We start from the raw sequence: 72,089 nt of genomic DNA, 5'->3' as shown, positions 1-72,089 counted from the left end.
GGCTGGAGTGGGAAGGACTGGGGGGCTGGGCTGGGATGGGAGTAAAAGACATAAAAGTGTACTTGAACAACAATTAAAAAAAATACCACCTGGGGCAAAAGTTCATTTACAATTGTTCATATGGAAAATAATGCAATAATTAATAAATAATAATAGAAGAATAAACTATGTGTTTCACATACTCACAAGTGTAAACCTAGTTTGCTCCACCCTGTATATACCTTGATAGCAACCACTACAGTCTGAGCTCAAACCATCTATAGTTTCGACTATTGAAATATTTTCCCATGTGCCCTAATTGTTCTCCCTCCATTCACATTCATTTCCTTTCAATAAATTTCACCATGGGGGCCAGAGTGTTCTTTTAAAACCATGTATTTCATCATATATTTTTCTTGTTTAAATACTTCGAATGGCTTCCATTATACCTATGTTAAAGTGATAAATCTTGAATTCTTAGTATCGACTTACTTCTTAAAGACCCTACTTATATCTCCCTAAGCTACTGTCTGCCTTACAACTATCGTCCCATTGTCCTTTCAATTATTCAGGCAACAAGCCTATTTCGATCTCAGACCTTCCAGACATGCTTTTCCCTCTGCCTTAAATTCCTGTTCCTACTTATTTTTTAGATATTGGCTTACACATTACTTCTTCAGAGAGGCCCCTCCTAAACTCCCTACAAATTTTAAGATTCTCTTCTAAAATCCTTCATAATTCTAAATAATTTATATTTTAATTAATTTATATAATGACTAGTTTAATAACTTATTCCTTACTAGTCCATAAACTCCAAAAGAACAGGGATCATATCTGCTTTAAAAAGATTCTGTATAAGGACTTCCAGCCAAAATGGAGGTGTACATAGATAACTTTGTCTCCTTGTACAACGAAGGAAGGACAACAACAAATTTAAAAACAAAAAATAATCAAAACTTCCAGAAAATTGAACTGTATGGAAGTCCAACAACCAAGGAGTTAAAGAAGAAACATTCATTCAGACTGGTAGGAGGAGCGGAGATGGGCAGCTGGGCTAGATGGTTTCACATTTGCATATGGATAAACCAGGAGAAACAACTGGGGAGTGAGACAGACTACGCAACCCAGGATTCCAGTGTGGAGAACTAGAGACTCAAAACCTCTTGCCATAATAACCTGTGGATGTTGTGGCAGCAGCAGGAACTCCCAGCCTTACAGGGGAGTTTGTTGGAGAGACCCATAGGGTCCTAGAATATACACAAACCCACTCACCAGAAATCAGCACCAGAAGGGCCCAATTTACTTGTGGGAAGTGACTGAAAGCTGGCTGAGAGCCAAGCAAGTGGCATTGTTCCCTCTTGGACCCCTCCTTCACATAGAGAGCCACAATGCAGTGACATGGGTAGCTGGTCCCTGGCGAATACCTAAAGCTTCTCCCCTAACTTTGTAACAGGTGTTCCCAGACAAAAAAATATGACCAAAATGAAAGGAAAAAGCAAAACTCAAAAAATAGAGTTAAGTGTTGAAGAGCTAGCCAACCTATCAGATGCTGATTTCAAAACACTGGTAATCAGGATGCTCACAGAAATGGTTGAGTATGGTCATACAACAGGGGAAAAGTGAAGGCTATGCAAAGTGAAATAAAGAAAAATATAGAGGGGACCAATAGTGAAGTGAAGGAAACTGGAACTCAGAAGAATGATTTGGAGCAGAAGGAAGAAATAAACATTCAACTAGAACATAATGAAGAACGAGAATTCAAACAGATGAGGAGAGGCTTAGGAATCTTTGGGACAACTTTAAATATTCCAACATCCGAATCATAAGGGTGCCAGAAGAAGAAGAGGAAGAGCAAGAGACGGAAAACTTATATGAAAAAATAATGGAGAACTTCCCCAATCTGGCAAAGGAAATAGACTTCCAGGAAGTCCAGGAATCTCAGAGAGTCCCGAAGAAGTTGGACCCAAGGAAGCACACATCAAGGCACGTCTTAATTAAATTACCCAATATTAAAGATATGGGGAGAATCTTAAAAGCAGCAAGAGGAAAGGAGAGTTACCTATAAAGGAGTGCCCATAAGACTGACAGCTGATTTCTCAAAAGAAGTATTGTAGACAAGAAGGGGCTGGAAAGAAGTATTTAAATTCATGAAATGCAAGGACCTATATTCAAGATTATCCAGCAAAACTATCATTTAGAATGGAAGGGCAGATCAAGTGCTTTCCAGATAAGGTCAAGTTAAAGGAGTTCATCATCACCAAGCTTTACTACATGAAATGTTAAAGGGACTCAGCTAAGAAAAAGAAGATCATCAAAAATATGAACAGTAAAATGACAACAAACTCACAGCTATCAACAACTGAACCTAAAAGCAACCTAAGAAAACAAGTAGAACAGGAATAAAATCACAGAAATGTAGATCATGTGAAGGGTTATCAGTGGGGAAGGGGAGAGGGGGGAGAATGGGGAAAAAGGTACAGGGAATAAGAAGCATAAATAGTAGGTACAAAATAGACAGGGGAGAGTTGAGAATAGTATAGGAAATGTAGAAGCCAAACAACATATATGTATGACCCATGGACATGAACTAAGCAGGGGTGGAGGCAGGGATGGAATGGTGGTGGGAGGGACCCATAGGGTGAAAGGGAGTAAAAAAGAGAAAAAATGGAACAACTGTAATAGCATAATCAATACCATATACTTAAAAAAATAAAAATTCTGTGTAAGTGCCTAGCCTGCTATGTGCTAAACACTTATTTTAAACAAATAAATGTGTGAGATAAAGTATATAGAAGCATTTAGTACAGTGCCTGGCATAGACAATACTCAAGTTGAGTTTCTATTTTAATTTTAAACATTTACATAATACACTGCTATTTCACTTAATGGAATGTTATTAGGTTTTAGAAAAAGTATGTATTTTAAATCTTTGGGTTGGCTACAGTCATTCCACTAGATGTCAGGCTAACCTAAAAAATTAATTGCTATAAAATTAAGGTTCTTTGTGATTCCAGTATTCAGTTGAGCTGTTAGATGATTTCCATATTTCTAATTTAACAGAAATAATTTTTTAGATACTTTGAGATTAATTTCTCAGGGGCTTCATGATTGTATATTGAATACTGAGGATATAATTCTCTGTGCTTTAAAAGATAATAGAGCTTTTGATTTCTTTACAAAGAATGGAACTCTATCAGTAACAAATTACTTGTGAAATACAATAATAAGATAATAGCTGATAATATTTATTTAGCACTAATTGTATGCTAGACACTTTGTTAAATGCTTAAATGTTTGATCTGATTTAATCTCAATAAGTTAGGACAGTAACGAAAAATATCTCAATTAATAAAATGACCCTGAGTTTAATGAGGGTAAGTAGGTATTATTAAAAAAAAATCTAAAAGAAATACTATAACATATAATTCCTTATTTATAAAATTAAATTAAAGATATTTTAATAATGGGGAACTTGTCAGCATTCACTGCTATTGGGAACTCTGGATTTGTTTATGTGACAGCTAAATAAATAATGTTTTTTAGTAGAAGTGATTAGGATGGTGGTGGAAGGAGCATAGACTTGGAATTAGGCAGACCTTGGTGTGCATCTCAGCATCATCTTTGACTAATCTCAGCCTAATTAAGGGCAAGTTATTTCATATCTGTGCACCTCAGCTCCCTTATTAGTTAAGGTGTAATAAGATTCCTGCCTTACAGTGTTAAAGTTAAGGTTAAATAGGCAATATATGGAAAGTGCCCACTGCAGTGACTGGCATGTAATAAGTTATAGTTCAGTAAATCATTGTTTTTATTTATTTTTATTAGAAATGTCTTGATCTAAGAAAAACAGATATTAATTTTGTGGATTCTATGGTTAAAAAAAAAACCTTTATATTTTGACCATGGTAGGTGAATATGCAAAATAGCAATGTCGAGTTCATACCTCAATGACTTAGAATTTCTCTATAGACAGTTTACACACAAAGGTTAATTATTTATCTTACAAAATTTTGGAGAATATTTTCATTGAGGAGCTAAGAATGAAGGCCATATATTTTATACTTAATCAACATTTTTTTAGTATTCTTGGTACTTGGATATGATAAAGGAAACAGAGAGAGAGATGAGATTCATTCTTCTTTCTGTATTTATTACTACTAACCATTTATTAATACTAATTCTAATCACTTCTTGCTTTGATCCCTTTAATAGCCTCCAAAACCTTCTGTCTACTTCAGTCTCCTTCACACAAGTTTGAAAGATGAATACTCCTATGAGTACATACAGCTCAGACCACTTCATGACTTGCTCAAGCATCTGCAGTTTCCACTGCCTACCGACCTTATACCGATAAGTAGAAGCCAGTCTTGGTTAGAGTCCTGTTACAGACTATCCCCTTTTTAGTATTGTATGCCCTCATGTGTATCCAGAGCTGGATCAAGATGTGTGAGCACACAAACTAATGTCCCAGGATGAAGTGCATATTTTTAAAATGTTTATAAATTTATTCGCTGAGAGATGTAAGAAAAACAATGCAAATATGAAATTCAGTGTATGAAATTTAGTAATGTTCCCATTTATAAGCAAATAAATTAGAAATAGTAATTTTTAAAATTCAGAGGGAATTTTTATATTTTGAGAATTTTTTTAAAATTCAGAAAAATAGAATATTGTGAAAATGCTCTCATTCCTCTGACACAGAATTAAGCGTTGTTAATTTTTATCATATCTTGATATTTTTTAAAGGCCTGAAATGTTATCTGGTTTACACATAAGCCAGCATGCCCCTGTTCCATTCATCTTTCCATCCCTTCTGAAGCTTCCTCCATGAAGAGTTTAAAGTGTGTCCTGCCCAATTTTTAAGATAATTTCCTTATCTATGTTTACAAATAATTTTGTATATTTTATGTGGTTTTAATTTATGTACATGATATCATACTGTGCCTAGCGACTGCAATTTTCCCTAATATTATGTATTTGAAATCTGTTTATTATAGATTACAGATTGGTAGATATAATGTTTCTTTTAGCTATTGTATAGGCCTATTTCATGAATACAGCACATTTTATTTCTCAAGTTCGCAATGTCTGGACACTTAGATTATTTCCTGTTTTCACTCTTAGTAACCATGCTGTAGTAAATGTCTTCATGTATTCCAGAATGCAAATATAAGAATTTCTCTAAGGGATCTACCTATAACTGCATGCATATTTTTTATTTTTCTAAAACAATGAAATTGCTTTCAACAGAAAGTCCCTATTTCTTTCCATTTCACCAAAATTTGATAGATATTATTATTGGGTGAAAATTGTGTGTGTGTGTGTGTGTGTGTGTGTGTGTGTATACAATTTTAAATCTGCTTTTCTCTGGCTACTTTCAAGAATAAGAATCTTCTCTTAATGCGATTGGCCTTTTAATTTTTCTTTTCTGTACATTGGTGATTGAATTGTTGGCATTTTTATTTCTCCCTCCCTTCTTTTTATTGAATCTGAAAATATCTGCTTTCTATTTTTCGTGAAATTTTAGTGCCTTTAAATTATTTTTTATTAAGCTAGCTTGATTTGTATGTAATCAAAATTCAAAGAATTGAAATCTTGATATTGAATATTTGAATATATGAATGTAATGAATTTATTTAGTTCGATCTCTTAAAATGTTCTTTTGTAATATTTTGTAGTTCCCTGCATTTTTGGTTAAGTATTTTATTTTTAAAATCTTTATTTTTTTCCATTACCCTTTAGCCCCCTTATATCCCTCTCCTCCAGCAATCACCACGTTGTGTAGGTATTTTGTAGTTTTATTTCTATTGTGAATGAGAACTTAAAAAGTTACTATTTTAAATTTATTTGTTAATAAATAGAAACATTATCAAATTTCATGTTTGCATTGTTATGCTTGCATCCCTCAGAATTTTCTATGAAGATTATTATGGTTTCCAAATAATGACAGTTTTGTCACTTTATATCACTCATACTTATTCATTATCTTGACTTTTTGCACTGGTTAGGGCCTCCAGCGTGACATTGGTTATTAGCAATGCTAGCAGGTGTCTTGGTGCATTCATGACTTTAATGGAAATGTTTCTTATAAAATATGATGCTTTGTATAGAATTGTCTAGGTGCTCCTGAAAGTTCTGATCACATCCCAGTTCCCTACAGGTTTCTTTTTATAAAAAAATCATGAATAGGTACTTGAATGTATCAAGTGACTTTTCTGCACCTGTTGGAATACTTATTTTTCTCCTTTAATTTGTTAACACAGTGAATTGCATTGATAGGGTTTCTTTTTTATTAGTTTTAGGTTTTTATTATTATTAGTTCATTCATTTCCTTTGAAACTCAGGTATAGAATTCTATTAATAATTTTCCTCAATGGTACACTATCATCCATGGCTCCTGTATTGTATCATTTTAATTATTTTTATTTTCATTACCCACAACCCTGTTCCATTTCTCCTGCCCTCAAAGGCTCTTACTCTAATGTGTTTGCTATGTATCTTGGTAAAATAAAGTGTTATTTTGTGTGTGTGTGCCTATGTATTAATTTATGTAAATGGTATTGCCTTATTTTGTTTCAACATTTTCCACTCAACCCTACATGTTTAAGATTTAGTTTATTGCTATATTTTTATCTACTGTATTGTTTCTTTCTTTTGGTATAAAACATTTATTTTTTATAATTTTTTACTTTTGTTCAAGTACAGTTGTCTCTATTTTCCCCCTACCATACACCCCCTGTCCCACCCATCCCTGCCTCCCACCCTCAAACCTACCCCCTTTGGCTTTGTCCATGTGTCCTCTATACATGTTCCTTGATGGCCCTTATTTTTTTTAATTTATTTTTTTATTGATTATGCTGTTACAATTATTTTATTCCCCCTTCATTCCCCTCCACCCTACCCCCAGCCCCACCATTACCCCCCTTTAGTTTATGACCATGTGTCTCAAGTTCTTTAGATTCTATATTTCCCATACTATTCTTGCCCCCCCATCTATTTTCTATCTACTGTCTATGCTACTTATTTTCTGTACCTTCTCCCCCCCTTCTCCTCCTCCCACTCCCCTGTTGCTAACCCTCCTTGAGATCTTCATTTCTATGTTTCCACTCCTGATCTAGCTGTCCTTTTAGTTTGCTTTTGTTTTAGGTGTGGTTGTTAATAACTGTTTGTTGTCCTTTCACTGTTCATGTTTTTTAAACTTCTTTTTCTTAGATAAGTCCCTTTAACATTTCATATAATAAGGGCTGGGTGATGATGAACTCCTTGAATTTGATCTTATCTGAGAAGCACTTTATCTGTCCTTCCATTCTAAAGGAAAGTTTTGCTGGATAGAGCAATATTGGTTGTAGGTCTTTGGATTTCATGACTTGGAATACCTCTTTCCAGCCCCTTCTTGCCTGTGAGGTCTCTTTTGAGAAATCAGCTGTCTGATGGGGACTCCTTTATAAGTGACTGTCCCCTTAGCTCTTGCTGCTTCTGGGATTCTCTCCTTCATTTTAATCTTGGCTAATGTAATTATGATGTGCCTTGGTGTGTTGCTTCTTGGGTCCAAATTCTTTGGGACTCTCTGAGCTTCCTGGATTTCCTGGAAGTCTATTTCCTTTGCCAGATTGGAGAAATTCTCCTTTATTATTTGTTCACGTAAGTTTTCCACTGGTGGCTGTTCCTTTCCCCCTTCTGGTACCCCTATAATTCGGATGTTGGAGTGTTTAAAGATGTCCTGGAGGTTCCTAAGACTCTCCTCATTTCTTTGAATTCTTGCTTCTTCACTCTTTTCTGTTTGGCCATTATTTGCTTTCTTCTGGTCCACTCCACTGATCTGAGTCCCAGTTTCCTTTTCATCGCTGTTGGTTTCCTGTGCAATTTCATTCATTTCAATTAGTTTCGCCTTCATATGTTTGTCTAATTTGTGGCTATAATCAACCAGTTCTGTGAGGATCCTGATGGCCAGTGTTTTAAACTGTGCGTCTGAGAGTTCTGCTATTTCTTCATCGCTTAGATTTATAGGCTCTGGGGCTTTGAGATCTTCTTGAGCCATTTTAGGTCTATTTGCTCCCATTAAGTATGAGGAGCGGAGCCTGGGACTCCCAGGTCCGCTGGATCGTGACGCTGTATGTGGAGGCGGGGTTAGAGTGGGAAAATGGTGGCGCCCTCCGACTCCGCTTGCCGCTGGGGCTGCTGGCTCTCGTCCAATCGCCCACTCCCTCGCTTGTCTATCCATACACAAATGCGTGACCACAGTCAACCCGCAACCCTGCTCCCTCGCTGTTTCCCCGCGATGGCTTGCTGAGTTGCCCACCAGGTCCAACCCTGTGCCTGGATTCCGCGAGCCTGAGTCCATCTGACGGAGTTTTCCTGTGCTACCCCACTCTGCCAGCTGCTGGCTTCGCCCCTCTTACCGATCAGTCTGAAGAATTTGTTGTTATCAGACTTCCGAAAAGTTCAATTTTCTATGTTCTGGCTGTGTTTTCTGTTGCTATTATTAAGTTGTCTCTAAACTCGGTTGTGTGAGGAAGCGTGGTGTCTCCATCTATGCCTCCATCTTGGTGGAAGTCTATCAATATAGGCTAACTTTAGATTGGAAGAATCACTAGATAAACCAGAGGCTCTAAATTTGCTCCCAGTTTTTGATTTCACAATTTTATGTCATTAAACTTCCACCTGTGCATCTTGAGTTTGATCATGGACTGCTTGAGGAACTACCTCTATCTTTGAGATTGTTAAATATCAATACAACTCGATGAACTGAGTTTTCTTTATCCCATGATACATAAATATTACTAATTTTTTTCTTTCCTAATCCCCTCAGTAGCATTATTTCTACTCATAGAAATTCAGACTGTGGGAGTGATAAAAAAATGGAGAGCTCCTCAGTAAAATCATGATGATTATATAGATACTAGATTTTTCTTCCCTTACTCAACTGCTCCCCAGTGCAACACAGGGAGGCTCCAACTTTAAACAACAGACATGGGGGAGTCTTTTAAAAAATACATTATTTAAATGAAAGGCCTGTGAGCTGTTGACGCTTGTTCAAAGGTGGTTGTACAAACTTAAAAGCAATGTTACATGACAAATGATATTTAGAAAAACATTTTTTAAACTTTACCTGAAATCCTGCTTTGAGTCCTTTGCAAATTGAAGTTCCACCATCAGCTACTTGAGTCAAATTTGCAGTGATATTTTGGTAAGCATTCTTACCAGCTATTTTTATAAGATTATTTTGGATTGTACCCAAACTATCAAATGTGACCGTCCCAACCAATGATCCCATTTCAATGATTTGAATCAGGTGTAGTTCTGCTGCTTGATTCATTAATAACAGATTCATTAATAACATCTTTTTTTTCTGTAAGAAAAAGATGTTTGAACAATTCTTGAGTCTCCTCAAATCTTGACATAGTGGTGAAAGAACGTTGTTTATGGGCCAGAGATCATGATAATAGTTGATTGCTGTATTTTAGAATTTAATTCCTTCATTTTACTAAAAATAAGTAATAGTAAAGAAAAATTTTAGAAGTCAGGCATGTTCTACTTGGAAAAGCCTTAAAAATATATAACTTTTTATGTGACAGTTTTATATTCATGAATTTCTGCTAAGGAAATGTTTAAAATATATATACAAAAATGTTCACTGCAACATAATTTTCAGTAATTTGAAAATTTCCAAAATGTTTCATAACAAGGAATTATTTGACTAAACTATGGTATGTGCATATGATATACTCATTAACAATTATGTCATGGAATGTTTTTTTCCCATGGAAAGTGTTTAAGATATAGTCAGTAAAAATTTCATATTATAAAACAGTATATTAAATGAAATCATATTTTTGAGGAGCAAAAACAAATACATGAATCAGAAAAAGATGGAACATTAAATTGTATTTCTATTAGCTTAAATACTTAAGAGAGCTAACAAATAAAGGTCTTAACTGAAGCCATACGTCCAGATTCATTGAGTACCAAGCAGACTACTTGTTTGGATCTGAGCGAAGAAAATGTAGGGTGAGCTGGTGAGTTTGCTCCTGTCATGGAGATGCACTCTGAAAGTCATCAGAGTCCTTGATTACAGCCCATGTGCTCCTGTGACCACACGTTTTGTTTCATAGGTTTGGAGCTTCTGTACTGTGTGTTTCTTCTGTACAAAATTCAGTCACCTGGGAAAATCAATTAGAAGATGATGTTGTGATAACTGATGAGGGGCATTACCTTTCTTCCCAAATATGCAGTAGACTGTCATATACATACTCCACAGACTTTTATTTCCTGACAACTAAAAACAATTTTATAATCTAACATTCTGACATCTATTTTGCATACTTGAGTGAAAAGGAAGCCAGGTAAAACCACTAAGATTTAAGAGCTTGAGAACAGATATTCTAATAGCCACGATTGTTATTGACTCTGGTAAATGCTGACATGAATAAAATAATACTCCTATAAAAGTAATAAAAATGTAGGGAAATGAGGAAATACAATAGCTTCTCTTTCAGTTGCAAATGGTGAATTTTATGCAGTAATTCTGTCAAATGATGTCTCATTGCTGTAGAATCTGAAAACCCTACAAGTTGAATACATATAGTAACTTGGAAAAATGCTCCCAGAAGCTTGTGTAGCATTCAGGGAGAAATTCACTGTGCAGTAAGCTTCAGCGTCTAAGAAATACTTTTATGTGTCATTTCATTTTTTAAAGTGTCCTCCCAATAGTAAGTTTTTAGAGGTAAACTTAGAATTAGAAATAAATTATTAAATTGGAATACTTTTTTTAAGTTTTAAGAGTTTGTTTTCCTTCTGATATGGTTCTGATTTACATTTTCCAAAAAGGGTTAAATGTGTTGGATAGGGAAAAGTAGGGATTTCTGTCATAGCAGTGATTCACGATCAAATCTTTTTGATATGAAACACCTATCAGGTCTCCTCTCTGTCCTCTGCCACTGCCACTGCTTTTATTCAGGGCCTTCAGGTCTCTTACCTGCCTGTGACCATGGCCTTCCAGCTGGTCTCCCTACCTCCACTATTGTCTCATTCCATTTCATCCTTTACAGTTAGTAGGATTATCTTCCTGAAAGAGTTAAGCCAATTATGTTTTCAGCCTGAATCTGAAAAAATGATATCTGAACCCCTTAGTTTTGGTCCCAGTTTCTTGTTTCAATTTCATTGCCTTTTAAAAAAATTGTTGTTCGGTTACAGTTGTCCTGCCCTTTTCCCCATTGCTCACCTTACCCCATCCCCTGCCACTCCCACAGTCAACCCTCCCCCCATTATCCATGCCCATGAGTCCTCTATTTGTGTTCCTTTGCTTGCACCTATCCCTTCTCTGATTATCCAGCCCCCGCCCCCCACACCGTCATCCCCTTCCTCCTACCCCTCTGGTTGACTAGGTTCCACTCATTTCTTGCTTCTTGATCACCTTGTATTCTTTGTTGTACCACACTAAACTTTTTCCTTTTCTTAGAGTATGGGAAAAACTTTCATAAGGGTTTCTGCTAACCCAAATGGAAAAAAGGAAAGGAAATTTTCTGCAAATTAGAAAACAGGACCCCTCTCTCAAGTCCTTTTACTGCTATCTACCTGAAAATTGTTTTAATAAATATTTAAAATCTTTAGTGATCATTAAGTAAATAGTTTGGGTAGTACTCAACTTGTACAGTAATGCATGGCATCCCTGTATTTTTTCATTCTTTGCTTTTGTAAACCTGCTTCTTTGCCTATAATACCCTTCCTCTTTCTGCTTTGGCAAATTCATAAACATTTTTTTTTCAAACCCCAGCTCAAGACTCTTATCTTTAGAAACCATTTTCTCATTTTCAGTTAGAGATGTTTGCTCTATGCTCATACCACTTGGTTTATATCTCTTTCTATTTTGCATTCATGTATATTTTCTTGTGTTTCTTCCACTCTCACTAACCTGGATTCCTCAGGAACAGATGTCTTTAGTTATTTCTGTATTTATAGCTCCTAACACCGTGCTGGGCATGAAGTGGGGATAATGAAGTTTAAGGGAAGGGAATCTTGAAATCGAACACTCAGTATTTCAGATCATATCCCTCCTGGGTCTACTCTTATACCCTAGGTATGGATGATATGCAATATATTTAATCTGTGTTAGATTAGATAAGTAGAAGTTAGTGCTATTCTTAACTATGTTTCAAATATTTCCAGGAGGGAGCTTTATTAGGCTGGAAAATGATTTCAACTTTAATATCAAATTGGATTTGTTAAAACTTTTAGGAAAAAAAAATCAAGTTTATATTGTACTCAAGCCCTTCATCATTAATGCCCTATACTTCAAAATAATTTTAAATTTTATTGACAATAATAGACCTTTAAAAATCTCATCTATAGAAGTATTTGTTGCTAGTGATTTGGTATATGAAAATTTGCTTCTCTTAAGGAAGTTAGTCTTACTATATAGAAATAATATATGTTATTTTGACTTGTTTTTGATAACTTTTATCTGTTCCATGTTATAAAATATTTTACTTATTTAGAAATGTTTCTTAGGTAACTATAATGTTTGCATTAACTTAGATTAGATTTATTATTCAGGGAAAGAAACAACTGACTATTATCCAAACATTTTATAAATTTTTAAAATTAAAAATTTATTTTTTACTCATCTGTGCTAAGCACCATGTTAACATTTTACTTATGTTACCTCTTGTAAACCTAACTACAATGACACTGTCAAGTGAGCATGATAACTGCCATTTAAGACAAGAGAACTACATCCCAGATTGAGCAGTCTGATCACAGTGACATTGCTTGAGAAGGACAGACTAAGTTTTGATATCACATTTATCTGACTTCAAAGCACCTGTTCTTATTCACTGAGCTTTAGGCATTTAAACCAGATATATCTGGTCAAAATTAACCTTGGATCTTGAATTATTCTGCTGTTAATTTTTGATTGGTCCACTGGGTGATTGTGAACTTTTTTCTTTAAGTCTGTTCTGTAGAGACAGAACCATATATGTTTTCACAGCATCATTTGCAATAGGTTTGTGTGCTTTAGTGCTAGGACTTTCCCAAACTACAGGATGAATTACTCTGGAGAAGTATTATGACTAATGGAAGAGAGAATTAAAAGTAAGGTTGTCGTTTTAGACACAAATCTACAGAGTCAGATGAAGGAAGAGTTGTTATAAGAATTATGTGACACCAATGAGACGGCACAGTTCTACATCTACAGAAAAGAAACAGGTCAACAAGAAAGGGTGGAATATTTCTCAGGCGCTCCCTGACACAGGCTGGAGAAAACGGCTGTTCAATGAGTAATGTCCCTCATTTCTACTGGTTTCATAGTAGAAACAAGTTTCATAGTAGAAAATCCAGCTTCCTAATCAAATTTTCCCAAAGTGTTCCTTTGTGAGACTTGTAGAAGAGTGTACTCACAGTATCAAGACTTTGCATAAACATTATGGATTCCCTTGCCATCTGGAATTTTTCTGGAATTAATGCCTTTATGGCATTAATCTTTATGATAAGGTAATTGTCAGTCTTTATGATAAGATAATTGTCAAGAACCTGGCAGGGAATGGGGATTCAGGTACTCATAAAAGATTCTAAAGAGTTCCTGTTTATCTACAGAATTTACTTCCTTTTTGTGTTATTGTTAAATTTCATAACAATCCACTTTAATACATTTATTTGTATTTTAAGGATTAAAGGATAGAGTGAGTCTTATTTTCCAAGAGGGTTCACTCTAAAGTAAGCCTGAAAGTTAAACTCACAGTGCCTCGAAGTGCCTGACATGCAGTAGGAGCTTAATAAATGTTATTTTAGCCACTTATTTTTACTAATATGCCTCTTTTATGACTGAGATGGAAATGCATTCATTTTTCATTGATTTATTAAAACTTTGCTGTTTGATACATTCTTTGTTTAGCTTTTACTTACTTTGTGCCAGGCCTAAGGCCAATGGATGAGAAAAGAAAAATAGTGCTCAAGAATCTTGAAGTCTATTGGGGAAAATAAAATTGCACAGACAATTCCTTCCAGTGTGAGAGAAGCCCTTGTACATTCCTTTGGTAATACTCTTAAGGATATCTAACCCCAAATGGAGGGAAAGGAAAGAGGCTTAGGGTAGAAACGTATCAACTGAATCTTGAAGGCTGAACACTATTATTTGGATAAGGGAGGTGGTGCTGGGAGACATGCTGGGAGATGTTGTGTGAGACAGGTCAGGTGGGAGGAATGAGTAGCCTGGGTTGAGGGCCCAGTGCATAGGAGCCTCTAAGCAGCTCAGAAGAGATAAAGCAAATAACCCAAAGGAGATGGGGAGAGGCTTTTTTCTACCACAGCCGTTTCCTGCAAAATAAGTTTTTTCTCCCAAAGATTTTTTTTCTATTACACTAATTTCTATTGTTCTTTAACACTCTTTAAATACTGTACATACTTGATATTTTTAATTTAAATATCTATTCATAAATAGGACCCATCTAAATCTACCCAGAATTATATTTTTCTAAAAATCAACTTACATATCCTTTTGGGAAGTACTTTTTTAAAAGAAAAAGAAAAAAAGATTAAATGAAAAATGGAATATCTTTAACATGAAGCTCTAGTAGTTCAGTTGATTTTAATTAAACAGATTCACCTTAAAGCATTATTAATCAAATGAAATAGAAGATCGGGTAAAGATTTAAACTCCACTTCTTAGATATCTTAAGGTCCAGACTACAGCTTTTTCCTCTTTCCTCTGACAATAGCATATTTTAGTATAATCCCCATGAATATTAAAATGATTCCCAATTTCTAATTGCTCTTGATTCCAAGGTGGAATCCCCAGTAGTTGGACATATATATAAACAGTGGAATAGGTTGCATATTGCAGCTAACTGGGCAGTCAGCCACCGAGACAGACTTTCTTCGCCTAGTACAAAAAGTAAACAGTCATAGGTGAAAAACTTTGAAGACAGATTTGTTCTATACAACAATACCTTGTTGCTTCAATAGTGTTGCTGCTGGAAATATAGAATGGCTGATTCACATTGTACTCATCAAATGATCCCCATTGGAGATGGGCCCACTCATGGACAAATACTCTGCCTATGAGAGAATGTTGCCATTTACAAATTTATATTTATAATGTTTTAATTCAGTTTTCTTATATTTTAAGTCTCCCTGCCCCATATCTCCGATGTAACTTGAGTCAAAGAAATCTAGAAAATGACAACTTTCATTAATCCAAAAATTTTGAAATAAACTAGCATCAATAAATGACTAATATTATTATATATACATTGAAAGATAAATATAATTAGTTAGCTCAACATAAATAGTATATTTCCAAACAAAGGTATTAATTAATACCTATTTTTTCTCTTTAAAAACCTTTTTAAATACCTTTAATCACAGTGTAATGTTTGTTTCTAGGCCTGTGAAAAGGGTTGGATTGGATAAGGGACACAGAACCCCAGAAGGTCTAGTAAACAGATTGGTTAGGGGTGAACACATCAGAAGCCCATGAAAGATTGGGAAGTTGACTGATTAGTTTGAAATGGCACTTGGTTCTTCCCAATTCCGAGACAATACAACCCAAGCTTAACAAAGCTCTCTTCTGTCTTTCTCTCTCTTACACACGTGTTCCATTTCCTCATGTGTTTTCTCTCCATAGCAGCCATATGTTCCTAGCAGCCACCTGGAGCCCAGGTCAGACCACATGGGCTTGGGCACACAGCCAGCCAGAGTATTGCTGGGAGCACAGGCAGCTACCTGGATGAGGATAGAGACATAGACAGAAGCCCTATTTCTGGGACTGATGAAGACAGGTCTGAACTTTTTCCATGGTGGGATGGATGGAGATGGAATAGTGGGAACCTGTGGGCAGTCCTTTGACTTTGCTTCTACAGTGAATCTTACCACATAACTTCAACCTCCCACATGTCAGTCTCCCCAAATGCTTTCCCTGTGACCCTGTTAAAGCACCCCATTTTCAACAGCAGCATAGTGAAAGGAATTTAATCCCGTCAGAGGGGGACTGGAAGAGTTAAGAAATACTTGCCAGGGAAGTGACAGCTCTTCTAAGAGCTGAAGGATGAGTGTGAATCATCCATGTGTCTGTAGGACTTGAAAGTGGAGGGGTGGTGGCAACAGGCTTTCCTGGACATGAAAAGCACCTCATAGCCTAAGAATGAGAGATCCTGTGTCATAGTGAGAGAGATTGGCTTAGTGGGCATGAGATCTATGGATTTGTACAGAACCCCATGCTTATAAGGTCCCTCTACTTGGTTTAATACTTTGCTATTGCCATCTTGAAATTCTTATTAATTTTGAACATGGAGTGTTATTTGAACAGTGACTATAACAATGATAATCATTCAGTTATTTTTCTGAATTTTACTAGTTCACTATTAACTACTAGATGCAGTCCTAGAAATAGATCTAAACCAATGCCTGACCTGACGGGAGAGCCCATCACTGAGATCCACATGAGCATTGCCCTAAAGCATCTGGGAGGGTAATTATAACCAGGATGGTAGGCTTTACTAGAGCTGGGGGTAGGGGTGAGGTGGGAAGGGCACAAGGAAAATCTAGCTGTTGTAAATTATTTCTATTGCCAATACAGAATTTCAGGTGTTTATTTACCTCTCAGTAAAAGGCCAGGTGTCCTACACTTACCCTTTTCTACATTTTCTACATTTTCTACATTTTCTCCATAGCCACTAGCACTGGTTGAGTAGGTACCAGCCCACTAAAGGAATGTGCAAGTAGACCTTCTACAGCACTGTGTCCAAATGCCCTACAGCACAGCTTGTTTTCCAAAGATTGCTATGAGAGTACCGAACCACACCAGTAGTTGTGGGTCTCCTACTTATTTCCTCTTCCCTTGCTTCTTTACTACTTCCAATTTCAAACACAGGGTCCTTCTTGTCAATCCTGCTAATCATACCAAATTAATTATGTCAGATCAAAAAGTCTGTTCTATGTTTAGATGGTAAAAGTGACCCCAGGACTCAGTGTATACAGCTTTCATTTGGGTTCACTTCCAAACCTTTAAATAATTCCTGCTAAGTTTATAATAGATAAGCAAATGATGGATGCTGGTCTTTGTGCCTCTCAGGTTCCTCAGGGAATTGAATTTTGGTGGTAAAACTCTCTGTGCAAAGTGAGATAACCACTAATTGGAAGAGCAGGTAACCATATGCTGGTAATCTTGGACTCCTAAGTCCAGCTACTGCATGAATGAAAATTTTCTGGGCACCATAGTAGGTCCGTAGTTACATGCTCCGTGTTTCATTTTGTTTGCGTCTTTAGGGTCTCTGGAAAGCCTGACCATTGCTGACCATGTGAACCTGCTCTTCCCAACCTACTTTCTCTCTTTAATTGATCTCATTCATTACTGTGGTTGTGACTTGTAGACTATGACTCAGTGGTAATTAAATATTTTAAAAATTTTAGTTTTCTTTTTTATCTGAAATATATATGATTATATTGAGCTGAAGTAAGAGAGATGGGTTTAACAGGTGGTAGCTGATTTTTTTTGCTAGTATCTTCCATGTCGATGAATTGCGGTGTACTTGACCTTATTTATATTACACATAGTAGTATATAACTGGAAACTTTGGATGAATACAGTAACATTAAATTACACCTAAAACTTCTAAGACCAAATTCATTTTTATTCAAATAAAGTTTATTTGCTTTCTCACACTTGTATTTGACCATTCACACAGACAATTTTTAACATTTTTATGAAATTTGAAAGTATTACTGCAGACAGCTTTTCTACCAAATAATATCCAACCTGATATTAATGTAAAAAAGTTTTTTATTCATCACTTTTTCTGATAAACAAAACAATGAGTAAATAAACTGATTAAACTTTAGTACTGACTTACAATTTTTCAAATACTCCTGGATGTTTATACTTAAAGTATCCCTTCTAGAACTCCTAAAATTATTTTTATGACTTCATGATCACACAGGATGAACTTAAAAATTCAGAAATATTCTTTACTTTTGTTGTTGATTTGTTCTAACACCCTGTTTTAGCTGTGCTTGAATTTCTTTTCTTTTTTAAGATACAAATGGTGACACTTAAAATAATACTAATAATTACCCCAGATCCAACCACTAACAACACCAAGGAAGAAATGCTAATTCCAGAATTAGGATGATCAGGATTCGAATTTGGAGGAATGTCATCAGGATCTGGCTGAGGAATAAACAAAGCTACTGGTGCAATGTTGGATACTTTTGATATCAAATTGCTTTTATCCACACTTTGAATGGCAATGAATATGTGGGTTGCATTTTCTTCTGAGATATTTCCTGGTTTAAATGCAAAGTTCTCCTGAGAGTTGGCCTCATTTGGTGACAGGTCAGTAGTGTTTACTTGCAGAGCATCATCAAAATTGTCTCTTAGTTTCAGGATGTTTCCACTCATCCTTATGATATACTGTTGAGCTGAGAAAAAAACATATAAATCAAGTTTAGAAACTAGAGCATACCCTGTTAAATTCCTTTTTTATTTGTTTACCTCAAAAATATTGTTTAGTTGCCCTGGCTGGTGTGGCTCACTGGATTGAGCACGGGTCTGCAAACTAAGGGATTGTGGTTCAATTCCCAGTCAGGGCACATGCCTGGGTTGCAGGCCAGTTCCCAGCAGGGGATGCATGACAGGCAACCATACATTGATATTTCGCTCCCTCTCTCCTTCCCTTCCCCCCTAAAGATAAATAAATAAAAAATATTAAAAAAATATTGTTTAGTTATGCTAAGTTTATACTCATATCCAAAGCCTTACTAACGTTTCAATATAAGTGGAATTATCATTTTTAAACTTTGCCATTGCTACCCTCTTTGTTTGAAAGTGGAACCAGTTAAAATGTGTCATATTTGACAGATTCAAAAATATTCAATTATGAAATTAATCTATGACTGAATTATCAAAAATTGTTCTCCTCCCACCCACCCTTTTACTGTTGTGTGTGCATGTTCCACTTAGTCCACGCCGCATAACACTTCATCCTTACCTTTTCCGACGTCCAGATCGTCTCCTGGTGCTGTCCACGTCAGCCTGATCACAGCCCCATCCAGTGTGGCCTCCAGGTCTGTGATTTGACTTGGTGGGTATTTGTCAGGGAAGGGAATTGCTGGAACATTTGAAAGCACAAATGCACTTCCAGGTGATGTTCTGGTGAAACTCTCCAAATTTGTTCGAGTATCCTCATCAATTTCAGGTCTTGGTGGATTCTTTTCAATTTCCCCTGCATTAAAAGTTTCCTTGTTTATAATGAGCACAACCTATTAGTATTTTCAAATTAATTCCCATCCCACGTGTCTTCACCTTTTGTATATGTATATGCAGTATATATACTACATATATGTTGGGAACCCCTCTGCTTGGTTTCAGGAATTGTAACTGCCCCCCATGGATAAGGCTGAGTGAGCGACCTTCGGACTGTGAGCCACTGAGACAAGGCTTATCTCCCTGGCAGGAGTGCTTCTGCTTCATCCATCTCTAGCCCCCAATGCTTGGTCGGTTAGTCAATGACGGGTAAGATACCTCAAAGGGGGGGCAACCTAAGCCAGACACGATCACTTGAGAGGCCCTCAAGGAAGAACTCCGGGGGTTGCAACAAAAAGGGAGTGATAGACCCTCGCCCCCCATGTATTCTGACATAGCCTGAGTCCCCATTTCCGTCTGGGAGAATTGCTTTCTGGCTCTACTCCACTTAAGCCTAAAAACCTATGATGGGGAGGGTGGTGCATCCCCTTGCTGGCTAAAGCAGATTCCAGGGTTATTGGGCATAAGAAAGAATTTGTAAAGTCCTGGGAAGCCTGCTTTGCTAACAGTGCTTTTATTCATAAGATAAGGGTCCGAGCAGGAAATGAATGTCTCCCAAAGGTTTTGCAGCCCCCTTACCTGACAGACACTGACTCAGATTAAGCCCTCAGATTACTTTGAAATGCTATCTATTGTTTGATCCCCGAATGACATTGATTGATGAGCTTTACCTGTATTCCTGTGTATTAGGAACCTAATAAAAGCCATTGAGGAAGGGGTTCTTAGTCCTTCTCCTGTGAGAGATAGACCACCTCTCCTCCTCAAGCAGATCATGTCTTGATAGTTTTATTTTCATCTGTGGCAGATGGGGGGACTTGAGGGCAAAGTTTCCCCCACACATATAATATATAGTATATGGTGTATATTATATATATATATATATATATATTTAATATATTTTATTGATTATGCCATCACAGTTCTATTCCTCCCTTCATTCCCCTCCACCCTGCACACCCCCTCCTCCATCTTACCCCCTTTAGTTTATGAACATGTGTCATAAGTTCTTTAGCTTCTACATTTCCCATACTATTCTTGGCCTCCCCCTGTCTATTTTCTACCTACCGTCTATGCTACTTATTTTCTGTACCTTCTCCCCCCTTCTCCTCCTCCCACTCCCCTGTTGCTAACCCTCCATGAGATCTTCATTTCTATGGTTCTACTCCTGATCTAGCTGTCCTCTTAGTTTGCTTTTGTTTTAGGTGTGGTTGTTAATAACTTCGAGTTTGCTGTCCTTTCACTGTTCATCTTTTTTATCTTCTTTTTCTTAGATAAGTCCCTTTAACATTTCATGTAATAAGGGTTTGGTGATGATGAACTCCTTCAATTTGATCTTATCTGAGAAGCACTTTATCTGTCCTTCCATTCTAAAGGAAATCTTTGCTGGATAGAGCAATCTTGGATGTAGGTCTTTGGATTTCATGACTTGGAATACCTCTTTCCAGCCTCTCCTTGCCTGTGAGGTCTCTTTTGAGAAATCAGCTGGCAGTCTGATGGGAACTCCTTTGTAAGTGACTGTCCCCTTAGCTCTTGCTGCTTCTAGGATTCTCTCCTTCATTTTAATCTTGGCTAATGTAATGATGATGTGCCTTGGTGTGTTCCTTCTTGAGTCCAACTTCTTTGGGACTCTCTGAGCTTCCTGGACTTCCTAGAAGTCTATTTCCTTTGCCAGATTGGGAAAGTTCTCCTTTATTATTTGTTCAAGTAAGTTTTCCACTCGTGGCTGTTCCTCTTCCCCTTCTGGTACCCCTGTAATTCGGATGTTGGAACGTTTAAAGATGTCCTGGAGGTTCCTAAGCCTCTCCTCATTTTTTTGAATTCTTGTTTCTTCATATTTTTCTGTTTGGTCATTTTTTTCTTCCTTCTGGTACACTTCCTTGATTTGAGTCCCAGTTTCCTTTCCATTACTATTGGTTTCCTGTGCATTTCCCTTCATTTCACTTAGTTTAGCCTTCATATGTTCCTCTAATTTGTGACTAAAATCAACCAGTTCTGTGAGCATTCTGATCACCAGTGTTCTGAACTGTGCATTGGAAAGTTTGGCTATTTCTTGGTCACTTATAGTTATCGGCTCCAGGGGTTTGAATTCTTCTTGAGCCATGTTTTGGTCTGTTTGTGCCTGTTACGTATGAGGAACAGGGTCTTGGGTGTTCACCAGGGCGGGGCCACCCAGGTTGCTGCTTTGTGATGCTGTATGTGGGGGCGGGGTCAAAGAGGGGGAATAGTGGTTTCCTCTGCTGCTTCCTGCCATGGGACCTGCGCAGTCTGTCTCACTGCTCACTCCTTTGCTGGTTTATCTGCATGCAAATGTGTGACTGCGGTCAGCCTGCTGCCTTGTGCCCTCAGTGGGTCTGCCCGTTGCTACTCCACACCTTAATCTGCCCAGGGCTGCTTTCATACCCAGGTGCACGCCTGGGTTGCATGCCTGGGTCAGTCCAGTGGATCTTTCCTGCCCAACCCCGCTCTGCTGCTGGCTTTGCCCCTCTTACCAGTTTGGCTGAAAGGTTCGTTGTTGGACTTCTGTATAGTTCAATATTCTGTGTTATGGCTGTGTATTTTGTTACTAAAACTTTGTTGGCCTTAAACTTGGTTGTGCGAGAAGGCACAATGTTTCCACCTAGGCCTCCATCTTGGAAGAAGTCCCTATATTATATATATTAAATATAGTGTATATAATACATACAAAAAATGGGGCAAATTTTTACATTTGTGAGTATGTGAAACATTTATTTTTGTAGTATTTATTAATTATTGTATTATTTCCCCTGTAACTGTCCTTTAGCCCCTCCATATATATATAGTCACAGTAAAATTTTACTAAGTTTGGTAATAAAGTTGTAAGCATCCCTTTGGTGGAAGAATTTGTTTTCTTTAGCATCCTGACTAGGATATTGTGGAATATAAATGGATAATGACCAGGCCTCCCTGAATGGGAATAATGTTATACAATTCAAGATATGCTTTTTCTAAAAAAAAAAAAAAATTTCTATGTTTCTCAAATTCTCTCTAAGCTGGGAATAAGCCTGCGGAAATTACTACCATTTCCCTTGTAAACACTTGTGCCAGGTTTTTCCTTCCTCCCTGTTGCAAGTGCTAAGGAATAAATACTTCAGGTTATAAAATCCAATTGTCAACAGAAAGTCCCTAAAAGTCACAAGATAAGAGAAAAGACAAGGGAAAATTAACAAGAATTGCATTCTTAATTCTTATCACCACTTTGCTCAATACCTATTTTCTTTTGACTTAGTAAAAATATTCAAAGTAAATATTTAACTATTCATGTATCTTTCATGTAATCTGAAGGATAAAATTCTGCTACTGGTTTATGCTTAGGTACATAACAAATTAGCCTGTTTTCTTTACCCTTAGTTGGAAATCTGGCATGTTATTGTTGCTATAGGTAAGGCGCTCCAAATTAATATAATGGCTGACCTTTATTGAATGCTTACTAGATGACAGACATTGTACCACAGCACCGGTTAATTTGAAGGCAAACCCCAGTATGACTGAAACCTTCATTCCAGAAATGGGAAAAGCTATACTCCAAGTTGTAAAATGTTTGAAGCCTTAATCATATCAACTCATGATTGTGTCAGCCAGCAATGGGTTTCAGAGATCGTGAGTTACTCACCATCCACTACCCAGCCTGGTATATACACGGCTCTGTTTGGCGAATGCCTAAAGCTTCGTGTGACAGTGCTTGCTCTTCCATGCACCCGTACTTTTAAGCTATATCTGCCATTTTCTGAATAAGCTGTAAAATATCTGGAGTAGACGCCATCATTCTTGAAAGTATCAGCACCTTGTTATAGAAATTAAGAAGTAAATTATTAGTATAAAGAAAAGGAGACATGTATTCATTTTTACAGTCAAGCACATGGCCTTTGTAAGCCTATCACCTAGATTGGGCTCCCCATTTTGTGATTGACCCCTGGGGGAATATTTCCATTACGCTCTATCGACCAGTATATTGTTAAATTGATATCCTTGAGTTATGATCTATAGATTTATATATAACACATGTATAATACTATATATTATTTTGTAATATACATATTACACAAACATTAACACTGATACTGGCGTGTTCATAATAAATAACTTCACTTTATCAACTTATATGCAGATTATTGTAGTACTTCTAGGATTTCTCAGCCAAGTGGTTGCTTTGCAGCTCTTACATTATCTAAACACAATTATGTCATCTTTGTTCAGATCAGAAGGATCTCCACTAAAGAAAAAGTATATTAGCATAAGACTTAATTCTCACTATAATCACCTATAAATTACTTGTTTTGACATAGTCTTCTATTACTTTCTTTTTTTAAACCCTTGCTTCTTGCTCTTTGATCCTTGAACTTCCTGGTCTGATAGTGGAAAGACCCATCTATTATTAGAATAAACTATTGGGAAAATTTAGGAGAACCGTATCATAAGTATATTTCTTGGTATTACAAGCAGTGAATTTATCCGCTAAATTTCAAACACATTCCTCAGGGCATTTAACATTCTAAGACAGAAGTTCTTAAAAAGAGGTCCTTGGACCCACAGCATCTGCATCTCTCTGGATTGTATTAGAAATGCAAATTTCTTAGACTTCCTAGGGAAAGGCCCAGCATCCTATGTTATAATAAACCCCCAGGTGGTCCCTTTGTTAGCTGAAGTTTAAAATCCCTGCTTCAAGTCATTGATAATGACCAACATATCCTTAAGTAAAGGCATTCCAAATTAGCTGAGTAACTACCTGGTAAAACCTTGCAAAATCACAAGATACCCGAAAGTTTTAATGTACCATGGAAGGGGTAGGGGAAAAGGAAGAATTAGAGGAGAGTTGAGGAAAATACTGTCATATCAGGTGAAGTCACTGAGGTGAACCAAAGAATAATTTGACCTTCTAAGTTTTTCATAGGGCCAACTCTTACTGATGATAGGATTATAAATTGACTGAATTAATTACATTGCATATGATACTGATAGAAATTCTGTGATAATTTAGATGTCTATCAGACTAGTTTTTCCCTTGCTCACTGACCTCTCAAATGAAGGTTCAGATCCCAGAATAACCCAGAGTCTATGAAAAAGGTCTTTAAGCCCCGCTTATTCACAGAGACCATGGAGACAGCATGGCTAGTGCTGTGTTTTGCTTTCTGCCAGTCAGACCTGGTATGTAATGCCCTCAAGGTGTCCCCTCCTTTCTTGTAGCAGTTCTCCCTGCCCTTGGGCCTCAGTTTCCAGGATTATATTTGCAGTTTGGGAATTACTTGTGCCTGTCCTTCCTTCTTTGCTGGGGACCCAGATTCTACCACTTAAGCACTATGGCTGCTGAGCTTCACTCTCATCGGCCAGTCTTGATGGTGTGCCCCTAAGAAACACTTGTTCAGAATTCTTGATGCTGTCCTCAGTTTCTTGGATGAGACCTTTCTGTTTGGTGACAGACATTGACAGTCTCGATGACAAACAATAATGCTGACAAATGACATTTATTGAGTGTTATTATGTACAAGATATTTGCTAATCACTTTGTAGGTTTTACCTAGATAGAATTTCCTGCTGGCCCTGCTGTTCATCCATAATCTGCATCATTTCTCTTTGTGTCTCTCACTCCCCAACACTGCCACTGGGCCCATAGCATATCCTGAGTTATGAAAAAATAAGCTTATTCTTTAAAAAAAAAGCCTGTAAGTTACCTGCACCATTATCCAAGAGTTCTAAAACTTCTGTTTTTCCACCATTTGATTCGATGAATACAGTCACGTTGGCTCCAAGAATGGGTATATTCCCTTGTAGAATTTCTGCATAAACAATCATTGGGCTGGGGAAGCTGTTTGTGTCTTTATTCATTTGAACATTCGCCGTGATTGGAGGCACAGAAGAATTTGCCGCTTGAGAATGAACTGTTATAGTTAATGTTTCTGGGTTTGTTTTGGCTTGAATACTGTAAGTCCAAACACCCGCCTAAAAATTCAATGGAAATATAGTAAGTATCCAAGATCAAACTATTTTCTGCATTTCTGTGATTCAACTCTAAAATAAATTTTAGAAATTTGTTGCAGAATGAACAGGGTTTTGAGATTTTTCTTTTGAGGCTTTTTTGAGGTAAAAGGATGAGAGTTGAGGTGATTTGGACAACGCGTCCTAGTTATTGTCATGCATGGTTTCCAAAGTTTGTGAAATTTTAGCTGGGGAAAGTAAGTTTTAGAAAGTTTGCTGTGGTTTTGGCCTTATTTTTTGACCTCAGATTTCATAGATTCTATGATCTTGTAGTGCTAATAAGAAATGACTATCCACATACCAAGTTTCACAGACTCCCTGCATTGCCTCCTCAAGGTTATTCTTAGTTTACCTACATTTTTCCCTTGTCTTCCTTCCTTTTAATGTGTAAGTTCTTTCCTCCTTTTCCTGCCCCCATAATTTTCAGGATCATACCAGCATAGAAAGTACATTGTATTTTATCTTAATTTTGAAGATAACACAAGTATTGGTACTCATATTTATGATATTAAACAATGTATTTTAAGCTATGAAACAGGTTTGTGTGGGAATCAAAAAGCTCATTGCTTACCTTTGCAGTTCCTGGAATACTGAGATAGGCCATTTTGGAGCCCTGGTCCTCTATGAAATTTCCCATTGATGTTCCAGTGGGATCCCAGAGAGAAATAATGGGATTCTGTCTTTCCCACGTGATGAGAAAAAATGTGTCCTTTCCCACGGTGCTATCAATTATTACAGTTCCATTCATCCAAATATCATTGTTGAGTGTTAATCCCTTACTTTCAAGCTATACAAACATATATATTTAAAATTAGTGCCTGGAGAGAAGAGTAATTTTATTCTTTATTCTTTTTAAAACATAGCTTTTAATTTCCAGCCTGACGTGAGAACAAGCTTATATGGGCCCAAACTTCCTTAGGCTTGTGATCTCTCTGAAAGCTGATTGGGCTGTGACAGTCGTTAGGTAGAAGGTATGGAGACATAGGGTCTGAGGAAGGGATAGAAGTTAATAAAAGCATTAGAATAGGAGAATGTGTTTTACAGTTGGAGACATGGCCATATTATTTTTCTCAATTATTTTGTAAACATCCACCTGAGACTTTAGCATTAAAGGGTGCTAAAAGTCAAAGAAGGATTCCTGTAGGGTGTATGTGTGTGTATGTGTGCGTGTGAGTTGCCCTCAGTTTACCCAACTTCTTGATGACCTAAAAGAAAAGACTTATTGATGGTGGTGGCTACAGTATTTGAGTAGAGACTCAGTAATGCCAGGACTAGCAAATCCTGGGACAAGCACTCATGGATATTTTTCTGGTGTGAAATCTTCAAATAACTTTTCACACATTTAAGAGTGAGTAACCCTTGACAATAAACAAGCCCAAGAGGGATGTGAAGAGGGCAAAATGATGTTTATGAAGGTTGGAATCTTGAGAAACAAACGTTAGAATCTTTGTCCGAGAGGAGCCTCAAAGAAAGTTTTTCAAGTCTTTGTGGATGGCTCTTAGTCAAGTACAGCAGACTTTAATCTACTGACCAAAAAGGTGCTTTCCATAGATGTGTCATTTCAGAAAATGATGGGGAATTTCACTTCTGTTCCAACCCAGCCTTAAACCAAATATACCTCTATATGAGTGCTGAGAGAAGAGAGTGAATTTTACCATTGAAACATCATTGTGGTGACAAAAATCTCAGTCCTATGTTAAGGAGATATGTCTTTGAGTGGACAAAGTGTTATTATCAAGTTGACAGTGTTATTTTTTTAAAGTGAGTGACTTTTTTAGACTCTCCATCAGGAAAGTTAGAAGCCTTTGGTTACATAGCAGCAGGGAAAAATAACTGAGTAAAGCGTGAGATACACCCTCTCCTCTGTATTCTGGCTGCCATACAGAGCGGGGCAAAACCCCACTCTTTGGGATTTTAAGTGAGGGGAGCAAAACCTTTCTGCCCCTTCCATACAGTTTATGAAGTCCATTTTTTAAACTTCTATATGCAAATGTCTCTTTTATGGCTGAGTTTCTACATCCTGCTCTTATATTTAAAATTCCTTTGGAATATTATATTTTAATGTCCCACTATCCACTAAAAATCACTAAATTTTAAACAGAACACAAAACAATATCTTCAAAATCAATTTTTCTCTTGTCAATTTTAAACAGTAGTAGCATTGTTTTATAAGACAACCAGAGTGAAACACTCAGAAATTAGTTTTATTCTTCTTCAGTTTATTCTCCATACACTGCCAAGCTAGATCCCAGACCACTATTTAATCTGTTCGCAATGTAAAGCTACAGACCAGTTCTCTATATCAATTTGCACATAGAATTCTCATCCTGCATCCTATAATGTATGTGATTTTCATTGTTTGGGACTAGAGGAAAATCGGTTTTTTTAGGTGATCATGTCAAACTTTAATGTAGGCAGTGATCTAATGAATGGGAAGATGGAGGGTAAGCCTTCACATACAACAGACTTGGTGGGAATGGATACAGATAAAAACAGAATTCTGGAAAAAACACTGTCAAGGAAATAGACTATGTTGACATTTCACGTGGGCCATGAATAAAGAATCAAAGTTTAGTCCAAGATTTTGAATCTAATAACAGAAAATGAGAGTGTTTTTTAAACATGAATGAATAAAGAAGTTGAGTTCAGAGGAGAATAAAATAGAAAGCCAGTGAAAGAGTGGTCAAAAACATTAAAGGAAACCCTAAATTTGTAGATATGTAATGATTATTCATTCTATTTATTCAGATAAATTTCTTTCCAAGATACTTTAGTTCCAATTCCAAACCAAGTTCTTGAATTAATTCATCTAATTTAAATTTATTTCACAACACTGAAGGGCGTGAGAAATCTTAGAAGTATGGTATTTTTTAAGCATTCACAGAAAAGTGGATGCTATATTATGGGACAAAGTCTATTTTTTAATGGAAAAATTTAACACTAGGATGTTATCCTGTAACCAAAATCTATGTGAAAAGAAAAAGAAAAAAAATGTCTGTTATTTTACTACTTATTTCACTATTTACTTTGGCCATATCTAAAGAATAATTTCTATTTCATACTTAAGTTTTGATTTAATTAACAATTTACTTTGTGAAATATAGAGAACTCGAAACTTGTAACAACCAAGTTATTTTTCTTGTTTATGGCTAAATGCAAACACAAAAACCCGAGGAATAGGAACTCAGACCTGAAGAGACTTCCGGGAAACGGCGGTGTTTCCTGATGCGAGCTTCCCAAAAGCATCGATGAGGCCGTTGTTCATGGTGTTATCCGAGGCAAGAAAATGGCTTCCTCCTAAAATGTAAGTACATTAACTAGGCTGCTTTCTACTAAGTACTTACCACAATTTAGTTAGTGATTTTAAGGTAACAGTAAACAAACCAATAGTCTTAGTATATCTTATTAAAATATAACCAAACCAGATAGAGGTAAAGAATAACTCTAAAATAGTAACATAAAAGTGCCATAACCAGAAAGTGGAAGCTACCTGTACACTTCACTTATAGAAATCTCAGCTGGTTGAAATGCATTAAATAATCGTAGAATATTTTAAAAAGCTGTTATAATTCCACATATTAAAGCTCTCAGACTTCACACAGTCCCTTCAAAGAATTACTCATTTTTACTTTATGATACAGTTCTTAACAGTGTTGGCTTTGAGATTTTCCAGCCACAGTGGATCAGAATCAGAGAACCAGGATGGTTAAAGAGCTGCTATATCGAGGTAGCCTGACCATAGCTGGTAATGAGGGGAGAGAAACACAGTAAACAATGGAGACAAGTGCCCAAAAGGAGTACTTTTGGGGGGCTAATTGGGACAGAAATAAAGTCTACAAAGGCCATGGAAGCACTTTGAAACTACGGGAGTTTATACAACTAAGCATTTAAAAAACAAGTGTATATTTGGTAACATTAGAAGCCAAGTCAATATACAGGGTGGGGCAAAAGTAGGTTTACAATTGTCCACGTGGAAAATAATACAATAATTAATCAATAATAATACAGAAATAAATTCTATGTTTCACATACTCCCAATTGTAAATCTACTTTTGCCCCACCCTGTAATAATTGATATCACAAAGTTTTAAATTGTGTATTCTGTACTATATTTAAGAAGGCACTGAAAACAAGTAATCCATTTTTATCACACATCTCAGTATCTCAGATAATAGCTACCAGAGTAAATTTTTATCTAGAACCTTCTTTGCTATTTTGATCTGATCAGTTGAGCCTCTGTTAACCCTATTTCCCACCTACACTTGCAGCCTAAGTAAACTTTGGTCTCAGGGATTTCTTACTGTCCCTCCACGTGTCCTGCATCCTCATGACAACAAGAGTTTTTACTCATGACCTGATCATCTTTTCTACCCTTTTTTTCCCAGAGAAATTCAGCATCTTGTTCAAGGCCCAGCTCAGAAGTCGCCTGGCCTCTCATGCCTTCTTTCCCTGATTTATACAACCCTGGGAGAATTAATGGCTTCCTCTGCTCACATAGTGCTTGCCTCAGATATAGTCCCCCTGTTATGGAGGAATATTATCTGATTATGCTATCTGATTGGTAGATTTATTTGTCACTCTAGCCAGCTGGACTCTGAGCACCTTGACAGCAGAGATCAGGTATGGTTTAATTGTGGTCCCTAGCTCCTGGAACAGTGCCTTCAGAGCTCCAAAGAAGTTCAGTTGTCAGTTTCTACACTTATGCACTGTTATTAAAGGACTAGAATACACAGGGCATATTTTACCTGTTATAAGGCTCATCTCTGTGACTGCTGCATCAGCAGATGGCCCCAAAGCAATTGAATGAATGATGGTTCCACTTTTTGACACTTCATCAATACAACTTTTTGCATAGTTATCCTCCCCGTCGGTCAGCAGCACTATTTCAGATCCATCTGTTTGGGAGAGCCTTTTTCTAATTACCTAATCAAAGCATAATTAGAAAATATTCCTAGGTGAAGTAGACTTACAGGAAATTAGAAGAAGATGTACAGAGAAAATAAAAATGTGCAGAAAAAAGAGATAGGTTCTATTTTCAAATTATAGAATCTGCAATCAACAACCTCTAAGGGAAGTTAAATGTGACTGTATTTTCTGTCCATCTGCTATAGCGAATATTTGCTCAAGTGAAATTACGTGGAAGCAGGGCTTTGGAAGATCCTACTTGGGTTAAATAACAATTACATCTCAGTCTGGGGAAGTCAGGTCAACCAGGCACTAGAAATGTAATTGTAGAGTAGCGTTAAATATTTCTCATTTCTTTGACTAGACCTTGCTCTGACAAACGTTCAGTATATAAAATCTGTTGCACAGATAAATCTGTTGTACAGATAGCTAAACACGTTATGCAACCACTTGAACATTTAAAAAATCTTAATGGTTTCAAATTGGGGAACCCTCGTATGCTTATAAAGAAAGGATATAGAAAGTTCTAAGCAGGCCAAGGTTAGTTCTATAACTTTTATTTTACATCTAAAAGTAACAAGCTAAGTAACAAAACTAAATATATTGGTGGTGCTCAGAGAATACATGAATTATGTTTACTGAGATGGAATTCTATTTGTGGCTTGAACCCCTTTCCTACAAAGCCAAACAGTTTACACTCATATTTCTGAATCTAGGCTCCTGTAAAAAAGGATAAGAGAATTTGTCACGGGACAGCAATTATATTTTATCTTCTCTGAGAGGTTTAATTGGTAGTGGCTTCTTGGTATACCATTTGGAGAAATCCAGTGCAGGCCAAGGGGAAAAACTAACAGATTTATCAGTGACTTCCATGCGTTTGGAGTGGAGGTGTGTAGATTTGCAAGAAAGGGTTTCCTGTGTGAAAATCCCTAACAAACTGAGACTGAGAAATGGGAAATGCTTTTATATATTTACTGAATCACCATCACATCCTCCCTACACATTTCATTGCAAAGATCCAAAGATTAAGCAGATTTCTCTTTTCTTCACCTTTTCCTTTCTTGTGTTAGTTATTCACTAAGTACTTAATATGTGTTAGTCACTGTTTTGGCTTCTGGGGATTCAATAGCACTACATGGCTTCTGCATTCCTGGCAAGGATGGAATGAAATTGAAAAATATTTACTGAATCATCAGAGAAATGCAAATTAAAACCACAATGAGATACCATCTCACACCTGTCAGAATGGCTAGCCTCTATAAATCAACAAACAAGCGATGGTGAGGATGTGGACAAAGGGGAAACTTTTGCACTGTGGGGGGAATGCAGACCGATGCAGTCACTGTGAAAGCAGTATGGAGATACCCCAAAAAACTAAAAATGAATTTGCCTTTTGACCCAGCGATCCCACTAATGGAAATATATCCAAAGGAATCCAAAACACTGATTTAAAAGAATATAAGTACCCCTGTGTTCATTGTAGCATTATTTACAATTGTCAAGACATGGAAACAGCCCAAGGGTCCATCAATAGATGAGTGGATAAAATAACTATAGGACATTTGCACAATGGAATATCACTTCACCATAAAAGAGAAGAAAATTTTAGCTTTGCAACAGTGTGGATGAACCTGGAGAACATATGCTAAGTGAAATAAGCCAGTCAGAGAAAGACAAATCCCAAATGACTTCACTCATATGTGGAATCCAATGAACAAACTGAACTAACAAATGACATAGAGACAGACTCATAAATGGAGAGCAGGATGACAGCTAGTGGGGAGGAGGAGGTTGGAGGGAGGAGAGATGGAACAAAAAAAAAAGGAATCATGGACATGGACAACAGTGTGGTGGTTACTGGGGAGAGTAGAATGTAAGAAAACTAAAAGGTAATATAAAAATACAGTAAAAAAATGTAACAATTAACAGAAGTGAAATTTCCAAAGAGACTATGTGCTGTCAACAAACTTCACAAGACGTGACCACAAACCTGAAATGACAAGATCAGGGAAGTTCACCAAAGCAAGCATGCACTTTCTCTGTCAGACATTAATGAGGAAGAAAACAGACTTTCAGATTTCCTTCAGAAATAAGACAAATTTTAAAGTTAAAAATTTTAGAGATATTTCTCAAGAGATATAAAATGGCTATGCTCAAAATACTATATTTTATCTTACAAAAATATATGTTAAATATTTTTTTTTAACATTTGGATACATGTACTGCATCAAATGTAGAGTATTTTATTTTTTTTAAAGACTTTATTTATTTATCTTTAGAGGGGAAGGGAAGGAGAGAGGGAGATAAACATCAATGTATGGTTGCCTTTCATGCATCCCCTGCTGGGAACTGGCCTGCAGGGAACTGGCCTGCAACCCTGCTATGTGCCCTGACTGGGAATCGAACCGCGATTGTCTGGTTCGCAGGCCCGTGCTCAATCCACTGAGCTACATCAGCCAGGGCTATATGTTAAATATTTTAAAATCAATAACGAAGGTAGTTTCTTTATGAAGACTCTGTCTACATTTTATTGGCTTTCTTTATTCTCTTTCTTTCAATCTTGGGGATTTCCTAAAATATTTGTTTGCCTGACAGTGCTGTTTTACTAAGGTGCTATAACTTTTTTTAAATATGGTATCATATGGAAAAATATTTTATTGACCTTACCATCATTAGGATTTAGGAAATAAACTTACTTTTTCAATTAAAAAATACAGTAAAGATTAAATTAAAAAGTATTTATTAAGATAGAGATGAGGGACTGAGGAGATAAAAGATTAGTGGCAAAGAGAATATATTCTGTAGTTCAAGAGAAACAACACAGTGTTATAGTGCTACACTCTCTGAAACATTTGCTAAGTGTTAAATGTATTTTATATGATGTGTAATTCAAGTCCAAGCCCCTGATCTGTCCCTGGCCCACTACCCTACTACTATTCTTACTCCCTACAGTTTATTTTATACAGGGCAACCAAAGTCATCTTAAAACATGAATTGATGATCAATCTCTGATACTTAAAACCCTTCAGTAACTTTCTGTTGTGCTTACAATAAAATGAAAACCTCTTATATTTTTAAGCTTTGAAATATCTAGCCATTATCTACCTGCCAACTACATTTTGCACCCCCTCATTTGTCAAACTCCAGTGCCACTAGCTTTATAAATTCATAGAATAATCCAGTTCTTTTCTTAAGGGACTTTACACTTTCCTCTCTGCCTGAACTGATGGCTCTTTCTCATCCTTCAAAGCATAGCTTAATGGTTACCCTTCAGAGAGGGTCTCAGTGGCCGCTCCACCTAAAGTAGGCAGTGCCCCTGCTTTCCCAGTTACTCTGTCTCATTATTCTGTTTGGTTTCCTTACAACACCGTCTTTACCACCTACCATTATTGTTTTCATTCATTTATTTATTTATGTATTTTCAGTTCCTTACTGAAATCACATGTACCACAAGAACAGAGAAGCTTTGCTTGGCACATAAGTATATGTTGAATAAATTATATGTTTGCCTCCTACTTTCTACAATAAATATATCTTGAATAAATTAAAACATTAAAAACCCTATGTACCAGCCTTTATTACCCCATGTTACCAATGAGGTCATTGGTGACTTCAGAGATGAAGAATCATGCTTAGTGCCACAAAGCTAGTAAGTGATAATTGGAGTTTTAACCTAGGACTTCATGCTGGAAAGCTACACTAAAATGTTATACAATTTATAAATGAGAGAGATTTAATAGTTTGGGGAACAACAGAAAATGCTACAGGAAGAAGGGAGGGTTTTGAAAAATTGGTAGAATGTTAGCCTGCGAAGATGGACAGAAGGAGACTCAGGCAGAGGAGTTGCCTGTGTGAAAGTACAGAGGCCGTTAGCACGTGGTGGGGGCTTGGCCAACAGTGGGCGTGGTAAATTGGTTACAGCGCAGAGCATCGGAAAGGGAGAAATGAGACAAAAGGCTGGAAAGGGAGATGAGAGCAGCTTTACTGAGGGGGTAAGAGCCTTTTGAATAACATCAGACTGAAGAATTCAGACTGAATTTTATTGACTGCGAGGGGAGAGTGAAGATTTCTAAGCAGGAAAATGACACATTTGACATTAATTCTAAGCTCAAGATGAAAACTTGGAAAAAATAAGATTTGTGATAATAGATGTGAATGATATATTTACTATGTAATATAATTGTTCTTGTATGTGAATATATTTCATTTAATTCCCATATTTTCCTACGAGGTAGATATTTTTATGACTATATCTTACAGATAAGACATCGAGACACTAAAAACGTTGCCCAAGATCACATAGCTGGGAAATAGCAGTCAGTACTGTGATGTCAGAACTCATGTTCTCACCTGTGTTCCTTACTCCGTGACTAACAGTCCCTGCTACATCTGCTTTAATAGGTAAGCATCTTGTTGTCCTACCTGAATGTCACAGAAACTAAAATGGGGATTGGCCCAAGGTAGAATCATACCATGTAACTTGTTTCATTGTCTTAAGTGCTTATGACTTTTGCTGCTCAACACACTTGTTTATTTAACTAACATTTATTGAGCACTGACTATTGCAAGGTAAAAAACAAAACAAAACAAACACACACACACACACAAAACAAAGAAAGAAACAAAAAAAAATATGTCCTTGACTTCATTGGACTTATACTCAGCGGCATTTTTATAGTACTGTATTTACCCATCGGTTTATTCACTGATTCACTGATCCATTAAGAAAATCAAGTGAATTAGTTATGCCAAAATCAGTGAGCAAGTATGTGCAGCAGCACTAATAGAAAATAGTCCTTATAATAAAAAACCAAATGGTGCTGGCTGATGCCACTTAGGCTGTGGGGTGTTGCACTGCAAACTGAAAGGTGGCTGTTCCAATTCCTGATGTTTTCTCTCACATCGATGTTTCTCTCCCTTTCTTTCTCTCTCCTCTCCCCTCTCATTAAAAATAAATAAATACAAATTTTTAAAAATCCAAACAAACTATAGAAGCAGTATGAATTTCACCTGAAATGCTGATTGAATTCCAGAACAGATGGAAGTTCCCCCACTAGCTGCTGTAGGCAAGAGTTTCGAGAGCATTTCTCTTTCCTTGGTGCTTATTATTTGGATCAGCTCACTGTTAATGTAGGCAGCACTATCAAAGTGCACCATCGCCACCCAGGTTCCATGTCCAATAATCTGCAGCAGGAATTTTGCGGCTTGATTCATTCGATTTAAGCGATCAGAACTCTGAATGAACAAGGACAAGAAAAACAACCAAGTGGTTTTGACAGGAAAATAATAGCAGTTTACATAAAGTGAGTAAACAGAAGCTGTTAAGAATTTTGTATTATTAGTCATTTCCATTATTAGTAATTGGTATTATTAAAGAAAGCAATTTTTAAATTGATAATATTAAAAAATATAGTTATGTGCATTATGAAAATATATGGTATAGTAAGGAACACAGGCTTTTAACTAGCAGTGATTCTTGACTACTTAGCTCCCAAAATACAGGTGCAGGTTCAGGGCTTGGGTTGGAATTGCAGGGTGATAGTTCGTACCTTAGAGACTTCCTAATTACTGCTGCAGTATGAAGATGAAACCACTTCCAAGGTCCCACAGTATCAAACTAGACTATCAGGATTCCAACTAGAGATTGAAATTTCCCTATCTACTGGAAACTAAACAATTCAAAAGTTAAAACCTTTTTGACCTGCAGCTAAATTCTGAGAGGTCCTGTTTCTACCTTTTCTCCTAATCTCTCCCCACCATTTCTCCACCAATGAATTATTTGGAATTGGTTCTCTGGGAACCCATTAAGACTCATATCTCTCTTACCTAGTGAATGCCCAGGTGTAAATCTCTTCAGACATTTTTGTCTTTTCCAGTCCCTCAACACCGACTTATCTGTAGTGCCTCCCCTTAACACATGCCCAAATTCCCTTCTGAACTCCCTAGATCCAGATCAGAGTGAGAGACTTCTACATCTCCATTTTTGAGGGCTGTCTCTGTCACTTCCTGCCTCTATCATCTCTCCCCATTGACACTTCCTAGAACATTTCTATGTGCTGGTGTTTAGCACTGATGCTCTTCTGAAAGCCTGTGCTATTGTGGATTATTCTCTGCCTTTTTCAATAACCACACAATCCCCCGTTTGTTGAATATATTGTTTCTGATCTTCAGCATGCTCAGTTCTGCCTCAAATGTGCCATCCTTCCGGGTGCCTTATCACGTTATGTCTGATCTTATGTAGGCCATTTATTTCAATAATTATTTATTGAGCACCTATATGTGGTAAATCTCGCTTGAGGCAAAAAGGAGACAAATATGAGTAAGGCATGGTTTCAGGTACCAGAGGACTGGTTCCTAGAGGATATGGTTCCAAGCACTAGAGGGGTGCCTCATCTAGTGGGAGAGAAATGTGTGATTTCAATATATATACAGTAACAGAGGTTTGTACAGTTCATTGTGAGAGACCAGCAGAGGGCCTTCAGCCCATCTTGGAAGACCAGTCCTTCTCCTGGAGGAGCTGGGTGCCTGCACAAAATTTTGAAGGAGTATGAGTTAACCAAGTAATGTGGAAGGGAAAGTTTTCGCAATGCAACTGTGAACACTGCAAGGTTATGGATCTCGATTGCTAGAGCCTAGCATCGTGCCATTTACTGAATGATAGTGGAAGGAATGAGTGGCTAAATCTGACCATATTTTCCTTATGGTGAAGCTTTTTGTTTGTATCTTTGACTGTTAAGAGGTCCTTTATATAGATGATAAAGCAGATTGACTCTGAAAGGAGTTCACCAATCCTCTTTGTCCTCATATCTGTCAAGTATTTCCAGTAGGTAAAGGGGGCAGATGAGAAAATACTTCAATATTTCAATCTATGTTCCGATCTTCTAACTAAATCTTTATTAATGGGCCTAAAAGTCCTCCTAAGTAAACCCTCCATTTTCTGGAAGAAAAGAAAGAGACCCTCAGGTTAGGACTTTTAAACTCCATTGCTGTCCTTTTTTCATTACAATAGTCACTGCCCAATCTGAGGTCTTGATCCCAGGACGTGATGGGACTTATGCCACCATGCAGTTTAACAACCCAGGTGAAGGCAATGTTCTCGGTGTTCTTAGGCATTCACTCCCCCTGCCCACTAGTCACTATATCTAGGAAAAATGGGCCCATGAACTTACCCCCATGCTTCCAGACTTATCAAGAACAAGGCATACAGTTCTTTCTCTGGTCTGCAGCAATGAGAAGACAGGCGAAGAGGGTGATCCCGCCATAGGCATGGAGTTTTTTATGTCCTCAGAATTGCTAATTACCTCCCAGGTGCTTCTGTAGTTACACTTTTCATTTTGTAGGCTTGGAGCTTCTTGGTTGTGGGTTTTTTCATCACAGAATTCAACAACCTAAAAGGTTAATAAAATGAAAATAATAAGTTTTATATATAATGTATTTAAAATTTGACTAAAAGTATGATAAAAATTAAAAAATCTGCTGTGCAAATATGCTACTTAATGAAATATGATTCATTGATGAATCATAATAAATAGTAAGGTGGATTTTCAATAATAGTAATAATAAGTAACACTAATTGAGTGCTTACTGTGTGCCAATCAATGTTCAAATAATTCTACATCAATACATCTAATTGTTCAGGTCACCTGCGCAGGTATTTTGCAAACAGGATAACATGTACTTTGATTATAAATATACAATATGAAGTATGACATACTTACAGAATCAATACCTTGCATAAACATTATGGATGTCTTTTCAGTTTGATATTTATCAGGGAAGAACTGACAACCTTTTTCATACAGTTTTGTCTTAGGATCAGTTCTGCATCTAGTAAGTATACAACTGTTTCCTTGACACTTATAAACTCTATTCTTCCCAGTAATACCTGTGGAACACCTGAAAATAGGTGACAGTTAGTCTTTGAGGCAACCTAACCATTAACATTTTTTGAAAATCTTGTGTTTCTCTATCGAGGTTTTTATTTTTATTTGACAGCAAAGTTTAAGGCTTTCTACCAGAGCCATTTCCCAAGAAATTTCGGAGGGAAATTTTAAGTGGTATCTCTAGCATACACAATGGCTAAATTATCTGCTGAGATTAAGGTTTCTGCTGCCCTGCTTACACAAATGGCTGGAGGCTCCCCTTTTCCTAACAGCTCTCCTGGTAGCCTTGTGGTAGTAAATGCCTTGCAGGCATCTACTTGTGAAACCATTTACTCTTGCTACCACCTGAGCTTGTTCTTCAGAGATTGTTTTCAAAAAAGAGATCTCCAGAAGAATGTGATATGGAATAACTACAAATGTTTTGATTAGTCAAGGAACATTTTTATCCAAAGTGAAATATGGCCTGAAGGAAAGACTGAGGTACTGCCTCAGACAGAGCAGAATGGTGGAGGCATTTTAGACATATGTTTTATTGCACAGAATTGCAATTATGCCCATATTGCATGGGATATATCAAACATGCTGGGATGTGAACACATTTTCAATGTGCTTCCAGTTCATATTTAAGAAACAATGACTAGTTTTTCTACAGTCATTTAGGGAGTGTCCTACATATATGTATGCTCCTACTATCCCAAAACTCAGTGAATATAATGTTATCTATATTAACAATCGTGATGAATTTCCTGCAGTAGAAACTAGACATTTAGAGGGAGTGTGATATAAACAAATATAATCATTATAACACTTTAAAATATGTGTCCTGAAACTGGTGCTATGAACTGATAAAAGGCCTTCATTGAAATCATGTATCTTTGAGTTTGTGCATTTTTAATAAGTCCCCAGCCCCAGTGGGGCATCTAAGATTGATTAAACTGATGGCGCACAATTTTAGATAGACTTCTTCCACCCATTCAGCTCTCTTGACCTCAGAACTGAAAGTATTGCCTTTTATTAACTGTGATGTTAGATTGGTATTTTAAAATAAATTTTATAAATCCTAAGAGATCCCTGTTGGCTCCTTGAAGCTGGTTGATTTCATTTACAACTTCAGTGTAAATGAGTTCTGGCAGCCATAGTGGAGAGGTATGTCACCTTGGCTTCCAAATGCTCCTGAAGTTATCTGTATTTTAAATGGGCAACTAGTACTTGGAGATACATTTTCTAAAAATGAAACAAAACAAAACTAGAAAAGCACTGTTTTGTCATATAGCATCTGTTATCTACATTGGGACAAAATGAATGGTATTTCAAATAAATCAAAGTAAGGAAAAGAGAAAGTTACAGGCTGAAGTAATTTAAGAAAATGTAAATGGTCATGCCTTGTTGCTTTAATTGTTTTTGACGAAGTACTGTAATAAGGCTTCTCTTCATTGTACTCATCAAACACTCCCCAGCGGAGATGGGCCCACTCATGGACAAACAGTCTACCTGTGGGAAAATATTCCAAATACATGGTCGAAATTCAAGTGACAAAATTCATCCTTCACATATTTTAAGAAATGCCCTAATTTGGGTTTTAAATAAGTGCCAATATTTATATTTTTGTTTATAAAAACATATAGCATTATCTTAAATTATAATATTGTATATAATATATTTTAATTCTACAACATGTGAAATCAACAAAACATTTATTATGTGTGTATGTATATTCTATGGATGAAATAGACTGGGCTTTAAGTTTTGGATTTTGGAGTTAGGGGACAAAATGTCTTAGATATTACAATAGTTTTTGGTTCTATAAAGTTTACTCTGTGTTGGGAACCACCTGCCTGGTTTCAGAAGCTGTAACCCCCCATGGCTAAAGCTGACTGAGACCTTGGGACCATAAGCCATTAAGAAGACAAAACTTATCTCTTTGGTAGGGGGTGCTGCCTCTGCCCCCTTTTACTTCACCCTGCTTGGCCCCAGGCGGATGACTGGTTAGCCAATGATGGCTAAGATTCCTCAAAAGAGGGATGTTCTAAGACAGGCATTATCACTAAGGGGCCCTCAGGGAAGGACTTGTGTGGGGGGGGCTCTAGATAAAGGGGGTGGTGGACCCTTGACCCTCAGCTTTGACATAGCCTGAGTCTTTATTCTGTCTGCAAGAAGTATCCTAATCTCTTGGCTGCTTTACTTCCCTTGTCTGACTTAAATGTAAAATAATGCCAGAGGGTGATGCAGCCATGGGCAAAAACAGGTGATTCCCTGGGGTGAACATGCCTGAGAAAGAATGCGTAAAATCCTGTGAAACCTGTTTTGTTGAGAATGTCCTCAATTTTCTGATAAGGGTCCAAGCATGAAATGAGTTTGTTTTCCAAAGTTTTATGGCCCTTTAGCTAACTGACCCTGACTCAGAATAAGCCCTCAGAGTTCTTTGTGTGTTATCTGTTGTTTGATCTTTACTGCCTGACAATGACTGATGAGCTTTACCTGTATTCCTGTGCAAATTGAACCCAATAAAAGCCCACTGAAGAAAAAGCTCCTGGCCTTTCTCCTTTGAGAAATTGGTCACCTTTCCTCCCCAAAAAGATTATGTCTTGGTAGACTTCTTATCTGTGGTGGATTGGGGACCCCTGAGGGCAGAACCCCACCACAACTCCTACTAACAACATGAACAGATATGTAAATTTGTGGTATGAAAGTTTTAACTAAATGTTAAAAATGTCTATAAATATTTTTTAGGGGAATCAATAATAAAAAAAGATTGAAAACACTAGTATAGATTAGTATAGATCATATATAATGCTGAGGATATCTAAATGAAGTGATTAATTTATAGCACTTAGGACATATAAGCATTAATTATATGAAAATAATTATAAATTATATACTTAACACTATACTAGGTACTAAAAATATAAAGTGAATAAGATATTCTTTTATTAGGATGAACTTACAGGGAGTCAGAATAAAAACATTTTTTTTCTAAGAATTTCAGGGTAAATGGAAAAATAAAGGTAAATCCACAACCTGATGGAAGAAAAACCAAGTAGGATTTTTGTTTTATTAATATTAGCAAAGCTTCAAGGAAATAGACATGGAGAAGGGGAAGTTGGAAGTATGAAGTACATCACGTCTCAGTTCCCACTAGCCCAGTTCTCAATTCTAACAGCATTCCGCTCTTTGTCTGTGTACTTTTAATATCTACTGTGATGGCAGTCTCCAGCAAACCGAGCTAATACCAGGAGGGTTAAAATATACTTCAGGCAATTATTGTTGTTCTTATCATTTTATTACAAATTGCATATATTTTGAGGACTATGTTCTTAATCTTATTTTTCAAGAGCTGTATTGTTGTTAGAACACTGTTTTTTCAGAATGTGAGTTTTCACAAACACTTGTTTAACATTATAGGGGAAACTTCTGTCTAAAAGTGAGGGGGAAAACTGTCAGTTATGGAATAGGGCTGAGGGGAGGGGTACAAGAAAAGAGCAAGAGCTCAAGTGGGAATGTTATCTTTAAAAATTGAAGAAAATTCTCCTCAATTAAGATTAGGTGAATGTTGGCATGAGTTTAGAAGTAGAGAAGAAAAAGTAGGGGTTCTGTTTTCTTAATGAAGGCATCTGTTGACTGATGATATTGAATGAAGTGACTGGAGATCTTGAAAAATATGGTAGAAGTTTTAAAACAGTTCCTGAGGAATGAGAAAGGGAATTGAGAAGAGGCAAGTACAACATTGCTGAGTAGGTTTGAGGGCTTCACTAGGTTTGAAAAATGTGTTTTTGTAATGATACCAATTAATTTTGTAATTTTCTTTCACAATCTTGGAAACATTAACAGGAGCAAATGGAAATTAGCTGGAAATTCAGCAGAGAGGATTTGGCAAGTTGAATGAAACATAAGGATAAAAATGGTGAGGGACTTGAACTACTTATACCTTGCTAAACATTCTAGGTAGGGACACAATTAAAGCTATAAGGGAGCAAAAGATTAGAGGTGCCAAAGAGAAGAAACATGGTCAGACTAAAGTATGGGAGAGAATCAAGTTTGGTATGGGATGAGATGATAGAGCTTTCAAGACTGCGGGGGAAACAGGTTCAGGTAATGATGAGAACCAGAGCTAACTGACAGAAATGAGAGACTTAGTGAATGCTCATTGAATGGACAATTGAAGAAGGAGAGATAATCTTGGGGTATATGGATTCAGGCATGTTTTCCTGTTTAGTGATATATGAAAAAATGTGCTTTAGTTCATTTGAATCAATGATCTTAACTTTTGGATTGAGCTAGATGAAACTGCCATTCTTTATAGGTAAGAGTGATCACTAATAGACAAGCACATCTGCTTCAACCAAAGAAGTTAAATGATAATATCAGCAACTACAGCCCAAGAGTGTTTTCTCTTGTCTGGGAACTGTCATCTTGGCTTTTTTTCAGCTTTTCATGCATTTGCCTTCCATCAAGGTGGCATGTGATTGACTAATATCCAGCTGTGGAGAACTGAAAAATTAAGAGATGAAAAGTATGTTTTGTAAGAAAAAGACTTATTATTGTTGTTCTGTGTTCAAATGTCTGTAGACACTCTACTAAGTACAGTTACATGGATTATCTAATTTAACATTCACAATGATTCTATAAAGTAGTAATTCCTCTATTCACCATTTCACAGGAAATAAGCTCAAAGAGGCTAGCTCACTTATTGAAGGTCACACAGAGCCAATAAGCAGCGGAGCTCTAAGGCTTGTACACTTAACCTGGATACATAGCTGCTTTTTGGAATCATCACAAACTATATGTTGACCTAAATTCCTACCTGTTGGTCCATATTCACTTTGTTTTTTTCCAAGTACAAAGTCAGGGGTGAGATGAATGTTTTTTCCTTTTTCTCCACAAGCTGTGAACTTCTTGGTGTATGGCTCATCTCTGCCTGCTTGGGTAGGTGGTGCAACTAAAACATCAGCCTGAGAATGTTTAAGAAGATTTTTAAAATGTTAGAAATACAAACGATAACATTTAGATTGGAAAACTCTGAAACAATTTGCAGCACAGTGGAGAACCAGAAAATTTAATATCTTAAGAAAAGTTTTTTGACTCTTACCTGTTCATAGTTTTCATATTTTGGTATCTTGTACAGAGAGTTTTCCTTCCAAGTCTCAGGAATTAATATTGATACTTGTTTGAAATAAAGTCTTTTCCCTGTGGCTTCAAACAGGTAAGTAGATGCTTTGGTCACCATGTCCTGTTACAAAATGAAAAAATATGTGAGGATGATCAAGTGAGAGTGAGCTAAATGTGCAGAGGTTCATCACAGGCATTTGCCAGATTGAGAGTGGACAGAAAAAGCAACTGACTAGTGAGCAAAGTCTCTGCTTCAGAATTCTAACTCCGCCACCTTTCGATCCAAAATTATAGCTTAGTCTTGCACATTTAAAAGTTTTCAGTATAATTCTTCATCAAAAGGCAAATATTTCTATTTGGTGTCAAGAGAAATTGCATAATGTGATAAAGAGCATTGACTTGAAAATCACCTACTTGGTCCAGTGGTGGCATTAGCACTTTCTGGCCAATAGATCTTGGCCAATTTATATAACCCTCTGACAGAGCTCAGTTTCCTCATCTCTTAAAAGGACTGTTGCTACCTATCTTTAAAGTTGGTAGAGTGGATGGAGGGCAGCTCTGTGGTGTCCCCAGGCCTGCGGGTGGAAAGGGCCCTGGGCGCTTCCTGGGCTCCTGAAACCAGAGTCCTGAGACCTTCCCAGAATACAACCTGACCAGTATGCCAACAGTCCAGTAATGCCAGCCTTCGGACGCCAAGCCTGTGACTTCCTGGTGACAGCCAACTGACCAGGACCCTGTAAGGTCCTTCCCCTTACAGGAAGGACTCCCTCCTTGCTGACCCCCCCCCTTTCAGGGCACCCCTGACCCAGGGGTAGGTAGTACAGCGTCCATTTCCAGCCAGAAGCAAAAGAAGATGAGACCTTTGTCCATTTTCCTTTATATGATTATAAAGTGGGTGTAAATCTGAAAGGAGGAATGTTGATACAGGGTGCATCCAAGGGGAGCCCCCAGAAAGGATTTAGGATAGGGTCCAGAGTTTGGGGTGTCCAAGAAATATTGAGATGTCCTCAACCCCCCCAGGGGGAAGGAACGAATGGAGCAGGGCCATTGAGAGCTGTTTTGCATAGCAACGGTTTTGCAGCTGACCTCTAGAGTGATTATTTGACATATCTGTGGCCTTTGGCTAGTTTTGTAGATGTGTTAAATAGTGTGGCCAGGCTTAGAGCTAGGGGAATGAAGTCACTTACCCAGGATGTAACTAGGAGCAGAGCCCCTGAGGGGGGAGGCCTGTATAAGAGTTTAGAAAAGATCAGCTCCAGGACATGAAGGGATAAGTACCCAGGTAAAAGAGGGAGCCACTCGGTTTAGGGCAGAGTGGGGACCCCTGCAGCTTCAGTAGAAGAAGCCCACATGGCTTTGGGGTTCCCCCTTTGGCCACGTGGCCTAGAAAGCAAAAGAGACTTTAGAACTTGGTACGAAAGAACTCTTGCCAGTGGACCGTGAGGGAATGCCACATAACTTTGGATTGGCTAGAGATCCTGCCTGATACAGCTGATGGTGCCAGCGACCTGAAACACAGATGTGTACTCTTTCCTGATTTACAGTACCCAGAGTTGGGACAGTGCAAGTAGGGAGCAAAGACATGAAAGTATTTTAGGTTAAAAAACGGTTTCTGACTGCTCTTTTGCAATAATAGAACTAGAATTATAGGTGATAGCAAGGGAAATACCTGGTCTTTACACCATCTGTATTCTTTTTGCTCTAAATCTTTGATTGCTTTGTTAGAACTATGTAAGTAGTTCTACAAAGAAGTATACAATAATCCAAAAGGAGAAAAAGGCCTCAGAACCCCTCCCTGATAGTAGATCACAGGAGGAGAAAAATGATGAGGAAAGAAACCTCATTAATGCTCTGAATCCAGGAAAAGGGGGGACTTGTTTATTCCTACAAAAATGTTGTTATGCTAAAACAAGCACTAATGTTGTTTAGCATAAAAGGGGGGAATAATGTGGGAAGCTTTGGAAGATCTTTGTTCACCCAAAACCCCAGGCGCCCTGGGAGAGTGATGGGGCCGTCTGGGAAAAGCAAAGAGCAGGATAGTCAGTAGGACTGGGACTAGCACCCCTGCTGATAGAACCAATGATCACATTCTGCTTCTGTATCCCACTTTTGTCACATAGACAGGAAGACCCCTAAGCTATATAACCCCCCCCAAGAATCCTTTATTCGGGGCTCAGAATTTGGAGGCTGACTCCTCTGGGCCCGTGCACATTAGTAATAAACCTCGTACTCCAGAATCCCTCGGTGTCTGGTTGCTTCGATTTTCCTATAATGTAGCAAAGCGGAATACAGAAGTGGAATATGGAAGTTGGTTCTGACTGGGGGTGGGGGGGGGTTGCTAATCTTAGCCCTTGAGAACATCCTGTTGTTTACTTTCCCAATGGGCCTTATCTCTCTTCCCAGGGTGCTTGGGGTTTGGGTGAACAAAAGGTTGTTCAAAGTTTCCCACATCACTAGTTCTTGTATTACTATTCACATTGTTTTTATCTTGTTGCTTATCAAATTTACCTAGATAAATATTATTCATTTTAATTCATTAATCTAGACTCAATTTACAATATGGTCACACAAAAATTATTGAATTTAAATAGTGGGAAATTTAATGTTTCATGTATAAAATCTCAGCTTGAATATCCTTTCCACAGAATGTTTTCCCTCGCAAACAAGGTTAGTTGTCTTTACTGTCTCCTAATGATACAGGGTGCAGCCGGGGGGCGAGGGGGGGGGGCAGAAAGAGGATTGGAATGGTGTCCAGAATTCAAAGTGTATAGGAATATTGGAGAGACATATAAGATGTCCTCACCCTCCCCCCCCCCCCAGGGGGAGGAAACGAATGGAGCAGGGCCATTGAGAGCTGTTCTGCATAGCAATAGTTTTGCAGCTAACCTCTGGAATGATTATTTAGCATATCTATAACCTTAAACTGGTTTCATAGATATGTTAAATAGCAGCGGCCAAGTTTGGAACCAGGGAGAAGGTAGTGGCTGGGACCGAGGATGGAAACGAGGGGCTGCGCTCCTGAGTGAGTAGGGCTTGGGGACTCAAGATGGAAACTAGGGTCTGCGCTCCGGAGTGAGAAGGCCTAGGGGAGAGCTTGGAAAAGACTGGCTCTGGGACATGAGAGGAGAACTGCCCAGGTGAAAGGGAAAACCACGCAGCTTTGCCAGAATGGAGATCCCTGCCACCAGGTGAAGAAGAAAGACAATGCGCTTTTGGTGGAGCGTGAACCCCTGCGGCTTTGGTAGAAGAGGCCCACGTGGCTTTGGGGTGCCCCCTTTGGCTGCGTGGCCTGAAAAAGCAGGAGAGACTTTGATTGGAACTGGGTACAAAGGACTCTTGCCAGTGGACCATGAGAGGGTACCACAGCACTTTGGATTAACTCGAGATCCTGCACAGTGACATAGCTGACGGTGCCAGCGGCCTGAGACATAGACGTGCGCTCTTTTCCTGATTTACGATACCCGGAGCTGGGACAGTGGGAGAAGGGAGCGCTGTGTGGGTGTAGGTGTACAACCTAAAGGACTTTGATATTTTAGTGGAGGCATTAGGCCTGAATAGCATTAAATAAACATTTTGTTTCCTTTTCACAAATCTCTGGCATTGAGAGATGTCTTTCCAATTGGCGGCGGACAGAAGAGCCCAGTAGATATTAGTATTTTGTTTTTGGGAGGGGCCTCTGTTGTATAGCAGTTTTGGGCATCCCTAGGTGGGCCAAATATTGTATTGCCCCTCCCTCGGACCTCTTGTTCGGTAACACTAACATCATAAAATAGCTTCTTGTTCCTCTCATCATATCTGCACTTAGCTACACAGCCTTTCTCTTCCTTGAGAGATTGCTGAGGGAGGGGGTGTGTTTTACCTTACCAATTTCTTTCGAGGGTCTATCCAAGACCTAAAAAATATTTTTGTTAATTACTTATTAAATTGTATGAATTTATAATTGATACAGGGTGCAGCCAAGGAGGGGCCACAAAAAAAGATTTGGAATGGTGTCCAGAATTCAAAGTGTATAGGAATATTGGAGAGACATATAAGATGTCCTCACCACGTCCCCCACCCCAGGGGGGAAGAGACAAATGGAGCAGGGCCATTGAGAGCTGTTTTGCATAGCAACAGTTTTGCAGCTAACCTCTAGAGTGGTCATTTAACATATCTATAACCTTTAACTGGTTTCATAGATATGTTAAATAGCTGTGGCCAAGTTTTGAGCCAGGGAGAAGGGAGTGGCTTCTACCCAGGATGTAACTAGGGGTAAGTCCCCTGAGTTACAGCGCCTGTGTGAGAGCTTGGAATAGATTGGCTCCAGGACGTGGGGCAATAACTGCCCAGGTGAGGAGGGAGCCATGCAGTTTCAGCAAAGTAAGGGTCCCCTCTTGGCCAGGTGAAGAGAGAGCCACACGGTTTGGGGCAGAATGAGGACCCCTGCAGTCATATAGGGGAGAACCATGCAGTTTTGGTGAGAGGGCACACCCCTGCAGCCAGGTGAAAGAGAGACACATGGTTTTGGCAGAGCGCGGACGCCCTCTTTCCCAGGTGAAAGGGAAAACCACGCGGCTTTGCCAGAATGGAGATCCCTGCAGCCAGGTGAAGAAGAAAGTCACAGGCTTTTGGTGGAGTGCGGACCCCCGCAACTTTCGTAGAAGAGGCCCACGCAGCTTTGGGATGCTTCCTTTGGCCGTGTGGCCTGGGAAGCAGGAGAGTCTTTGCCTGGAACTTGGTACAAAGAACTCTTGCCAGTGGACCGTGAGACGGTGCCACAGTACTTTGGATTAACTGGAGATCCTGCCTGACTGTCAACACAGCTGATGGTACCAGTGGCCTGGAAAAACGAACATGTGCTCTTTTCCTGATTTACAGTACCCGGAGTTGGGACAGTGGGAGAAGGGAGAGCTGTGTGGGTGTAGGTGTATACCCTAAAGGACTTTAATATTTTAGTAGAGGCATTAGGCCTGAATAGCATTAAATAAACATTTCATTTCCTTTTCACACACACACACACACAAATAAAGTTGGTATAAACCAGAAATGAGTTATAAAGTGCTCTATACATAGACAGTCATAAAACAGGTTGATAGCATTACTCTATAAATCTAGTAGGGAACAGTCTTAATCGATACAAGTTTAAAACATTCCATAGGCATGGGTCATAGGAGAGGCTTTTCATTACATACCCATTCCCCCAGTGGAAGCACCTGTGTTTGATTGGCGCCTGGGAGTGGGATGATGGAAAAATCTGTGGTAGAGGTTTTTTTTTTTAATTTATTTATCTCTAGAGGGGAAGGGACGGAGAGAGGGAGAGAAACATCAATGTATGGTTGCCTTTCATGCGTCCCCTGCTGGGAACTGGCCTGCAGGGAACCTGCCTGCAACCCTGGCATGTGCCCTGACTGGGAATCGAACCGTGATTGTCTGGAGAGGTTGTTTTTTGATCGTAGACAGAACTTGTTGCTTTCCTCTCAAGGTGAAAACAATGTCATCCCATATTGTTCAGTATTCTGAACCCCAAAATGCAATGATTAATAAGAGAAATAGTTCCACTTAGACCTTACTATCTAATGGGGAAAATAAATGGAGGAAAGGATTTTATGGTAATTTAGTCCGCATGATCAAACCCAGTGAATAATTGAGAGATCCTAGGTGCTAGATGATGTTGTCAACCTCTTCACCTTGCTGGCAACATTCCAGTCTATACTGACGTTTTCTTCAAGGTAGGCTCTTATCCTCCATGATACTTCCTGGCCTAGCATAATCCCAGAATAGGACTCTCCTTCTTCAGGAATTCCAGGACTCTCTTTTCTTTTCTATTGAAGGCAGGTCAGTGTGCTTACTCATATGTACTGAAGAGAACAGAGCCATTAATTCAGAGAATTGAAGGCCCAGACAACTAGCTGAGAGTTGGGAAAAGGGCTTGGAGAGCACCCATGGTAGGTTGCCGATTACTTCATCACTAGCCTAAAACACATGAAAGAATTTTCATCTGTTCTCTAAGGATGTCTCCCTTTTCCTTTTTGTTTTGATATGTTCAGGTCTCACCAAGTCATTTCCTTCTGCTTGAAGTGACAGCTCTGTCTGTGCCAATGAGCTAAAAATGTATGTGCTGGTTGAACTCACCAGAATAAAAAGGAGAGCAATGAAATAAAATCAGAAATGAAACAGGAAATGTTACAAGTGATAGCAGAGTAAACAAAGAATTATGAGACTATTATGAACAATTATACGCCAACAAATTGGACAACCTAGAAGAAATGGAAAAAATTCCTAAAAACATATGATATGCCAAGACTGAATCATGAATAAATAGAAAATCCAAATTGACCAATCACTAGTGAGGAAATTAAATCAGTAATCAACCCCTCCCCCTAAAAAAAGTCCAGGACCAGACAGCTTCACTGGTGAATTATATCAAACATTCAAAGAAGAATTAATATTAGTTCTTTTCAAACTTTCCCAAAATAGAAGAGGAAGGAACACTTCTAAACTCATTTTATGAGGACAAAAATATCTTTTTTAAAAGATTTTATTTATTTATTTTTAGAGAGATGAGAAGGGAGGGCATGAATGTGTGGTTGCTTCTCATGTGCCTCCTACTGGAGACCTGGCTTGCAACCAAAGCATGTGCCCTGACTGGGAGTTGAACCAGTAACCCTTTGATTTGGAGTCAATGTTCAATCCACTGAGCTACACCAGCCAGGACAGGACAACGATATCCTCATACCAAACCAGATAAGGATTCGACCAACAAGAAAATAAAATTACAGACCAAAATCCCTAATGAACATAAATGCAAAAATTTTAGAGAAACTATTAGAAAATGAATTCAATGATACTTTAAAATGATAATATATCATGATCAAGTGGGATTTATTCCACAGATGCAAGGATAGTTTGCCATTTGCAAATCAGACAACATGATATACCACATTAGCAAAATAAAGGATAAAAATCATATGGTCATCTCATCAGAAGCAGTAAAAGCATTTGACAAAATTCAACATTCTTTTATGATAAAACTCTCAACAAAAGTGGATATAGAAGGAACATACTGCCTTATAATAAAGGCCATTTATGAGAAGCCCTCAGCTAACATCGAGCGAGCTCTCAACACCCTTTTCCTGACTCATCATACTCAGTGATGAAAACTTTTTCTCTATGATCAGGATCAAGACAAGGATGCCCACTCTTCCACTTTTATTCAGCACAGAATATATTGGAAGCCCAAGCCAGAGCAGTTAGGCCAGAATAGAAATAAAATGCATCGAAATCAGAAAGGCAAAAGAAAAACTCACTATTTGAAGATGGCATGTTATTATATATGAAAACCATAAAGATTCCCCCCCCCTGAAACTGTTAGAGCTTATAAAGAAATTCAGTGAAGTTGCAGGGTACAAAATCAGTATAAAATATATGTAACATTTCTGACAGTGAACTAATCTACAGGGAACTATCAGAAAGGAATTAAGATAACAATCCCATTTACAATCCAAAAAGAATAAAATGCTTAGGAATAATTTTAAATAAGGAGGTAAAATTACTGTACACATAAGACATTGATGAAAGACATTAAAGAAGGTAGAAATGAATGGAAAGATATTTTATATTTATGGATTAAAGAATCCATAATGTTAAAATGTTCAGACTTTCGGTCAAGAGAGAAGTGTATGTAAATATACTTTGCTTCCTTGTGCAACCACAGAAAAAATTACAACTAGACTCCAAAATGAATAACAACAAGAGCCATAAAAAATCAAGCTGTATGGAAGTCTGACAACTGAGGATTTAAAGAAGCCACGTTTATCCAGATGGGTAAGAGTTGGGGAGATTTGGAGATGGGTGGAGAGGCATGGAGATGCCATGTAGCACAGGGGGCAGTGGTAGCAGAACAGGAGGTCCCACATTCATGTGTGGTGGATAAAAATGGGGAGGGATACCTTGGGAGTGAGGAATCCTAGCTCTAGGTAAGGCCACACAGCCCAGGGGTCTGGTGCCAGGAAGATAAATCCCCATTACTTCTGGGTATAAAAACTAGGGCAGGGGTTTGGGGCAGCAGAAGAAACTGCAGTATTTTCAGGAGACTCCGCTTAAAGGGCCTACGTGGACTTAGAACCTGCATTGACCCTCTCCACCCCGCCCCAGGATTCAGCACTAGGGCAACAGCTGGAAGGGCACTAGTTACGTACGGGGAGTAAGTGAAGTGACTAGAAATAGAGCAAGTGCTGGGCAAACCTCTAGAAGCCAGTCAGTGGCATCATCCCCCCTTCAAGCCCTCCCTCCCACACAGAGCCACAAAGTGGTGAAGTGGGTTGCCTCATCTGGTGATTACCTGAGACTCTGCCTCACACATTTTATAAGTGCCTTTTCCACAATAGGCCATGCTACTAAGACAGCGAGTCAAAGCAGCTCTACCTAATATACAAAAACAAACAGGGGGAGGCTGCCAAATTGAGGAGACAAAGAAATATGGTTCAAATTAAAGAACAGAACAAAACCCTAGAAAAAGGACTAAATGAAAAAGAGATAACCAACCTATCAGATGCAGAGTTCAGAACACTGGTGATCAGGATGCTCAGAAACTCATTAAGGTAACAACATAAAATACACAAGAAGAAATGAAGGTTACACTAGATGAAATAAAGAAAAATCTACAGGGAACCAACAGTGGAGGGGATGAAGCCAGGACTCAAATCAATGATTTGGAACATAAGGAATAAATATGCATTCAATCAGAACAGCAAGAAGAAACAACAATTCAAAAAAACCAAGGACAGTATAAAGAGCTTCAGGCACATCTCCAAACATCTGAATTATAGGGATGCCAGAAGGAGAAGAGGAAGAGAAAGAAATTGAAACTTATTTGAAAAAATAACAAAAGAAAACTTTCCTAATTTGGTGAAGGAAATAGACATACAAGTCCAACGAACAAAATGAGTCCCAAACAAGTTGGATCCAAAGAGGACCACACCAAGATACATCATAATGAAAATGCTAAAGGTGAAAGATAAAGAGAGAATCTTAAAAGGAGCAAGAGAAAAGCATAGTTTTACCTGCATAGGAGTTCCCATTAAGTTTATCAGCTGATTTCTCAAAAGAAACTTTGCAGGCAAGAAGGAACTGGCAAGAAGTATTCAAAGTGATGAAAAGCAAGGAACTACAATGTAGATTACTCTATCCAGCAAAGCTATTATTTAGAATGGATGGAAAGATAAAGTGCTTGCCTGACAAGATAAAATTAAAGGAGTTCCTCATCACTAAGCCATTATTATATGAAATGTTAAAGGGACTTATTTAAGAAAAAGGAGATCAAAACTGTGAACATGAAAATGGCAACAAATTCACAACTATCAAGAACTGAGCCTAAAAAACAAACTAAACAAACTAGAAGAACAGGAATAGAATTATAGATGTGGAGATCACATGGAGGGTTACCAGCTGGGAGGAGGAGGAGGAGAAAGGGGGAAAAGATGCAGGGATTAAGAAGCATAATTGGTAGGCACAAAGTAGATGGGGATATTAGGAATAGTATAGGAAATGGAGAAGCCAAAAAACTTGTATGTATCACCCATGGACATGAAATAAAGTGGGGGTTGTTGCTGGAGGGAATGAGAGTACTAAGCAGAGGAGGACAAATGGCAAAAACTGGGACATCTGGCCCTGGCTGGTGTAGCTCAGTGGATTGAGCGCGGGCCTGCGAACCAGACAATCATGGTTCGATTGCCAGTCAGGGCACATGCCTGGGTTGCAGACCAGTTCCCTGCAGGCCAGTTCCCAGCAGGGGATGCACGAAAGGCAACCATACATTGATGTTTCTCTCCCTCTCTCCTTCCCTTCCCCTCTAAAGATAAATAAATAAAATATAAAAAAAAACTGCGACATCTGTAATAGCATAATCAATAAGATATATTTTTAAAAAATGTTCATACTAGCCAAGATAACCTACATATTCAATTCAATTTCCATCAAAATGCCAATTGTATTTTGTACAGAAACAGAGCAAACAATCCTAAAATTTGTGTGAAACCACAAAAGATCTCAGGTAGCCAAAGAAATTTCAAGGAAGAACAAAGCAGGAGACATTATGCTCCCTGATTTCAAAATATACTGCACATCAGTAGTAACCAAAGGAGTATGGTGCTGGCATAAAAACAGCCTCACAGTTCAATGGAACAGAATCAAAAGTCCAGAAATAAACCTACATGTATGTCATTAATTTATGACAAAGTTGGTCAAGGACCATCTCTTCAATAAATGGTGTTGGGAAAACTAGACTGACCCATGCAGAAGAATGATACTGGATGCTCTCTTACACTCTATACAAAAGCTAACTCAAATGCATTAAAGACTGACTGTAGAACCTGAAACTATAAAGCTAGAATAAAACATAAGTTCCCTGATTTGGTCTTGGTAGTGATTTTGGGGAGATTTGACACTCAAAGCAAAGATAATATCAAAATAACAATAACAACAACAACAAAAATAAACTGATAAAAAAGTGGGCAGAGAATCTGAAAAGACATTTTTTTTTCCCCTGAAGAAGACATACAGATGGCGAACAGGTACATAAAAAGGTGCACCACATCACTAATCTTCAGGAAAATGCAAAGCATTTTTTTACCACAAAAAATGATAATTTCACACCTGTTAGGATGACTATTATCAAGAAATAATAAATGTTGGCAAAGATATAGAGAAAAGGAAACCCTTGTGCACTGTTGATGGGAATGTAAATTGGTGCAGTTACTATGAAAACCAGTATCGAGGTTCCTGAAAAATTAAAAATAGAACTAGCATTTGATATAGTAATTCTACTACAAAGTATTTATTCGAAGAAAATGAAAACACTAATTTGGAAAGATATATGTACCCTCATGTTCATTGCAGCATTATTTACAATGGCCAAGACATACCTGAGAGTCCATAGATGGAAACTAGATAAAGAAAATGTGGTATATAGAAACAGTGGAATATTATTGAGCCATGAAAAAGAAGGAAATCTTGCCATATCTAACAACATGGGTGGACCTTGAGGGCATTCTGCTAAGTTAAAAAGCTCAGATGGAGAAGAATAAGTACTGTACAATCTCACATATATGAACCAAAATAAAGAAAAAAGAAAAAAACAACAAAACTATATTATGGTGATGTTATTAACTAGACTTATTTTGTTGATTGTTTTCTAATATATACAGATATCAAATTATTACACTGTAGACACAAAACTAATATGTCAATTATATCTAAAAAAAGTTTAAAGGTCTATATGGTGGTTCGAATTATGGTACCAACTGGAAATGTAGGGTTGCCGTATACAGTTGTATGGGTTGTACATTGTATAACTCCAAGGTGCTTTATTTGCTCTGGAGTCTCCATGTCCCTTTGGAAAGCCTTTCGTAGTGGTATGTTCTCAGGTCATGGAGCTATTTCATAAACCCTGTATCAGATGACTGCGATCTCTTGGAGCATACTAAAGTGGCTAATAATTGTTCCTACAGGTTTTTCAAGCAGAAGTCCTATAATATTCATTCTAAATTATTTCTAAGAATTCCTATAATATTCTAGTTGGAGCAAAGATTAAAATGTCAATGTTTCTAAAAGTAAGTACTCTCAAATTAAAAAGACACCTGAATACAGAAATAAGGACAGTTGGCATAGGGAGAAAGTTTCTTCCTTTCCACCAGGCTGCAGACATAAGAAGTCTTAAAAGGCTTGGTTAAATGGTAACCAGAAAACATTCAGCAGACTCAAAAACCTCTTAAGACCTAAATTCCTTTATGCTTAAAAATCTTAAACCATCTAATTTGTGTGTAGAAGATGTCCAACTAGAGGGATAAAAGTCTGTTGAACTAAAAAAAAAAAAGTTGACAAGTGACATCTCAGGCCATAAATTATGAATCAATTTATCATCAAAGTATTTCTGTGGTCAGATATTATCCCAGAAGCAAAGTTTTGTTTACATGTTGAAAAGAGTGATCTTTGTCATCTTGCACAAGTCATAACTCAAACTCTGGCCTCTAAGTAAGTATTCGAAGCCTATGCGCTGGATCTCCACTCTGACTGTGCTATTTAGGGAACCTTTGAAAAATCATTTAATTTCTCCAAATCTCAATTTTATTTTCTATATAATGTAGATGGTAGTTTTTTACATGGTTGTCTGATATTATAAATGCAAGGACTTTCTAGCAGGCTGAGAGAATATCAGGAAACCTATGTAAGCTGGAAATGTTTACTAACAATTGAACTTTTAGTTACACTTTTAGTAGAGGACCATTTTAGCAATTTTTAAAATCCCTATGGTTAATTCTTCCAAATACTGATTTCTGAAGTTCAATGTATTTGAAACTAATTGTTGTTCCCTGGACACTGAGAAGCTATCATTCAGAATCAGCTATATCAACTGCTGTTCAAGCTTTGTTCTTTAGAAAAGGGATCTTTACCTTCCTCTGGCATTCAAAAGGTATCAATAAGTGAACATCATTATGCTGCAGGAGTTTACACAGAATGAATAATAAATGGCAACCACATAACCGCTGCTCACAATTCAGGTCATGCCTATTGGCTTCTGCTAGGTAACAATGCCCATACAGAAGGCTAAAACCGTGAGCCTAAGGACACAGTAGTGGAGGAACTGAATATAAAGAAATAGTAGATGTTGATGACAGGGATAGGGGAAACAAAGATTATAACACCAATCTTTATTACCAGGAATGTTACAGTTGAAAGAAACTTTAGAAATACAGTCTTTGGTTCAGTTCTGGAGCCTCTCTCTTCACTGTCCGCACTACCTAATGAACTCATTTGTTCTCATGGTGTTAAATCTTATCTACACACTGGTAACTCCCCAGTGTTTATCCCCACCCAGATTTTCTTCTGAATTCTGATTCGTATTCCCATTTGTGAGGATATCTAATAATCATCTCAAATTCAAAATGTCCCAATCTTACTCCTGATATCTCAGCTGCCAAATAATCACTTAAGTCTTTCCCTTCTCAGTTGATGATAATTCCCTCTTTCCAAGTGGATAGGCCAAGCACTCCTCTCATCTGCTCAGAATCCTTTCATAGATTCCTGTCTGACTCAGGGTACAAGCCAAGTCTTTCTGCTGATCTGGGTTTCTGCTATCTCTCCCACTTCAGCTCTCCCACGCTTCCACCTTCTCATTTACAGCTGTTTCCCTGGTCCCAACAGGAAAGCTATCACTTCCTGCTGCTGCACTCTCTTATTCCCTACCCCAGATTTTCAACAGGCTCTTCCCTTGCTCATCTTAGGTCTCTGCTTAGAGGACACATTAACAATAAGGCTTTCACTGACCACCCTACCCCTAGTTCAGCCCCAACAACACTGTCTACCCTCCTTTGCTGATTTATTTTATTCCATAGCAACTTGCTACCAACTGAATATAAGGAAAGGGTGCATACAAAAATAACCAGTGAATGCACGAATAAGTGGAACAACAAATCTCTCTCTCTCCCCCACCTCCAAAGTTAATAAATTAAAAAAAGAAAGACAAGTTCAATTGCTCATTTACAGGTGAAAAAACTAGGGATCAGGGAAGCCCTGTGCCTTGTATTTGATTTCATATTGGAAAGGAGAGAACCTCCTGAAAAGCCTCCAGTTCCCACTGTCCTTCCAGCATTGTCCTCACCACACCATCTGCTCGTAAGCTTTCTGGAGCATTCAGAAAGGTCCATAATAAGTGTTAACTACTAATTTTTTTCCTTCTCTATAATTCACACAGAAGAAAAATCCCATTTTTTTCTTACCTTTATTTGCTCAATCAGTGTTTCATTTTCTGGCACATCAGGGTCTATAGCAATAACAATGCCTTCATAGCCATTGTTATTCAGCTGAACAAAGGAAGCATTGGACTCCTGCAGCAGGCATAGGACTAAGAGGAAGACAAAGCTTCTGAATAACACCATTGATCCTCTTAGGTTGTTCCTGGCCTCAGTGTTGGTTTGTTCAAAAGGCTAGTCTATCACCTCTCTCTGTGTCTGTCTCACTCTCAATTTCTGTGTATTTATACCCACACTCTTAACTCAATGGGTGTGACTGCTTATGGGTCAGACATTGCATAAAGATAAGAGTTGCATAATCATTTTGTTGTACTGTGAAAGAGATCAGAAAAGTAAAAATAGAACTTGTTACAAAATACACATTTTTGACTTGGGAAGATTTTTCTGTACTTTCTAATTTTAGTTAATTTCCTAAATATGGACATGTACTTTGTGTTTTCTATAGAGTGCAATATGGAAATTAATAAAATTTTATAATGAAATGAATAGAAATGATAATGCTAATGTTGTTTTTCAGTTTTACAAAGCAATTTAATTATTGTTTAGCTTATTTACCAAAGGTATAAATAATGAAAAAGAATATTAAATTATTAAATGTAAATAACATCAAATTAGGTAAGATGTCCTTGAAATATAAACTAAAAAGTTTAAATACTTTGATAAATTAAGGAAAACTTGGCAAAGTTAGAGTAAAATTTTTAGAACTCCTGCCCAGTAAAGAATAAATAGAATCTGCTCTAATAGAAGCATATTTTAAAAAGTCTGGTAGAATGATAACTATAATTTTTAAGAAAAGAGGCTGGTAATATGCTGGTTCCTATTAAAGCAGAGTGAATAATATTAACCCTTAATATTTATTTAGTGCTGACCAGCACAGAGATTCTCTCACTTAATCCTCACCACAGCTCTCCAAGATTAACCCTGAATATTATCTCCATCCAGTATGCAGAACTAAGGCTCTCAGACTTTCAGTAACGTGCCAAGATCACATAAGTTGTAAATGACGGAGTCAGGGTCTGTGCCAAGAATTCCCACCTCAGAATGCATGGATTTAATTACTTTACAATAAGGTAATCTTGTTCTGTAAGGCAAATAATATAACAAAAAAATTTTTTTAAAGGAGGAAGGGGGTCAGTTTAGGAGTTGTGATGATGAATTAAGTATGTCTAGTCCTAAAGAAAAAATAGCCAGTTCTTGTCAGAAACCCAAAAGAGAACTGCAAATATAGTAGCAGAAAATGTCTTTAAATTAAAAGTTCAGATAGGAGGAGATTTGTGTTGCATTTTGAACAAGGAACATCCTCAAGATAGAGGTATCGTCATACATACCCAGACTCTGCCCTTATAGGCAGCATCCCACCCACCCTCCTTCCGTTCCTTCAGGGATATATAGGATAAGTATAGTAGCATAGAGAGTTAGCTAATTATTAATAAAGAAGAGAGAGAACAAAGGAAGTTACACATTGAGTTTAATAAACTGGGGAGCATAAGCCTGTTTGCTTCACCAGGAAGCAATGGCTTCACACCCCAGGGGATTACAGCATTTCTCCACCAAGGAGATTTACACTCCTCCCACCTCCCCTCTGGTATCATATTGTTGGGTGGGGGGTGCAATGGCAGGAGCTTGACCAGGGAGGCCTGTCAGTGTAACTAGGGATTGTGAACCTAACCAAGCAAAAGCTTGATTTGTTGTTTTGGAAAAGGACCTGGTCTGTGCCAAATCCAAGCTAATATAATATCAGGGGAACTAAGAAACTGTCTCTCTTTCTTTCTTGTGACCTGCACTCACCCTGTTCTTTCACACATACTCTGTCACCAGGGAGCACAAGGCCACATGGGCCTGCAGCAGATGATCTGGGCTCCGAAGGATTAAACCTTAATATGAAGCAGAAACTCTGGATACTGGCTTTTGTTTTGGCCAAGATACAGTTGGATGGAGGGAGATGGTACATTGGAAATAGGGACAAATTTCTACTCAAAAAAACCTTGCCTTTCCATGATCTGTGCGTGAGTCATTGGAATGTTTTCCTTGGAATTCCCTGGAAGGGTCATTGGAATGTTTTCCTTGGAATTCCCTGGAAGGGTCATTGGAATGTTTTCCTTGGAATTCCATAGAAGAGCCTGATTTCCAGGTAATTGGAATGTTTTCCTTGTAATTCTATGTGAATGGGTAATTGGAATGTTTTCCTTGTAATTCCATGGAAGAGCCTGATTTCCACTGGCAACAATTGTACATTCACAGAATTAATATGTTGTACAAAATATAGGATGGAACTGTTGGCACTGGCAACCCCAGAGAAACCGTTATTTTCTGGAGGGGAGAGGGGACTGTACATTTAATAAATCTATCCTAGGCAGTCTTGTTCTGGTTCCATCACTGACCTCTCTTCCATTTATCTCTTCCTCTCCCTGACCTCTGGATTGGGGCTTCAAACATGCTTCCATCCCATAGAGTTGGTGCTCAGGAAGTTCTTACTGACTCATGGATGAATCAGTGAATGATTATCATTTTAACCTAAAGTAACAACATATCACAATTCCTAAACAGAAGATTGTCCAAGGCCTTTGAAATGTTGGAGAGAACTGGGGCACTCAGATCTCCTCTAGTGTTTGGGTCAGTGCCTAGACTATTTTGAGGGGATGCTATTAGTCCTACAATATAATTGGGAAAAAATTTAAATATATTTTATTGATTATGCCATTACAGTTGTCCCATCTCCCTCCTTCATTCTCCTCCACCCTGCACACCCTCTCCCACCCACCTTCCCCCTCTTTAGTTCAGGTCCATATGTCAGAAGTTCTTTAGCTTCTAAATTTCCCGCACTACTCTTGCCCTCCCCCTATTTTCTCCCCACTGTCTATGCTACTTATTCTCTGTACCTTCTCCCCCTCCCCTGTTGCTAACTGTTGGGGACCACTCTGCCTGGTTTCAGGAGTTGTAACTACCTCCCATGGCTAAGAATGAGTGAGCAACCTCCAGAATGTAAGCCACGAAGGAGACAGAGCTTGTCTCTGGTAGCAAACGCTGCCTCAGATTACCCCATTGCCCCCAAAACATGGTTGGCTAGTCCATGACAGGTACCACCCCTCAGAGGAGGAGCAACCTAAGCTGGACATGATCACTTGGGAGGCCATCATGGAATAACTCCGGGGGCTGTGACAAAGAGGGAGCAATGGACCCTTGTCCCCCAGTTATTCTGACATAGCCTGAGTCCCTGTGTCCTCTGGGAGAAGCACTTCCTGGCTCTAATCCACTTAAGCCTGGAAACCTATGATGGGAGAGGTGGTGCAGCTCCTTGCCTTGCTAGAGCGGTATCCCCGGTGATCAGGCATAAGAAAGAATTCCTTAAAGTCCTTGTGAAGGCAACTTTTCCCGCAAATCCCTGCATCCACCACAGGTAAGAGGAAACAAGACATGATCTGCTTGGGGAGGTGAGGTGACCAATCCCTCCAAAGGGAAGAGCCTTGAGCAGTGGCCAGTTTATCAGGGGGAAAAGGCCTGGAGGCCCTTCCTCCAGGGGCTTTCATTGGGTTGTAATACACAGGAATACAGGCTGGTAAAGATCAAACAGTAGATAACATTTCAAAGAAATCTGAGGGTTTAGTCTGAGTCAGAGTCTGTCAGGCAGAGAGTTTCGCAGAAACTTTTAGGGTTTCCTGATTGGACCCTTAATATATGAATGAAACCATTCTTAGTAGAGCAGATTTCATAAGTTTATCAGGAATTCTTTGTGATGCCAGATTTTTCTCTGGGACATGCTCTAGCAAGGCAAGGAGCTGCACCCCTCCCCATCAGGTATTTAGGCTTAAGTGGATTACCTAGCCTGGAGGACAAGGGTTCATTGCTCACTCTTTGTTGCAGTCCTCTGAGTCCTTCCATGATGGCATTCCAAGTGGTTGAGTCTGGCTAGGTTGCTCCCCGCTGTGAGGAGACTTACCGGTCATAGACTTTGACCATGCTTTGGGGGCAGGGAGAGGCAACTGAGGCAGCATTTGCTACTAGAGTCAAGCTCTGTCTCCTTTGTGGCTCGCATTCTGGCGGTCACTCGCTCATCCTTAGCTATGGGAGGTAGTTACAATTTCTGAAACCAGGCAGAGTGGTCCACAACAAGTCCTGTGAAACCTGCTTTGATAAGAGTGCTTTCATTCATATGTTAAGGGTCTGAGCAGGAAATGAGTATGTCTCCCAAAGTTTCTGCAACCCCATTTCCTGACAGACTGATTCAGACTAAGCCCTCAAATTTCTTTGAAATGTTATCTACTGTTTGATCCTTACCACCTGTATTCCTGTGTATTACAACCCAATAAAAGCCCATGGAGGAAGGGGCTCCTGGACTGTTTCCTCTGAGAAATTGGCCACCTCTCCTCCCCAAGCAGATCATGTCTTGGTAGTGTTTACTTTCATATGTGGTGGATGGGGGGACTTGAAGGCAAAGTCACCCCCACAGCTAACCTTCCATGTGATCTTCTATTTCTGTGGCTCCACTCCTGTTTTAGGTGTCTGCTTAATTTGCTTTTGTTTTAGGTGTGGTTGTTAATAACCATCAGTTTGCTGTCCATTCACTGTTCATATTTTTATCTTCTTTTTCTCAGATAAGTCCCTTTAACATTTCATCTAATTAAGGCTTGGTGATGATGAACTCCTTGAACTTGACCTTATCTGAGAAGTGCTTTATCTACCCTTCCATTCTAAATGAAAGCTATGCTGGATAGAGCGATCTTGGATGTAGGTCCTTGCATTTCATGACTTGGAATACTTCTTTCCAGCCCCTCCTTGCCTGTAAGGTCTTTTTTGAGAAATCTGCTGACAGTCTGTTGGGAACTCCTTTGTAGGTGACTGTCCCCTTAGCTCTTGCTGCTTCTAGGATTCTCTCCTTCATTTTAATCTTGGCTAATATAATGATGATGTGCCTTGGTGTGTTTCTTCTTGGGTCCAACTTCTTTGGGACTCTCTGAGCTTCCTGGATTTCCTGGAAGTCTATTTCCTTTGCCAGATTGGGGAAGTTCTCCTTTAGTATTTGTTCAAATAAGTTTTCCACTTGTTGCTCTTCCTCTTCCCCTTTTGTTACCCCTATAATTCGGATGTTGGAATGTTTAAAGATGTCCTGGAGGTTCCTAAGCCTCTCCTCATTTTTTTGAACTCTTGTTTCTTCATTCTTTTCTGTTTGATTGTTTCTTTTTTCTTCTGGTCCACTTCACTGATTTGAGTCCCAGTGTTCTTTTCATTACTATTGGATCCCTGTGCATTTTCCTTCATTTAACTTAGGGTAGCCTTCATTTTTTCATCTAATTTGCAACCCAAATCAACCAGTTTTGTTTTGAACTGTGCATGTGATAGGTTGGGTATCTCTTGGTCACTTAAAAGTATTGGCTCTGGGGCTTTGATTTGTTCTTCTGATTGAGCCATTTTTGGTCAGGTCATGCCTGTTATGTATGAGCAGTGGAGCCATAGGTTGTCATCAGGGCGGGGCAACCCATGCTGCTGGTTTGTGATGCTGTATGTGGGGGCGGGGTCAGAGAGGGAGCAATGGTGCTTGTTCCACTTTCTCTCAGATTTCAGTCCCGTCTGCAGCTTCCCACCTGCTAGCACCTTTTCAATTGGTGCTTTTTATTTCCCATTGTTGGGGCCCTGGGTTGCGCAGTCTGTCTCATTGCCTGTTTTTTGCCTAGTTTATCTGTGTGTGAATGTGTGACTGCAGTCAGCCTCACACCACCTGCACTCCCGGGTCTGGCTGCCACTGCTTTTTCCTGCCATGACCCCTCTCTGCTGGACACCGACTCTGCCCCTTTTACTGGTCTGGTTAAATGGTTATCAGACTTCTGTACAGTTCAATTTTTTGTCTGTTCTGGTTGTGTTTTTGTTTCTAAATCTTTGTCATTCTTATTTTGGGTTGTGTGAGGAGGCACAATGTTTCCACCTATGCCTCCATCTTGGCCGGAAGTCTACATGTTAATTGGGAAATTCTTGATTTTAAGCTTGGAAGGGAGATTCTTCCATGTTGCCAGAGGAGTTAGGAAAATCTCCCTTCTAGCAGGGGGCACATGCAGCTCCCTGAAGAAAGATATATATTTATAACACTTGTCCTCTGCTTTCTCCTGGCAGCGCAGAAAGGAATGATGTTTCATGGACTGTGAGAAATTTCCTTCTCAGAATTAAAGACAAATGTCTGCCCTTGTCTGAATTTCAACTCTTTTTTCTTGCTATTTTTTAATCTGCTTTATCAAGAGGGGTGTGGGCAGATTCTCTGGTGCCTGTTGGAGCCCAGACCTGTAGCCTGGAGCCCGAGGCCTGTAAGGGGTCGAGGATAGGGTCCTGCACTGCAGGCGTGGTGTCTGGGCCTGGTTTCCAGCCTCGGGGCTGTCCTGGGTTGTGACTGCTTTCTGACCCCTTGAGAAACTAGCCGCCTCTCCTTACCCATCAACTCGTATCTTTGGCCTGTGCATCATGTACCCAGAAAGTATGTTAGCTTGGGAGAGTCCGGACTCTAAGGGAAGAGATAAACTTTGTAGGTCAAGGAAGTGAGCTACGTGCCAGAAGGCTTCTCCTTTGTTCTCCTTTGTACTCAAGATTGTATATAAGCCAGAAGACTGTGCAATAAACTTGCCTTATGCCAGCAGAGCATTTGGTCCTCTCCTTTATTCAGTCCCTCGCTCAGCCTCACGACCACCCTTGCTGCAGCTGGCTGCGGGCTGCGGCAGGTGCCCTCAGCCATTGCAGTCTGTAACTAGCTTGCCTCTTGCCAATTCCCAGTTGGCTGGCTCAGCTACAAGGGCCACTATTTCCATCAACCCAACCTGAGGTAGACATTCTGGGAAGAGGCTGGCTGGTCAGAAATCAGGAAGGACTGTGCTAAGAGTGCCTGAACTGAATTCTGTTCAGGCAAAGAGGCTCACTCAAGGTACTTAAAAGAGTTGTGTTTCCCTATCTAGAACTGGGACAAGAAGGACCTTTGAAAAAACATAGTCATTATCCAAAATATCAAACCTGTGATTTCAAAGATATTGCTGTTATAAAAATACCACATTTTTTCAAGTGGACTGATTTAAAAATTAAGAAAATCATAGAATGGGTACAAGAACACAGCAAGAACCCTTAAGCTGGTATGTAAAGGCATGAGGTTAGGAAATGTAATATATGGTGGTTTGTATAAAATTATCTCATTTATTCAAATAGTGAATACAAATTATATAATATAGAATAGTTATAAGCATTTCCTTATTGTTGAACATTTATAGGTATTTAGTTTCCAGTTTGGGAATTATAATGTAAGAAAAAGTTTTCTTTCTATACCTTCACAAGCCCCATAAATTATGTATCTAAAATTATTTTTGCTGCTTTTGATTATTATTGTTGGTAGTACTCCTTTCATTAAGCTCTCCTATCAGTCATTGCTTTGAGTACTTTTAGATTTATAATGTAGTTCTTTTTTCTAGCTTCTCGAGTTGGTTGCTAGCTAGTTTATTTTTATTTATTTTATTGTTGTTTAGGAATAAATACTAAAAGAAGTACATTGATTAGATTCTTCACCATGTCTCATGAGTTTTAAATATATTGCATTCCACTTTAGATAGTCCATTTTGCTCCACTGATGTACTTGACATTTATTGCTACATAGCTTAGTATTTTAATTTTAATTTTGAGTTCCTTTCTAATTGTACATCAGATTGGGGAAATTTGGAACATATAATACTAAGGCTATTTTGTTAATTCCTCCCAGTGTCCTTAAATATCATACAGTAATTTCATGTTTGGTTGAATTAATTTATATTTTATTTTTAATAAAATTTCTAGGTTGATATATGCAATATTGATAAATTAATAAATATAATTTAAATTGATAAATTACTATGAATTAGTTCTGCACGAAACTTTTATTATGTATAAAGCTCTTTATTCAATTTTAAAATACAGTTTTTGCTAAGTTTAGTTATCAGATCATAATCCCAAAAGGAAAATAGTTGATACAGTTTATTTTATAATTGATTCTAGTGGGTAACAGTTTCCATTAAAGAGTATTAATAGTTTGGGTGAGTATTTAGGATCTTAGGAGAATTTACTTTACTGTATTAATCATTTCCCAACCTAATCTCTTTCTGTCCCAAACAGGCATCTTATTGCTGTGATAAGGAATGGTGGTGTTCACAGGTGAACGAGTAACAAACAACACTCTTTTCCAAGAGACATAAAAGAAACAGATTTGTCTTATTGTTACCAGACAGGGACCAGCCCAGATCACATCTGTCTCAGATTTGCCTGAAGTGTGTGGGTTCTTGGCTTTGTATAGCAAAGACTTTACAACATGAGTCCAGGTGATTTTGAGAGAACGTTTGTTAAAGCTGGGGATAGTGAAGAAGAGGAAGAATTTAGGGTAGAAGAAGCAACAGGGAGAGACTAGGCAGTGCTCTGCTTTGACTCCCTAGAAATGTTATGGGCAAGAAGTGAATCAAGGTGAAGCTGCTGTTAGCTCACTGGGAAGTGGGAGAAGAGGAGGCCTTGGAGACAGGATCTGAGGTAAACCTGGGATGAGCTGCCACTGCCTGCTGCTCCCCTAGTTGCAGATCTTGGGGGGACTCTGACTTGAGGAGGAAGTAAAAAGTTTATGCCTGATGAGGGGCATGGGCATGCACAGATATCCTTTGTTTTGAGGGTTTTATCTCTCTTCTGTGGGTGAGAATATTAGAGCAGGGTTTCAGCAGAATATTCATCAGATTTCCACATGCAATTTTAATATGCCGAGGCATCAAAATGAGCATATGGGGGTAGCCTGGAATTATTCTTTGGTAGCTTTACTGTTTTACTTTTATCTTGGGTCTGTCTGGCTTTAATGGGGTTTTTGTCATTTGTTCCTCTAATGTCATCTGTCCTTCAGTTTAGCTGGCACGAATGGCATTAATTAGGCCTGTGATCTCTAATTTCCTGGACCAGGGTGATTTATGCTATTCATTCTCTGGTTAGGGAGGAGAGGGACAAATCATTCTCACTCAAGTGTCCTTGGTTAGGGGAAATAAGACCTTGTGATCCACTGTTAGTTGTTCAGATTATTTGGCCGTGTTTAATTTTTTTCTCTCAGTTTCCTCATTCCACTTGCCCAGGAATTTTCCTAGCTTCTTACTGTCTTGCCTCACTTTCCCGTGTTAATTTATCAATGAGAGGAGATGTACCTTGTATTTTTCACAGGGAGAATGAATACACCAAGTCAATAAAATGGGATATTAATTTTATGTGCTTTTTCCTTTTTAGCATTCCATCCCTGATTCTTCTCTTCTTTGAGAATTTAGCTGAACAACACTGACTTCTCCAGGGAGGGTCAGATTTCTGATTACTATAGCAACACAGAGGTCCCTTGTCATGGGACTTAAAAAGAGTTTTTAAAAATTTATTGATTTTAGGGGGGGTGGGCTGGGATGGGAGAAAAAGATAGAAAACTGTACCTGAACAACAATTAAACTAAAAAAATATTAAAAAAAAAAGTTTATTGATTTTAGAGACAAACAGAAAGAGAGGTAAAGATGTGGGGTGAGGGAGAAAAGAAAAAGACATGAATTTGTTGTTCCACTTATTGGTGCATTCATCAGTTGATTCTTATAAGCACTTCGACCAGGGCTTGAAGCCACAACCTTGGTGTGTTGGGACGACACCGTAACTAACTAAGCCACCAGGCCAGGGCCCTGTCTTGAGACCTTTAAGTCATGGGTCAGTAACATGCTAACAGAGTAATAACAGCTAGTTTCTTTTCTTGTGAGAAGAGGATTTGGATTATTATTATTGAGGCAGGAGTGTGGTCTATGATTTTACAGAAGGACTGATATCTGGAATATTTTCATTAAAAATAAATGAAAAGAGCTTCTTTTTAAATTGCAAAGGAACACTGGATTTCTATTATAAGTTATTTATTATTAACCCAGAACCTGGGGTATGAATAGCTTGAAATTCATTGCATGAGACTTAATTTCTTCTTCTTTCTCTTTTTGATCTTCCTGTCCATGGCATGTTTTTTCTGTTTTAGATTCCTTGTGGTAAGCACACATGTGTAAGGCTCCTCCTGTCCTGCCTTATGGAGGTAGATCTGAAAACTAGTTTCTCTTTCCTTTCTACTAGCGACTAGTGCCCAATTTGTGTGAGGTTGTGATTCCCTCTGTACCTACTTAGATAAGTGTCTGCTTTGCAGACTGTGTTTGTGGGGAGGCCATGGAGGGAGTATCTTTTTGAGTTCTAGACTGGGAGAGAAGCATTAGAAATGCCAGTTGTGGCTTCAGGTCAAGTCATTTTATTAGCCCACCTTCACTACTAACATAGCCAGTATTTTGATGATCTGTTTGACCCCTCTCTCTATTTCCAAATCAGTCCAAAGTCTGAAAGGGAAATGGTTGTTTTGTTACTTTGAAGCTCAATACACTAAGTAGGGAACAATGTAAAAGCACATTTTTGTATGTTTGTGGGACATCCCACTATTAAGGGGCTCTTCTTGGCACTCCTTTTCTACTTAGTGTCCCACTTTTCCACCCCCCTCCCTCATTCTCTGCTTCTCACCCCCTTCTTCCAGAATTGTTGAATTCCTGGAACTTCAAACACTTTCTCTTTAGTCTATGAAAAAGTACTTCAGCTCTTTCCTGCTTCTACTTCCAAACTTACACATTCAAACCCACTAAGAGGGATTTATGATTATTAGAAAGAGCTGTATAATCTTGCATAAATAAAGGAAATCTACCTTTTTATAGGTTTTCCACATGGGGATAGGCAGTTGAAGGTGATTCAGTTTTCTTTCACCTCCAAGGAGGAACTGCACCCTGTTCAATCTCTATACATTATAAACCCTCAATTTTTAAGGAGCAGGATAACAGCTAAGGTGGGGAGATTTTGGAGGGGAGGGATTGAATGAAAAAAGAACTCATGGACGTGGACAACAGTATGGGCATCCCTGGAGGGAGGGAGTATAAAACAATGGGAAAAATGGCAATGGAAAAAATACAGTAAAAATTAAACATTTTAATTTTAAAATTTAAAATGTTTAATTTTTACTGTATGGCAATAGAAAAAATACAGTAAAAATTAAAAATTTAAAAATCTCATAAACAGGCCATTTGGCAATCCTTGTATGGATTTCCTAGCCAACAGTTCTGGCTCTGACTCATCTTGCACATACCCATATTATCTTAATACAACACCACCTTTCCCTTCTCTAATTCTCCAAGAAATTCAGATTGGCATAATCATTTGCTTACTATTCAGAATACATCACAATCTAGTCAATTTATCATTTCCAATTTTCTCTCCCAATACTACCTATAATAAGTCTTTCCCTCTAATCAATGAGGTCTACCCATATTTTGTGAAAAATTCTTTTTACTTTTGACTCTTATGCCATACTTTTGACCATACTCATTTTTCAAATTCCTGTTAATTCTTCAATACTAACTTACATTTTACTCCTTCATGGTTTTCCTGACCAACTCAGCCGGTTATTTCTCTTGTCTGAAATTTTGTACCCTTTGTCCCATAATAGGAAATTCTATACAGAAGACCCTCCAGATTTCAGGATTTAGGAACTGAGGTTTCAAATATCCACATAATAGAATTATAGTGCTAGAAGGTACCTGAGAGACCATCTAGTTTGACCACTGCGGCTCACACATCTGAGGAATGTACATGAGATAGTGGCAAATCTTGAACCAGAGACATCTGACTTTTAGTCCAGCTTGACCACTTCTCATGGCTTCTTCCTCATGAACACTGAGCCAGCCCCTTTCCTCTCCCTGGTGGTTGCTTCTGTTGCTTTCTGTTATACTGACTCTACTCTGAGTCCAAGGTATCCATTTTCTTTAGAAGTTGTAAAGGTAGCAGATGCTGTAGAAATATTGCAATGTGACTCCTAAAATAAATAATTTCCCCTAATATAATCAGAAGGACTCAAAGGGCCATAAGAAGAAACTCCTTTAAATGAAATGGCTTGAAACAGAAAGTTTGTACATAAGATTTTATTCCAGAAGGAAGGACTTACAGATTCATCTCTGCATGGTGATGTCTATAATCCATTATATATGGAACACATATATGTATGAATATGTATATGTCTATAATGATTAGGGAGAGCTGATATATACATATATGTATGCATAAATTATTATATAATAATATAATTTATAGGCATAGATTATAATTTAACATATGTGTATACAACAAAGTGGTCACCCCAAAAGTCTAATTACTATGCCTAGCCATACAATGGACACATCCTCCCTTTAGCACACCCTTCAATCCCTTCCCCCTTGGTAACCACTGATCATTTTCTGTATCTATTCACTGTATTTACAAGTTTATTTTTGTTTTGTTTTGTTTATTTCCTGTATTTTTTTAGATTTTACATACAAGCAAAATCATATAATATTTGCCTTTCTCTTTCTTATTTCACTTAGCATTATTTCCTCAACATCCATCCATGTTGCCACAAAAGGCAAGATTTTATCCCTTTAAAAACTTAAAAAAATGTTTTTGTTATTTATTTGTAGAGAGAAGGGAAGGGAGGGAGAAAGATACAGAGAAAAACATCGATGTGAGAGAGAAACATCGATTGGCTGCCTCTTGCATCTTGTGCACGTCCCACCTGGGGACCAAATCTCCAACCCAGGCATGTGGCCTAACTGGGAATCGAACCAGCTGCCTGGCACTTTGCAAAAAGATGCCCAACTGAGCCACAGCAGTCAGGGTAAGCTTTTATTCCTATTAATGCTTAGAAGTGTTCCATACGCGTACTGCATCTTTATCCACTCACCCATCAACGCACACTTAGGCTGCTGCTTCCACACCGGGCTAATGTAGATATGCGGCAGTGAACATAAGCATGCCAGTGTCTTTTCAGGTTAGTGCTTTTTTTTTTTCCAGATAAATACTCAGAAGTGGAATGATGGGTCATATGGCAGTTTTATTCTTAATGTTTTAAGGAATCCATAGTGTTTTCTACAGTGACTGAAACAATTTACAGTCCCACAGGCAGTTTATAAGTGTTCCCTTCTTTCCACATCCTCTCCGACACTCCTTATTTCTTGTTTTTCTGATAATAGCCATTCTGACAGGTGTGAAGTGATATCTCATTATGGTTTTCATTTGCATTTCCCTAATAATTTGTGATATTGAACATATTTCCATGTGCCTCTTGGCCATCTGCAGGTCTTCTTTGGAAAAATGTCTATTTAGATTCTCTGTCCATTTTTTTAAACTGAGTTGTTTGTTTTCTTGCTCTTGTTGAGTTGTATGAGTTTTTAATATATTTTAGATGTTAACCCATTATCTGATGTAAAATTTGCAAATATCTCTTTCCATTCAGTAGGTTGCCTTTTTAAAAATCTTCACTAATGACATGCTTATTGATTTCAGAGAGACAGGAAGGGAGGGAGAGAGGGAAAGGGAACAACATCGATGTGAGACAGAAACATTGATAGATTGCCTCTCAAACCTGCCCTGACGAGGGACCGAACCCACAACCCAGGTGTGTGTCCTGACTGGGAATCAAACCCCAAACATTTCACTTTAGGGGACAATACTCCAACCAACTGAGCCATACCAGCCAGGGTCAGTGGGTGGCCTTTTTGCTTTAATGATGGTTTCCTTCACTGAGCAGAAGTGTTTTAGTTTAATATAGTCCCATTTGTTTATTTTTGCTTTTGTTTTGTTCATATTTGGAGTCGGAGTCACAAAAAATATTAGCCAAAAAAAAAAACTGTTAGAACTAATAAACAATAAATGAATTCAATAAAATCACAGGATACAAAATCAATAAACAGAAATCTGTGGTGTTGCTATAGACTAATAACAAACTATCAAAAATAGAAATTGAAAAAACAATACTATTTATCATTGCTTCAAAGGAATAAAATACCCAGAAATAAATTTAACCAAAGATGTAAAAGACCTGTACATTGAAAACTGTTAAGTCACTTATGAAATAAATGGAAGAAGACATAAATAAATGCAAAGACATTTCATGCTTATGATTGGCAGATAACACTGTTAAAATGTCAATACTCCCCAAAGCAATCTAAAGTCTCCCTAAAGATTCACTGCAATCCCATCAAAATTCCAATGGTATATTTCAAAGAATGGGTCCAAATAATTCTAAAATATGTATGGGACCACAAAAGACCCCCAATAGCCAAAGCAATCTTTTCAGAAAGCACAAAGCTGGAGGTATCATATGCCCTGATTTTAAACTGTACTAAAACCAGTAATCAAAACAATATTGTATTGGCATAAGAACAGACACACAGACCACTAGAACAGAGTCGAGAGCCCAGAAATAAATCCACACAGTTATAAATTACTGCAAAGTATTTACAACAAAAGAGCCAAGAATGTACACTGGGGAGAGGACAATCTCTTCAATTAATTGTGTTGGAAAACAGGACAGTCATTTCTGAAAGAAAACAGCTGGACTCGTGCTCCCTTTCCTTCCAGCACCTTAATGATGTATCATTTGTCCTTTCACTCTCTCTGTATCTTCCTCTCTAATGTCTTCCTACTCCAAACCTTTTCATCTTAAACAAGAAAATGCAGTAACTTGGATATAGTGTTTCACACAGTGAACAATTTGGAGTATTTAATCTTACTTGGTCTCTTTGTAATTTTTGATGCTGATCATTCCCTCTTTTTGAAACAGCTCCTTTTGTTGGTTTACGTCATGTATTCCTGATTATCTTTATACATCTCTGGATGTTCCTTCCTGTCTAGTTCACAATGCCTCTTTCTTTATCTCCTATTTAAATGCTGACTTTTCTTAAGAGTCCATGTTTGGTTCTCTTCTCTTTCTCTATGTCCTAGTTGGTGATCTCACTCCCACTCATGGCTTTTGTTATCCTCTTTACACTGATGATGGCCAACTACACATCCAGCCAAGATTCCTTGATAACAACCCTAGGTGCAAGAAGAAATGTGATAATATTGTCAAAGTGCTGATAGAAAAAAGTTAAACCTATATTTCAAATCCTCACTTAAATATTAGAGTGAAGTAAAAACAATGTCAGAATTTCTAGGCCTCTGACTACCTAATACATACTCAAAAAACACTCTTTGAGGAAAATCTCCAGCAAGAAGCAAAATAAATTTTTAAAAAATCAATAAGATAGGAAAAATAAATAATTTAGTAAAATT

General features: G+C 38.1%; 1 protein-coding gene across 1 annotated transcript; it reads right to left on the bottom strand.

Annotated features, from left to right (window-relative positions):
* Positions 1 to 17,612: 17,612 nt before the first annotated feature.
* CLCA4 (chloride channel accessory 4) lies at positions 17,613 to 57,143 on the bottom strand. Its single transcript, XM_037136542.2, has 14 exons — positions 56,916 to 57,143; positions 43,142 to 43,282; positions 42,857 to 43,004; positions 39,438 to 39,546; positions 37,891 to 38,068; positions 37,342 to 37,560; positions 35,183 to 35,407; positions 30,013 to 30,190; positions 28,458 to 28,564; positions 25,839 to 26,054; positions 24,964 to 25,231; positions 22,908 to 23,078; positions 18,963 to 19,196; positions 17,613 to 18,393 (listed from the first exon to the last, which is right to left on the bottom strand). The coding sequence occupies exons 1-14, from the start codon at positions 57,072 to 57,074 to the stop codon at positions 17,963 to 17,965; spliced, it is 2,784 nt and encodes a 927-aa protein (XP_036992437.2). The 5' UTR covers positions 57,075 to 57,143; the 3' UTR covers positions 17,613 to 17,962.
* Between the last annotated feature and the right edge of the window lie 14,946 nt (positions 57,144 to 72,089).

The sequence above is a fragment of the Artibeus jamaicensis genome, unplaced genomic scaffold (assembly GCF_021234435.1).
Source record: "Artibeus jamaicensis isolate MK-2021 breed Jamaican fruit bat unplaced genomic scaffold, CSHL_Jam_final scaffold_1019, whole genome shotgun sequence".
Taxonomy (NCBI): domain Eukaryota; kingdom Metazoa; phylum Chordata; class Mammalia; order Chiroptera; family Phyllostomidae; genus Artibeus; species Artibeus jamaicensis.
Note: the sequence above shows the minus strand (reverse complement) of the source record. Positions and strands in the feature narration are given on the sequence as shown.

Bases quoted from the DNA above. Each gene is read 5' to 3' on its own strand.
- CLCA4 (XM_037136542.2), bottom strand. From the start codon at position 57,074: ATGGTGTTATTCAGAAGCTTTGTCTTCCTCTTAGTCCTATGCCTGCTG. The intron at 43,005-43,141 runs GTAAGAGTCAAA...AAACATTCTCAG, and splicing joins AATATGAAAACTATGAACAG to GCTGATGTTTTAGTTGCACC. The intron at 19,197-22,907 runs GTGAGTAACTCA...CTTTTAATGCAG, and splicing joins ACCAGGCTGGGTAGTGGATG to GGGAAATTGAAAAGAATCCA.